At 43.5% G+C, this 71,272-nt stretch overlaps 3 protein-coding genes across 4 annotated transcripts; all 3 read left to right on the top strand.

The window, feature by feature from the left end:
• Window positions 1–10,987: 10,987 nt before the first annotated feature.
• On the top strand, window positions 10,988–16,096 carry GPRASP1 (G protein-coupled receptor associated sorting protein 1). The gene has a single exon (XM_040999844.1). The coding sequence runs from the start codon at window positions 11,404–11,406 to the stop codon at window positions 15,469–15,471; it is 4,068 nt and encodes a 1,355-aa protein (XP_040855778.1). The 5' UTR covers window positions 10,988–11,403; the 3' UTR covers window positions 15,472–16,096.
• Window positions 16,097–48,460: 32,364 nt separating this feature from the next.
• Window positions 48,461–52,679, top strand: LOC121169293 (G-protein coupled receptor-associated sorting protein 2-like). Of its 2 annotated transcripts, XM_040999845.1 has the most exons (4): window positions 48,461–48,694; window positions 48,829–48,912; window positions 49,186–49,621; window positions 50,018–52,679. In XM_040999845.1, exons 3-4 carry the CDS (start codon window positions 49,495–49,497, stop codon window positions 52,411–52,413), a joined length of 2,523 nt encoding a protein of 840 aa, XP_040855779.1. In that variant the 5' UTR covers window positions 48,461–48,694; window positions 48,829–48,912; window positions 49,186–49,494; the 3' UTR covers window positions 52,414–52,679. The 2 variants fall into 2 exon arrangements, with proteins under 2 accessions (XP_040855779.1, XP_040855780.1); XM_040999846.1 differs by lacking the exons at window positions 48,461–48,694; window positions 48,829–48,912 and having other exon boundaries at window positions 48,957–49,621.
• A 12,028-nt stretch (window positions 52,680–64,707) lies between these two features.
• Window positions 64,708–71,036, top strand: LOC121169295 (protein BHLHb9-like). Its single transcript, XM_040999849.1, has 4 exons — window positions 64,708–65,188; window positions 65,556–65,633; window positions 66,369–66,909; window positions 67,219–71,036. The coding sequence occupies exons 3-4, from the start codon at window positions 66,630–66,632 to the stop codon at window positions 68,601–68,603; spliced, it is 1,665 nt and encodes a 554-aa protein (XP_040855783.1). The 5' UTR covers window positions 64,708–65,188; window positions 65,556–65,633; window positions 66,369–66,629; the 3' UTR covers window positions 68,604–71,036.
• Window positions 71,037–71,272: the final 236 nt, after the last annotated feature.

Here is a 71,272-nt window from a genome sequence, read left to right as displayed (position 1 = left end):
GCAACCTACAATAATCCCCACCAGGCCCGCCCCTACCCTGGTTTGCCAGTATGTGTAGCAGACTAGTCCAGTCTGCCCCATATCCCATCTGGCTCTCATAAATGTCGAAGGGCTTAGTTCTATCTAACCAGCTCAGCTATCTAGCCCTCACAGATGTTGTTGGGTGCCTCTCTGTCAAGCCACCCCAGCCCCTGTCCTAGTTATTTTGTGCCCTCCCGTGGAAGTGGTAACCCAAGAGGGAGGAGCCCACTATTGCCCTCCCAGGTCTCTCTCACTCCCAGATTATGCACTCTCCAATTGGCTCTGTGGTTAGACTTGACAGTATTAGCCCCTAGTGCCAGCTTCTGCTATGGGTAAGCCCCAACAGCTCTTACCCACTCTAATTTTGTTTGCACCAGTAGGAATAGTCCACCCATCCTGGCTCATCCCTGACCCAGTCCACATGAGGCGCACAGGTGTTGCAGCCCTACCTATTCTGGTCTGTCCCCATCCCAGCTCATGCTCTCCAGTGGGAGCGGCTATCCAGCAAAGGAACCACCCCTTATTCCCCTGCCGGCTCTGCCCCTCCCTTCCTGATTCTCACCTGTGCTGGTTGGGTGCTGCCGTCTCATCTAGCACAGGCAGCCTTACCTTGGCATTCTGTGTTGTGTACTGCTTTTGTTGCAACCGAACCTGACCCAACCCACACTCTGCTCCAGCACTCGGACTTGCCAGTGGATAACGCGAACTGACTCAGCCTGGTCTGCCCCAACCCATGCCAAATGTATGCCAGTGGGACACTTTCAATAACCTCTTTTGGGCTGTTTCCTTCCATGCTTCCTGCGCTTATTTGTAGGGTCTGTATCCTTTCAGAGGAGTTGCTCAGGCTCCTCCATCAGAGCCCCTCCTGGTGTCAGGTTTCGTGCATACCAGTGGGTCCATGGGCCAGCACTACTCAGTTCACCTCCTGTCCCAGCAGGAGCAGCGGCCTTTCTTAACTGGCCTTCAACCGATTCTGATTCCTGCTGTTGGATGTTTCAGCCCAGCCACGGCTCGTCCATATCCACACATAGGTCACACATGGCTCATTTGGGGTTGAAACCCAGCCTAGTCTGTCCCACATCTACCCTGGGCTTCCAGAACACCAAAAGGTGTTGCAGTCTAACCTGGCCCGGTGCGTCAAGTCCCAGTCCACACTTGTGCCGAGGGAGACTACAACTGTATCCTGACCAGAACGCAGCCCCGTTCCAGCCCGTGCGCCCCTTAGTGGGCACCTCCACCCAGCCAGGGTCTACCCCCAGCCAGTGTTAAGCGTGCCAGTGGTTGCTCTGGCTCAGCTTGGCACAGTCCATCGCCTGTTGCAACATCTGCCTTAGACACTGTGGCTCATTGTCTTTGGCTCACGCAGACCCATTGGTGCAAGAATCTAGCTGGGCATGTCTTGTGGTCCATCCTGGTTTCTAATTTAATTTGTGGGCTAAGGTTTGTTCAGTACTGCCTGGTGCGCCCGATCCATCACCTTTCATACGCTGACTAGCAATTGGAGCTACTTTGCCCAGCATGTCTGACCCCAGGTCTGGACCTTCTGTTCACCAATGGGAGCTATTACTCACCAGGGGAGTTTCCCCAGTTTCTCCCCTTCATCCCCTCCCAGACCTTATTCTCATATATGCTGTTGAGTTTTCATGTACTTTTTAATTGAAGAATTTCTGTTTGATGAGTTTTAATTACTTCCATCTCTGCCAGATGTCCATGTTACATTATTTAATATTTCATTTGTAGAGATCAATTTATTTATTTGAAAGACAAAGTTACAGAGAGAAGGAGAGATACAGATCTTGCATCCACTGGTTCACTCACCAAGGAGTGGCAACAGCTGGGCCTGGACTGGCCTGAAGCCACGAGTTTGGATTTTCTTGAGGGTCTCCCACATGGGTTTAGGGGGGGTCCAAGGACTTGCACCATCCTTTACTGCTTTTCCTGGTGCATTAGCAAAGAGCTGGATCAGAAATGGAACAGCCAGGACACAAACTGGTGCCAGTATAGGATGCTGGTGCCACACATGTCGGCTTTCACCATTATGTGTCAATGCTAATCCCTATATGTTTCTTGAAGTTCACCGTATTTCCTTTATACAGCTATTTTGAAATCTTTATCCAAGCATCTGAAACTTAGTTCTTAGATGGTTGTAGTTGCTTCCTAGCACTTTCTTTTCTTCATTAGATGAGGTCACAGTTTCCTAGAAGTTTCTTTGGTGCAACATTGTCTGCACAATTAATGATTAATTATAGTAGTTTCGATTTGTTTGCGGCTGTTCGTGTTTATTGACCTTGTATGTACTTCTGCTATTTCAGCACTAGATGGCACCCAAGTCATGATTTGCCTTAGATGTGTTGTTTTGTGTTTTTGGTATTTCACTTCCAAAATATTATCAAAATTCAGGATTCACCCCAAGTCTAAGGTTGATATATTATTCAGAACATACTTTGAAAGTATATAAATAAGGGTTTTCTGTCCCTACAAGCATGTTTCTGGGTTGAGGTAAGCCCAGACACCTAGTCTTATTGTGCCAATGCCATAATATTAAATCACAACCAGCGTTCACAGTGCAACAAGATCAGAGCACCCTGGGATATGACTGAAGCCTGCTGTACTACTGTCTGCTGCTGAGGTGGCCTAACTCCCTGCACCACTCCTGCCATCTACTATTGATACTGACTGAGGTGTAAGACTAACTAGCTGATCATGAAACTCCACTTGGCACTATTGTAGGTCCAGAGGTTCCATCTTCATGTACCAGCCCAGGACAGACACTCTTAAGAATTACTCAAATTAGGTTCTGCCAGCCAAGAATTGAATCTCAGTACAGGCCTGGGTTTCCCTTATAGATGCCCAAGGTTGGAGGAGGGATGATAGAGGCAACCCCTCATTTGATTGGACAGATACTGTATAGGTCATTTCTGTGTCTTGGTTATCAGACCCTCTTTAATCTTGGGGATACACAGCAGGCCCAAATGAACACATGAGGCTTGCAATGATACACTCTGAAACAATGCTGTCCCATCAGAGTGTAAGTCTCCACCAAACACTGTGGCAAGACTAGAGATTTCATGTATAGACACTGGCCTAGGGATGGAGACCTTTAGGTTCTGTCAAATACTGAGCTTTTCCAATCTAGTACTGAGTGCCAAGATACAGTTCTGTGGGTTCTTGCCGTTTGCCCAAGGATAGAGGAAGAGTGATAAAGTTCCTTGGTCAACACAGATGAAACAAGGATAGGTCACACCACGATCCCAGAGTCACTAGGCTCTACAAAAACTAAGGTTGTATGCCACACCCACTTGACGCTGCCAGTGGTGTTTACATAAATTAATTCATCCCACTAGAATACAGTTCTCTGTCTTATGTTGATGCAAGTCTAGAGGAATCACCTGTTATCAGTGGCCTGGGGAGTGAAGCCTTTGGGCTTTATGATAGCCTGTTCTTATACCAGCAGGACACCTTTTAGTTCTAAGGCAAGATCCAAGCACTCTTTTTTACTACTACTAAGTAGGAGGAGCCTAGCTCAGCTTTCTGAAGTTGGGGAAGACATTGCAGAGGTTATCCCCAAGCTGCTTGTCTATGTAGTATTCAAATGCTTAGTTTGAAGATATGATCTTCAGTGTGCTGTGGCACCTGTAGTACTCTCAGTTTTATCATAGTAGGTATGGCACTGGCACCCCAGTTTAGGAGTAGACTTAATTCCTTCTCTCTCTGCCAGGTGGAAGATGTCTCCAAGTTGCAGACAGACAGGAGGGGTGGCACAGGCAATTCTCTATTTTTGCTTTCTTCAGGGCATATTTTCTTATTATACTAAACAACAACAACAAAAACTCACCGTGGTGTGGTCTCTTATCTGGCAATAATACCTCTTCGGAAAGTGTGTGAATATCTGTGTAAATTGCTGTCTCTGTGGCAATATAGTCACTGGAGTATCGCCACCTTTCCTCATTGTAATTGAATTACCTGCAGGATCATTAAATTTAGGAAGAGTGTACAAGTGTCTCTGAAGCAATTCAAACTTATTAAAAAAAAAAAAAACACTAGGTGAGACGGTGTAATTTTAACCACTAAAGACTTTTATCTCCCACAAAGTAGTTCATCTAACCATTTTTTGATGGATTTTTTTTGTTTTGTTTTGTTTTGTTTAAAAGACACACACAGAGAGAGGGAAAGACACAGAAATAGAAAAATCCTTTACCTGCTGGCTCACTCCACAAATGGATGCAGCAGCCAGGGCTGGGCCAAACTGGATGAATCCAGGAGCCACAAACTGGGTCTCATATGGGTTTTAGGGACCAAGTACTTGGGCTACCATCCATTGCCTTCTGAGGCGTATTGGCAGGAAGCTGGATCAAAAGCAAAGCAACTGGGATTAGAGGCAGCACTCCAGTATGGGATTCTAGCATTATAGTAATACTTTAATCCACTGTGCTACACAATTGGTGCTTCTTGGTCTGTTTGATAAAAGATAGATTCTTATAAGCTTCCCAGATTTTTTTTTAACTTTTTTTTTTTCAAATCCTTTTTGTTTAAGATGTAGGGAAATGGAACTCCCATATACTGCTTCAGCCTATCAGATGCCCACAAGGACCAGGGCCACATCTGACCAGGGAACCAATTACTTGAGCTGCTGATTCCCATAGTACACAGTAGGAAGAAGCCAGAGTCGGGAACCAATTATGAAGCACAGGTACTCAAATGTGGAACTTGGACAGCTTAACCATTAAGCATAATGCCTACAACCCTTCTTTCTAGATATAAAAATACAGTTTAAATTACTGTGGTTTGTATAACAAAAAGATATTCCCATATCCACAAGACTTTATATATTTAATAAATGGAACAGTCTGTCATGTATCAGGTACTGACCCTAAACTCTACAAATATAGAATTTAGTATAGAACAAAACAAAGGAGAATCCTTATGTCACTTACATTTAGGAATGAAAAGCACAATAAATTAAACATATAAATATGTAATATTGAGTAGTAACAAATTTTACAAAGTAAAATAAAGCAGGGAAGGAGGGTACGAAGTTTTGGAAGGACCAGTATTGTGGCAAAGCTGTTTAAGCACAGCCCACAATGCCAGCATCCCTTATGAACACTATTTCAAATACCAATGCCTACACTTACCATGTAGTTCAATGCTCATTTGTCTGAGAAAACAACACATGTCCATGTGAGGAGACACTGACAAGGTTCCTGATTTCTGACTTCTGCCATTGAGGAGTGAACCAGCAGGTAGAAGATCTTTCTCTGTCTCTTCTGTTCTCTCTCTAATTATTTTCCAATTTTTTTAAAAAAAAATAGGATTTGTGAAGGGGTAATAGTATTTGAAATGGCATAGAGAAGTTCGCCCTGGACAAACATATGAAAGAAATGAAGGAGAGAGAGAGCCATGAAGCTGTCTACCAGAGAAACAGTCTAGGTTTGGGGAACAAGTTTACAGATCCTTGGCTTGATACTCAATTATTGTTAGTGCTGAATAATAGTCCATTGTCTAGATGCACCACTGTTCTTAAATCATTTACTTATTTATTTTCATTTGAGAGTGAGAGGTATGAGAGGGGATATCTTTCATCTTCTTGCTCACTCCTCAAATGGCTGCAATGGCCAAGTCTGAGCCAGGATGAAGCCAGGAATCAGGGGCATCATCCTTGTCTCCCATGTGGATGACAGGGTCACAACTACTTGGACCTTCTGCTACCACTTTCCCAGGTGCATTAGCAGGGAGATGGATTAGAATTGGGGCAACTAGAATTAGAACTAGCACACATGGGATGCTCAAGTCACAAGCAGTGGCTTTTTACCCTTTATACCACAGTGTTGGCCCAACATATAGCACTTATCAAATATATTGTTTTGAAAATATTAAGTCCTTATTTATTAATTATTTCTCATTATCTTGATAATGTCCTTTGTAAATCAGAAATTTTTATTTTTAATGAATACCAGCGTATCAATACTTTGTTTCTTTAGTTCATGCCACTGAAATGTGAAGTAACTGCCATATCCATGGATCATCAAGAATTTGTTATTATCTGGTTAACATTTTACATTTTGTATTTAAGCCTGTGAATCATTTTGAGTTAATTTCTGACAAATGTGTAAGAACTGTGTCTAGGTTCATTTTTTGCTTTTGGATATCCAGGTTTTTTTTTTTTTTTTAAAAAGGTTTGTTTATTTTACTTGAGTTACGGAGAGAAAGAGAGACGGAGAGAAAGAAGAGAGAAAGAGAGAGGGAGAGAAATAGAGAGAGAGAAGAGCTCTTCCATCTCCTGGTTCTGTCCCCAAAAGGCTGCAGTGGCCAGAGCCGGGCCTGTCTGAAGCTGGAAGCCAGGAGCTTCTTCTGGGTCTCTTACATATGTGCAGGGACCCAAGGCCTTGGGTCAGCCTCAACTACTTTCCCAGGCTATTGGCAGGGAGCTGGAGTGGAAGTAGAGCAGCTATGACTAGAACTGGCATCCATATGGGATACTGGTGCCACAGGTAGAAGATTAGCTTGCTATGCCACCATGCCAGCTCCCAGATGATTTATGTATGCACATACACACATATACATGTATGTATGTATGTATGTGTGTGTGTATGTGTAACTGTTTTTTTCCACTGTAGTATTTTTTATCAAAGATCAGTTTACTATATTATGTGAATCTACTCTGGGCTTCCTATACTGTTTTAGAAGGAAGAAGATTACCTCTCTTCTACTTTATTCTCTGTCCTTTTGGTGAATGCAGGCAATGGTGAGGTCATTTCATGATGCTGAGACAGGAAGTTATGGCTAGATGATGAGAAATACCAACAAAGGTAACACCAACTTCTCATTATTTTCCTGTTCAGAAGAGTATTTTGACATTTCATTGATTTTCAATATTTCCTGGCATTGTGAAAATTCAGGATTTCTTATTCCTGCAAAGCTCATTACTTTGCCTCCCTAACTCCTATGTTTCTAAAAATTTTAAAAGAGTTCTTATGGGTTGGGTTCAAAATTTAAATTTCAGAGTCATGTGAAGGATATACAGGTGCTGATGCAGTTACTGAGGAGTAGAGCTTCTTGACTGTTCCTTTCGGTTGAGCTGGAAGTCAACATCAAATTTTAGTCTTATTTTTTTGTTTGTTTAAAAGGCAGGGATACAGACACAGAGATGGTCCAGCTGCGGATGCCTGCAACAGTGAGTGCTGAGACAAGCTGAAGCTAAGAGCCTGAAATTCAACTTGGGTCTCCCATATGGGTGATAGAGATGTAGTTACTTTAGCCATCACTTGCTCACACGAGATTATGAATTAGAAAGAGCTGCACTTGAACCTGAGTGGCTTGTACTCAAACCAGACTCTGAAAAGAGTCATACTACAATGAAAGAAAAGAATTGTCAGAATTTCCTGGGGTCTTAATGGAAGAACATGTGTTTTTGTCTTTTACAGATTCTAAGCAAGCCTGACATGTTTGGTTCTTGCTTTCCTTCCATTTTAAAATCGAACAATACATGCTCTTCTCTCTATGGTTTGCTCCCTTAGTATTGGAATAGCAAGGAACACCAGCAGAATCTTCTTTGAGTTCAGTGAACTGCCAACCTTAGCCTTATCTGGAACCTTAATTCTCCTTTGCCAGGTAACAAAGCATGCTTTATATGTTCCAGGGCACAGCACACACACACACACACACACATTTAGAGTTACCATTATTCTTCCAAGCACAACAACGGTGGCCTTCAAGTGAGTTTCCAACGGTGCAGCAGTGACAGCATCCAGTTTGTAGATAATGACACTGCTGTCTTTGCCCAATGCAGCAAGGACAGAGATGGGCTCCAGGCTGGAGGAAGGATGTGTGAGTGAAAGGAGAGGTTCCAGAGAACAGGCAGGTTGTTCTGTCTTGGAGAAGCGGATTTCGCTGGGTTCTTCCCTGAGAGGAACTGGTGAAATGAGGCAGGTGGTTACTGAAAATGGCAGAGGCCCAGGTGACTGAATCCCTGTCCACTTTCCACACTGCCAAATGCCTTGAGGGCTTAGATGCGATTGCAAAGAACAGACTTGATGGGCCTGCTGAGTGGTACAGTGGTAAAGCAGCTGAATTGCAAGCTTGGCATGCCATCTAGGTGTGCCAGTCAGAGTCCCAGCCTGTCCAGTACAATCAGCTCCCTGCTTATGCACCTGAAAGGGAGAAGAGGACCACGCAAGTACTTGGGGGCACTGCCTTCTACCTGGAGATTCTCATGCAGTTCTGAATCATGGCTGTGGCCTGAGCCAGACCTGGCTGTTGTTGCAGGCATTTGTAGAGTGAAGAACCAGATGAAAACTCCCTCTCCCTCTCTCTTGTTTTCAGATCAACTTTTACTTGATCTTAGCCAAAAGCCTGAGAGGCAACAGGTTAAAAAATCTGAAACTGAAAGAGAGAGAGAGAGAGATGAGTGAAGGAGACCCAGGGCGTGCTGTGCCCAGGGCATGCTGTGCCCAGGGCCTGCCACGTGGCCACTGGGCAACAACAGAGAGGGTGACTCTGTGGGCACCTGTGGGTCCTGACAGGGGAGCGTCCTCTTTCTTGGGCGAGTGTGGACACTACACAATGACCGAGTTGGCATCACAGAACGAGCAAAGGCAGTGTGGCCCAAAGGCCAACTCGGGGCACGGACCAGGGTTTGCTTGCTAGGGCTGGAGGGACAGGTGGGCCTTGTGTGAGACTCAGGCAAGGCTGAGGGCTCTGTGCGGGGGGGCCCCCCCAGCCGTGTTCTCTTGGGCGCCAAAGTGCCTTCCTCCCTGGCCTGGCTCCTGAAGGCATCCAAGAGAGGGCGGGACCCCCGCCAGGGCCTCGGCCCGCCCCGACCTCAGCGCTGACTGGCAGCCCCTCCGTCCACCAGCAGTGTCCAGGGAGGGGGCGGCGGGGCAGGCGCTCAGGCCTGAGGTGCAGAGGCGCCCCGCGGCGGGCTGTATCCCTCCGCTGCTGTGGGGGACGCGGCTCCGCCGACCCCCGCAGCCAGCGCGGCCCCGCTCCCGCACAGCCGCCCGCCCCGAGCCCCTGGCTGCTCGCGCGGGGTGGTGGTCGCCAGGTGGGCGCGCGGGGGTCTCGGGCCGTGGGCGCCCCCCGTGCCGTCCGGCCCCGAGGCTGGCGCTCGTGCTGGCCCCGCCCAGCGCAGGGTCGGAACTACGGTGGGCCTGGGAGGGGGCGTCGAGCTGCTGGCGACATATCCCTCCGCCCTCTTCCCGACAGGCTCGCGCGGCGCCGGGCTCCTGCCGCAGCCTGCGCAGCCCCTGGCTGGTTTGGTGCAGAGGCGCGGGGGGCGCTGGCGTCTCTACTCTGGTGGTGGCACGGGAAACTGGGAAGGCCAGGAGAGAGAGGAGCGGCAACAGGAGGAAGGGCAGGCTGCAGCCCGGGCCTGGAGCCCGTGCAGGCAAGTGGGGTTTGGTGGCGGCGGGGTGGCCCCCCGTGGTCGGTGGCTGACTGCTGGTTCCACACCCTGACAGCCTGGCAGGGAAGCTGTGTCCAGTCTGCGCTGATCAGGGACCCCTGTGGCCGAGAGGTACGTGCTGCCAGCGACCCCTGCATGCAGGCCTGGTTGGGCCGTGGCGGAGCGGGTGGTTGCAGAGGCAGCAGCACATCGTGTGGAGGCTCAGGCGTGGACAGTTTGCCAGCCACCTTCCCCGCACTGGTGCCCCGCCCTCCTCCACGGGGCAGGTGCCTGGAGATGGCAATGGGGAGGCGGAGGTGGGAGAAATGGTGCAATGGGGTCTGGGCTGGGGGACGCCCTGGAGGCTTGCAGGGAAGGATGGCGGTTGGGCATCTGAGGTCTGTGGGCAGCCCAGTGGAGAGCAGCTGAGAGCCCTGAGTATGGAACCTGGTCCATGGTCCCGTGTCCTGCATATTTTCCCTTCCTACAGGCTTCGGGTTGATGTCCAGGGCTCACGTCTGCATGGTATGTGTGGCTGGTATGTGTGGCTTCTCCTGACAGGCAGTGGTGCCTATCCGTAGAGGAGAAGCGTGAGCGAAAATAGAAGCAGAAAATGGCCCAGATGTATGGACCTGTGCGTGGTGTGGGTGGGGGAGGAGATGGGGGTGAGTGCCGCCACAACATGTCTGGCTCCCCAGATTCTTCTCTAACAGCATTGCAGGTCCTTCTTCACCTTGCTTCTCCACCCTCCCAGACTGGGGGCCTGGAGAGGGCCTCTGCAGCTCGGGAGGATGAGAGAGGCACAATCACAAGTGCCACTTTGCGATCTGCTTTCTAGAATGTGCGATGTCTTCTTCCCATTTTGTGCTGCGCAAGGCGTGGGGATGTGGTGCACCTAGTGGTGAATCCTCAGAGTCGGAGGCGGGGGGGGATTGGGCAGAGTATGACGTCAAGGGAAGGAGTTTGTCTGTCTGGAACCCTGCAACAGGACTGAGACCAGACTATTCCACCAGCGTGACCTCAAAGGTTGAAAGGCAGATCTTTCTTGGTATCCATCTGTGCACAGGCTTCAACTGCTACTGTTATTTCTTGCCTGTCTTACCTTTCCATCTGTTTGTCCATAGGCCTGCTTTAAGGCTGGTCAGTACTGCAAGAAAGGAAAGAAGGAAGAGACTGGCTCAAGTTTCTGGAGGCTGGTGAGGAGGGGTGCGATGCAGGGGACAGGTGTAGATGTTGATCCCAGTGGGAAGCGGTGTTTGTCTGGGGGCTAGGGTGTGTGCTATCTGCTGAGCACTCAGATGCCCTTCTTTCCTGTGTTTGCATGTCTTAGGACCCCTCCCCACCGCAGTCAGCTGTGGGGCTTGACACCAGTTGCTCAAAGAGAGGAGGGGGAGATTGCACCACATCAGTGAAGGTTGGTATGAGAATGGGCTCACTTTGGGTGGGGTAGTGGAGCCTAGCAGAGCTCCAGGAATGATGATGGTCCATTCAGGGGCTCTTTAGCCCCTCTTAGTTCCCCAACACTTCCCACCACCTACAAACCCATGTGTAGCAGGTAGGCAGCAGCTACAGAGACCTTCTCCTATTCCTGCTTTCCCACCCAGGATTCAGTAAGTCTCTCTGTGTAAGTCTGCACAGTGTGGTGCATTTTGAGGAGATTCAGATTCCCATTTCATTTTCTCTCTCTAGATTCTCCTGCAGAGGCAGCTCTGGTGGTATTGGAATTGCTGTGGACCACCACCCACAACTGGTCTGCACCCACCAGGAGCCACCCATCTTTCCTCCGCTTGGTTTTACCTCTTTGAACGTTTTTTCTCTGTTACTAAGACTGCTTGAAAAGGATAATTGTCTCTTTATCTCACTTACAGCCTTTTTGCCTGAATAATTGCAAGACAGTTAAAACTTGAAACAGATTTCTAGTTGAAACAGAAATGTTTGATTGTTACTGAGTGTGGTGTGTTACTCAGGGCTGCATTACTGAGCTTTCTTTAGCTTGTACAATGACTGGTCCAGAGAATGAACCTAGTGTTTCTGCTGGGCCTGAAAAAAAGACTGGGGAAGATGTTTTGGGTGTTACTGAGAAAGAGAATGTCGTTCCACTGGTTGTCAGACCCAAAATTAGGACTGAAGCCCAGATTATGAATGGGGCAAGACCCAAAACTAAGACCAAAGGCATGCCTAGGAGAAGGGCTAAGACTGTGGCCGGTACAGGAAGTGGGACATGTAAGAGTAAGTCCAAGGGAATCTCTGTGTCAGAATCTAAAAGTAATGCCCTTGTATGGGCCCAGACTGAATCTGAGTCTGTGGCAATGAAGATAAAGGGAGAGTCTCTAACTCGTAATGCTGTTTCTGAGTCGATTGCTAAAACTAAATGTCTTTCTGTAGATACAGAACTGCTTAATATGGACACTGATGGCTTTCCCAGAAGGAAGGCCAACTCCCAAACAGGACTGCAATCTTCATTTAGGCTAGGGGAAGAGGACAGTGCTGAGTCCTGGTACTGTTCCAAGCCTCCATCCACGCAAGAGAACTCTCTGAATTCCTGGTTGTGGAGTAGAGATGAAGTCAGTTCCAGGAATCATTCTAGGAATAAGATAAAGGCCAGTAACAGGTCTCGGCACATGGACAAAAAGGAGGTTAGTATTTTTGGTAAGCCCCAGATCAACAAAGATATCTGTCCTATGTCCAGCTCTGGTTCTGAGGATGAGTCTGTTAAGATGGTGGGGTTTGGGGTCAAAGAAAAGATTGATTCCTGGTCCAGGCCCAGAGAAGAGACCAATAGCTGGTCAAGGTCTAAAACAAAAGACTACATTGACTCCAGTTCTGATTCTGATCGCGAAGACCACATGACATCTTGGTTGTTGTCTAGAGATGGAGCCAAATCCAGATCCAAACTCAGAGCCAGAAAAGAGGCTAATACCAGGGCCAGACAAAGGGCCAAGCAAGAATCTTGCGTGGATTTCATGTCTGGCTCCAGGGATGTAAGAAAAAATGAGTCCTGGTTCTTGCCTGGAGAAAACGCTGGTAACCTTTTATGGCCTAAGACCAAGAAAGAGGCCAGAGGCAGAGCAAAGGCAAAGGAAGAGGCCAAAGCCAAGGCCAGAGCCAGGGCCAAACGGGAAGCCAAGTCAGAGGAGGACATCCTCTCTGGTAACTGGCTCTGGGCTGCAGAACAATCCAGCATAGTAGATGAAGCCAACACAAAGTCTGTTTCAAAAGTAGAAGATGAGTCTCTAGTTGGGAGTTGGTTCTGGGCAGAAGAGACCAGTATGGGTACTGGGACTAGTGATAAATCCATACCAAGGGTTAAGATGGAATTTAATTGTGATTTCTCTGTTGGAACTGTGAAAAACACTAGTATGGAACATGGGACTCAAAGTGTTTCTGAAGCTTTACTAGCATCTGATGAAGAAGTCATTATTGGTTCCTGGTTCTGGGTTGGTGAAGAAGTGAACCAAGAGTCTGAGGAAGAGACCATTTTTGGGTCTTGGTTCTGGGACATTGATGAAAATAATGTGGAATCTGGTAGTTCAGTCAGCTGTGAATCCAGGCCAAGGTCTGGGGAAGAAGAAGCTATTGATCGCTGGTTCTGGGCTAGGAAAGAAGTCAGCATAGCAGCTGGAGTTGGAGAAGAGACCAAGTCAGGAGCTGAAGAAGAGACATTATTTGGATCTTGGTTTTGGTCTGAAAACCTGATCCATGTGGATTCTAGGAATGAAGCTAACTGTGATGCTGTGCCAGTGGCTGAGGAGGACTTTATTATCGGGTCTTGGTTTTTGCCCAGAGCAGAAAGTTGTGTAGAGGCTGAAGTCAACAGCAAGTCTAATGTGGAGAATGAGCAAGAGGCCATTGTATCGCCTTGGTTCGGAAGCAAAGAAGAGGTCAGTGTGAAGCATTGGCCTAGTGCCAAATGCAAATTCATGGCAGGGGCTGAGGAGAAAGATAACAGATCTTCTTTGGGGGCAGAACAACAATTTCTGTATTTTGCTAATGGAGGAAGCTGGAATCCTAGGCGAAAGGAAGAAGAGGATGTTGTTGATTCATGTGTCTGGTCCAGAAAATACTCAGTGCCAGAGGCAATTATCGAGTCCCGGTTATGGACTGCAGAAGGTGGCATTATAGATAGTGAGACTGGAGAAGAGGCTAGGTTTCCAGCTGAAGGGGAGAACATGATCAAGTCCTTGTTCTGGAAAGAAGATAAAACAATTCACAAGACAACCAGCAGGGAAGATCCTAAGCCAGAAGCTGAGAAGGAATACCTTATTGATTCTTGGTTCTGGGCTGGGGAAGAGGACAGGCTCAAGGCACTGACTGCAGCTAGAGGACAAAACAGTGTAACAGCTGAAGAGGAAGCTATTGGGTCCTGGTTCTGGGAAGAGGCTATTAGGAAAGAGGCTGAAATTTGTCACAAATCCTGTCTCAAATGTGAAGAGGAAGACATCATTGTTGGGTCCTGGTTCTGGGAAGGAGATAGTACCGGCACATTGGTAGAGGTCAGCTCTGATTCCAAGTCTGGGCCTGAGGAAAAGGAACTGATCATTAGGTCCTGGTTCTCGGATGTAGAAGTCAGTACAGAAACCGGGTGTCATGCAATGCACAAAACAAAGTCAGAGAGTAAAGACAATATTTCTGGATCCTGGTTCTGGGCTGCAAAAGAAGTTGAGAAAGAATCAAATATGTTCTGTATATCTAAGCCAGAGAATGATGAAGAAGTGACTGTTGGGTCCTGGTTGTGGCCTGGAGATGAGGCCATTAAGGAGACTGGAATTATGGCTACTTGTGAGTCAGAAAATGAGGAAGGGGATGCTGTTGAGTCATGGCTGGGAGCTGAAAATGGAACAAACGGTGAATATAGAACATCTGCTGAGGAGGACGAGGCTACAGTGGGTTCCTGGTTTTGGGCAGGAGATGAGGCCCATTTTGAGTCAAACCCTACTCCTGTGTTCAGGGCTGTTTGCAACTCCAGGTGTTCAGTTGAACAGGAGCCTGATCCTTCACGCAGGCCCCAGAGTTGGGATGAGGTTACTGTTAAGTTCAAGCCTGGTCCATGGGGAAGGGTTGGCTTCCCATATATAAGCCCCTTTAACTTTCCCAAAGAAGCAGCATTTCTGTTTTCTGAAATGCTTGGGGGACAGCCCGTGCCTGTGGAACCTAGCCCAGACAGGGAAGAGCAGGAATCCTTGCCTCAGCCTGATGAGCCTGGACTTGAGTACCCATTTCAGTATGATCCTTCCTACCGCTCAGTCCCGGAAATTCGAGAACACCTTAAGGAAAAGGAAAATGCAGAGACTGAGAACTGGTCCTGCACCTGCATACAATGTGAGCTTAGAATCGACTCTGCAGAGTTTGAAGAACTCCTTTTACTGATGGACAGAGTGCGTGATCCTTTCATCCAGGAAATATCTAAAATTGCAATGGGGATGAGAAGTGCTTCTCAGTTTACCAAAGATTTTATTCGGGATTCAGGTGTAGTCTCACTTATTGAAACCTTGCTCAATTATCCATCCTCCCGAGTTAAGACACAATTTCTGGAAAATATGATTTGTGTGACTCCACGTAACCCAAATCTAAACATGATTGAGACGTATGTTTATCAAGTGTGTGAGGATACCCTTGCCCTTGGCTTAGATACCCCTGAGCAGCTGTGTGGAATAAAGATGATCACGCATCTCACCAGTACTACTGACTATCACACACTGATTGCCAATTCTATGCCAGGCTTTCTCTCCTTGTTAGTGACAGGCAATCCTCAAACAAGGTTTCATGTTTTGAAAGTACTTCTGAATTTTTCTGAAAATCTTTTCATGACAAAAGAGCTACTCAGTGCTGAAGCAATGTCAGTATTTGTGGAACTCTTCAGCAGGAAAGAGACACGTGACAATATTCAAATTATTCTTGCGATATTTGAAAATATTGGTAACAATATTAAAAAAGAAGCATTGTTCACTGATGATGATTTCGATCTAGAGCCACTTATTTCTACTTTCCATGAGGTTGAGAAATTTGCTAAGGAATTGCAAAACAAACCAGATAATCAAAATGAGTCTGAAGCAGAGCAAGAAAATTAGTATGATTAATCACTTGACGGATTGTTCTTTTGTTGCTGTGTTGTGCTCCTAGAGTAATGCTTTGGTTTTCAAAGTCAGTTTTATGTTGCACTGTACATCTTTAATTCTAATATTAACTGGCCAACTCTGTGTGTAAGATCACTTTCTGATGCCAAATGAGAATTGGAACTGAAAACACATTTGTTGATGTTTATCTTGTCCAAATTGTGGTACTAGCATTTGAGCTTATCGTGAACTGAGCCATCATAAAATAAGCTATTCTCCTACAGTTGTTGTTCCAGTGTTCAGCTACCTCTTTGACTCTTGTATGTGTTTCAGTAAAGTTCTGTGTTAAAACTGGCAGAAATCTGACCCGACGTGATAGCCTAGTGGCTCCTTGCCTTGTATGTGCCAGGATCCCATACGAGTGCTGATTCGTATCTCAGATGCTCCACTTCCCATCCAGCTTTAACTTGTGGACTGGGTAAGCAGTAGAGGACGGCCCAAAACCTTGAGACCCTGCACCTATGCTGGAGACCAAAGGGAGCTCCAGTCTCCTGGCTTCAGATTTACTCAGCTCTGGCTGCTGCGGCCACTTGGGGGGAGTGAACCAGTGGATGGAAGATCTTTCTTTTTGTCTCTCTTTCTGTCTGTAAATCTTACATTTCAATAAAAAATCTTAAAAGACTGGTAGAAATCATTCTTCCTGAATTCAAAACACTTGAACACAGAGAGACATAAATGCTTGAGTAATATGCTTCATGGAAAGCTGCTATTCAGGGCATGCTTCAGAGAAAAAGGACCTCTTTAGGTTGGACTTTAAAGTGTAGGGCCAATGCCTGTGGTGTAAAGAAAGGATGGAGTTGGAGCAAAATTTTCCTATGGGAGTGGGATCCAGTTTGCCAAGGGTAAGAGTAGTATATTGAAGGATACAGAGCATGAGGTGAGTTTTAGGGAACTTAGAAGATGCACTTAGCTGATCAAAGTACAACTATTACTTCAATGTTACCTAAAGGGCAAAGGAACAAGATACACGAGTTTAATTGCATCAGAAAGATGACAAATAGGATGGTACCTTTATCACTTCTCTGCCTTTTGGCTAAGGTCAAGTGTAGGATGTTGCCTTTGGCAATTGTTAACAATAGTTTCATGCATCAGTTAAATGTGATACATAGGTTTTGTAACTAGGAAAAGCCCAAATAATGGGGATGTGCCATACATGAAAATTATACTTAAATTTTAAAAATAAATTTGAGGAGACAGTTTATGCAAGGTAGTATAAAAATTCTGGAAGGATATAATAAAAGATTTCAGGAAATCTGGCTTGCGAAGTAAAAAAAAAATAGAAAAAATAAATTTTTAGTGTTATCAGAAATTTCTGATTTTACACTACACATTTTTGGTTTTGTTTTACATTCAGAAAGGTTCTGTTCATACGAGGAAAAGTGATAAAATCTTTGAGGAGGAAATCTACAATAATGGGGGGATATACAAAATGTTCTTATGGAAAGAACGAGAAAACTGGCTTTTATTTTGATTGGCCTTTGGGAAAAGTGCTTTTTCGCGTTTGATTTGCAGTACATAAAAGCTTATGAAAGTAGGGTGAAGTGGCAGTATTGCCTGCCTTGAAAAACTACAGTTGTAGAATGGGATCACACAGGTGGTGGAAATTGGGAATTGAATGTTTATTTTACTTTAACATTTTTTTCGAGACCAATCCCACTGTGTACTTTATGTGTGCACATGCATGTGCTTTTACATGTCACTTGAGGAGTATTGCAAGTATTGAAAATTTATGTTACATATTCTGGCTGAGTGTTCCTTAGCATCTATGCAAGCGGCCTGCAGAGCACAGCACAGGCATAAAGCCTGCAGCTTGGGCTCCTGGAGCAGGCCACCCACCTGTTGCTCTTGCCCCATGCGCTGGAACTTCTGGTCCCTGTAGCCAGCTGCTCATCCTCTGAAGCCGGTCCCTACCATCCATGCTGTCGGCCAGCAGCAGAAAGAGGACTGTGCAGTCACGTGGGCAGGCGCTGGGTCCTGTGGCCAGGCTCTCTGCTGCCAGAGGGGCGTGTTTGCTTGCAGGAAAAGAGGAGCTGGAGGACACACACGTGCGGGTTGACACAGCAGGGTGGGAGCGTGTTGTGGTGGGTGGGGTGTCTCTATGCTGCATGGGTATGAAATTTCTCAGGCGACCAGAACCACCTGCTCTTGTCGGTAAAGGAAACAGTCCTCTGGGCAGCTGCTAGCGTCGTAGCCACCTGTGCCCTTTTCTAGGTGCTGGAAAACTCAAGCAGGCTTGCAGGAGGCGTTGATGGAGAGAAGTAGCGGTTGCTGTTGGAAGAGATGGGTGCGAGGCCTGGCAATGCCAGCCCCGGGAGGTGGTGGCTGAGCCTAGATCACTTTCTGGGACTCTCTCCCTTATTGCCTTCTCAGTGCCCTCCCCATCTCCACCCCACTGCAGGCTTCCCACCCTGGCACTGTGCTGCTGCATTTTCCTGTTTGAGTTAGGGAGTTAGGCACAGAGCTGGCTTCAGTGGATCCCTCAGAGCAGAAGCAGCGATGGGACCATTCATGAGCACTTGTGGCACTGTCCGAGGAAAGGCAGGGTGTGCCTGGGCACCTTGGGCTACAGCACAGCTCTCTTGCTCTCGCTGAGTGGGCACTGGCTCTCTCCTGGCAGGAAGAGTGGCTGAAGGCCGCTCAAAGTCAAGGGACAGGCAGGGTGACCAGTGTGACTTTTACCTCAGGGTTCTAACTGACTGGGGATGCCAGAGAAGCTTAGCCTGGGAGTTCAGAAAAAAGGGGAGGAGACAAACACGGGGAGGAACCAAGAGGCCTTGGGCTCCTAACTTGGGATTTCCCAATGATTGTGATCCTCCAATCTTTACTTAACCTGATAGAGAACTTCTGGATATCAGCCTCAGCAGCATCCTGAGGGTCTGCTCAGAGTGTGAGCTTCTTCAAAGGCCCCATCCCACTGTGACCTGAGTGGCTCTGTCATCTAATGACATGGTGATTTTTCCTTCATCTGATGCTTCCACCCCTCTTAAATTCTTGTGTACAAGGAGTGTCTTCCCAGGGGCCACTAACACATACTGATTTATAATAGATGGCCTCAAATAGTACCTCCTATGCACCTTTTGCTCTTTTTTATGGCTAATGTCTTAGAGTTGGTTATTTGCATCTATAATTGATGACGCTCCCTCAGCTGTATTCATCCCTCTTTTTCAGTTGCTCAGCTCTCTCAGACAGCCAGACTAGTTTAGGATGGTACAAGTTAGGAAAAATTAAATATACTTGATAACATCAGCTTTACTTATTTGTGCCTTTTACAGGTTTTAAACTGTTTAAATCATAAAGATCTTTCTCCTTTATAGCTGCATAGCACTCCATAGTGTAATTACTATATATTTAATTTCTCCTATATGTGCAATTATTTCTAGTATATTATTACGTATTGTTTTCAGCAGTACCAAAAAATAGCCTCATACAAATGTATTTTTGTTTGGCTGGAGATGTATCTCCATGCCTTTCTATATTTAGTTGGTGAGTCAAATATAAGTTTTTTAGGTGCACTCTAATATTTCTCTCCAAAAGAATAATACAAATTTTCATTGTTATCAGCAAAATTTATGGTACATGTTTCTACATAACCTTGAAAATTAATTTCTTATCTCTTTGACATTTATGGTATGATTTCATCTATTTCATTTCTAATGTTAATTGTTGTCTTCCTTGTTTCTTTATATTTTATCTATTGTGATATCAGTGTTATTGACCTTAATGAGTTAGCTTTCAGTTTTATTTCTGTTCTTTCATTTCATTAAGTTATGATTTTATGAGTATATGTGAAATGGCTATATGCAGACTGTGCTGGCAGGGTTGAAGAACCCATTTGCGTGTGTATCGGCTGGATCTGGGGGTGAGCCAGACTGGGCTAGGCTTCACCACCTGTTGGCACTCACAAAAACAGAAATGGTTGTGGGACAGGCCATGGTTAGGTCACAGCACTGGCCGGGTCACATGAGAGCCCGGTCTAGGAGTGAGCCACTCTGGCCTAGGCTGTAGTATCCACTTGTGAGAGCCAGAATGGGTGTGAGCCAATTGGGCTAGGCCATAGTACCCACTGGTGAGTGTCAGGACGGGGGACTGGCCATGTCTGGCTGGGCTACAGCACTCAACCGGATCTGGGGTAGGTCAGGCAGGGTTAGTACCCAGCACATACTGGCACAAGTGAGGGCCAGGATATAGTGCAGGCCAGGCCAGTAAGACTGGGCCTGTGCCAGGCTGGGATCGGCTAGGCCACAGCACCTGTCAGTTAGCGTGAGAGATAGGGCTGAGGCCAGCACTGGCAAGGTAGCTGCATCAGCCAGTGTATGCATTGCCTGTTTCAGGAGACAGACCAAATGTGACCCTTCACTATGTGGCACATATAAGAGAAAATTCTGAGTCACCTCAGGAGAGATTTCTTGGGTGACACCCCAACTAGACCATACCATTAGACTCAAACCTTAACCACAGAGAAATTCGTAAGCTATGTGATCTGACCTTGGAGTGATGTATTGGGACCAGGCCTCCTTAGCTGCTGATACTTGTACAGTGGACAACATGCCCTGTTGCACATGGGGGAACGTGCTGGCAGCTCATCAGCTTATCTGGGAGAGCAGACGACAGGGAGTGTCTCATCAGAGGATGGAAACAGAGTAAGTTAGGCAACACTCCCTGCTAAGGGTTTTTTTTTTTTTTTCAGATTTATTTATTTTTATTGGAAAGTCAGATTCAGAGAGAGAGAAGGAAATACAGAGAGAAAGATCTTCCATCTGGAGCTGTTCTGATTTGAAGCCAGTAGCCAGGAGCTTCTTTCAGGTCTCCCATGTGGGAGAAGAGTCTCAAGGCTTTGGGCCATTCTCCACTGGTTTCCCAGACCACAAGCAGAAGCTGGATGGGAAATGGAGCAGCCAAGACGTGAACCCATGCCATATGGGATCCTAGTGCATGCAAGGTGACTATTTAGCACTGGGCCCCCACCTAGCTTTGTAGCAAGTGTCTGGGACTGTGAACACACTAAGGTGGACAGGGTCAGCCAATGGACCTTGGGAAAGTTTTCTCAACCTTGGTGCAATGAAGCCAACAACATGTCAGGACTGTAAAAACCACTGGAGTAATCCCTTAGAACTTTGGGGTCTCTAAAGCATAATCAAATGAGTATCTTCCATCCCCAGGTGCTAATCTAGTTTGATAGCAAGGAGCTATCAGCAGACCAGGGTAATTAAAAGAAAAGAACTGAAACATTTTTCTCACCCATTTTCCTCCATACCTCAACCATCCTCACCGTAATTGGAAGTCCACATGGGCATGCATGCCTCTCAACTATGAAAACAATATTAAAAACAAAATAAAGTCTTATCACCTAGCCTTGTATATTTTTAAAATGAGTACATATAATTTTATACACACATTAATGTTTTCCATATTCCCACTACTTAGCCCCAGAACTCTTTCTGCTTTTTAAATATCCCTTATGGAATTTTGGCTATCCCTCCTCTCCTCCCTTCCTTCGTTCTCTCTGGTCTCCTCCCCCTCTTCTGTTCTCTCTAGTCTCTACTGTCAACTTTTATCACGTCACTTTTTTTACGATTTCATATTTAGATAAGATTATATAACACTTGTCTTTCTTTGCCCACCTTATTTCACTTAGCATAATGAACTCCACGTTGTTTCAAATGAGAGAATTTAATCCTTTGTATGAGTAGCGGATCATTGCATATGTGTATTGCATTTAATGCTGTGCAGTGAACAGGGGAGAAGAGGGGTCTCTTTGGTAAACATACTTTTCCTTTGGATATATACCCAATAATGGGATTGATGGGTCATATATTGTTCCATTTTTTATGTTTTTGCAGAATCTTCATATTATTTTCCACTAAAACTTACTAGTTTACATTCCCACAGTGTGCAAGTGTTATGTTTTCTCCACATCTTTGCCAGCCATTTTTGATAATAGCCAGACTAACTCAAATGAAGTGCTATCTCATTGTGGTTTTGATTTATCTTTTCCTTTTTAGTGTTAAGGGTATTTTCATGCAACCTTTGGCAAGTCTTCCTTTGAAAAATACCATTTGGAACTATGATGCATTTTAAAATTCGATTATTTTGTTCCGGTGTTATTGAGCTTAGTTACTCATGTGTTCAGGTTAACTCCTTGTTAGATGTATAGTATGTATATATTTTTTCTCATTCTGTAGGAGTGTGTCGATCACCTCCCTTGGTGTTCAAAAACTTTTTAGTTTGATTAAATCCCTTATGTCTGTTTTTGCTTTTGTTTCCTATGCTTTCTGAGCCTTAAACCACAAAATTCTTGCCCACTCTAATGTCCTGAAGCGTTTTCTCTCATAGTCTTATAGTTAAATTGGGTTTTTTTTCCTTTTGAGATGATTTTTGTATTTAACAAAAGAAAGGAGTCTAGTTTTACTTGTTGCATGTAAGTATCCAATTTTCACAGCACTAGTTATTGAAGAGGCTGTCCTTTCTCTAGGGCATGTTCTTAGAACCTCTTCTAAAGATAAGGTGGCTATTGTTTAGTGAGGTTGATATCTTCTTATATTTCCTTTTTAGTAGTGTCTCTTTCTTTCCATTATAAGAACTCCCCTTTGCTGGAGGCCAGCTCCAGCCGAGTTCAGAACTTGAGAAGGGTGTGTGGAATAGGCATAGAGAAAAAAGAAATGGACCACTACAATTCCAGGATCATAATGGACATTGTAAGGAAGCTTGTCCCCTTTATCTATGCAGAAGCAGTCACAAACTCTGGCACAGACCTTTTCGTCATGATATTGCATCCACTCGACCACACAGTGCGCCCCTAGCAGTACAATTACAAAGTTTTCTTTAGGGGCAGTTTGACACAGCTTCAAGGGGGGCACAATTTACAACAGGTGAGTGAGGAAGGATTACGCATTCCTTGTTTATCTTGGCTTGCCAGCCCCTGCCTGCTCTCCTCAGGTCTGGGCTCTAACCTTGGCGCCACCTGTGACAACCAGACCCCAATCTTGAATTGTCTATGGGTTAATAAGGTTGCGGCCTTGATTTATGGGGATTGCGGCTATTAGCATTAAATCGTGTTGGCACTAAGTCGTGTTGGCCATTAGGCCTGCAAGCTCACAAAGTTTGTTAGCCAAGCAAGTAAAGCAGGAGTTACAAAGGCGACAAGAATTGCAGTTAGCAAAGAGCCATGTTCACTCCATTTTGATTTCAACTCTACAATGGACAAGAGGGTGTTTTCGAGGATAATTCTGCCAGTTGTTTCACCTTAAGGCAGGGCATTATCCATTCTGACGTTGCAGCCAGGAATTCCCCAGTAGACAACACATTTTAATCAGTGATACAATCCTACTACAATTCTCATTCTACAACTTACCAGTTAGAGGAGAAAATATATCACAGAAGGGAAAATATAAAGATCAGAAACAGAAAAACTACCAACATAAATTCCAACTACAACTACAGACTCAATAACCCTAAATTAGTTTGAAAGCATGTCATCCATACCTACTGCACAGACCCTAGCACCCCTTGTCCCATGTCATGTGGCACAGATAATGATGCTAAATCCTTTCAGTCTTTGGGAATGTCTGTGTCTCATATCTACTTGGCCTTATGATAATTTGGAAGTATCATCTCAAATACTGGCCTAAGGATAGAGACTGTTAGGATTTGCCTGATATTGTTTATTTTTTTAAAAAAATTACGTATTTGAGAGGTAGAGTTACAATGTGAGAGAGGAACAGAGATCTTTCATCCACTGGTTCACTCCCAAAGTAGTCACAATGGCCAGGGTTGGGCCACCCCACAGCCAGGAGACAGGAGCTTTCTTTTAAGTCTCCCAGGGACCCAGGCACTTGGTCCATCTTCTGCTGTTTTCCCAGGTGCATTAGCAGTGAACTGGATCAGAAGTGGAGCAGCCAGAACACAAACTGTGTCCCCTGTGCAATGCTAGCCAGGTAGTGGCTTTGCTCCCACCACAACACTGATCCCACAGTGTTCAGTTTTATTATCTTACCGCTGAGTCCTAGGACAGTTCTGTGGTTTCTTGCTGTTTTCTCCATTATAAGAACTCTCTATTTTAAATATTATAAATATGTTTCCAATTCTTTGCATTTCATGGGTGTGGATATTCATTTCTCTCCCTAAGTTTCCCAAAATTATTTCTTTGCTTGAGTTTTGTTTCCTTTTCTCTTTTTTTAAAGGGAAGCTTTAAAGAAAGATTTATTTTTTTATTGGAAAGTCAGATTTACAAAGAGAAGGAAAGACAGAAAGATCTTCCATCTGCTGGTTTACTCTCCAAGTGGCCTCAACGGCAGGGGCTGAGCTGATCCGAAGCCGGAAGTCAGGAGCTTCTTCCTGGTCTTCTGTGCAGGTGCAGGGTCTTAAGGCTTTGGACCATCCTCTACTGCTTTCCCAGGCCACAGGCAGGGAGCTGGATGGGAAGTGGAGCATCCAAAATGTGAACTGGCACCCATATGTGATTCCAGGGCATGAAAGATGAGGACTTGAGCAAATAGCTACCATACTGGGCCCTCTCTTACTTTTGTAAAAAAAAATAATAATAATTTTCAAAATTTATTTGAAAGTGACAATTACAGAAAAGTAGAGACAGATAATTCATCTGATGGTTCATTTTCCCAAATGGCCCCAATGGCTGAGGCTGGGCCAGATTGAAACCAGGAGCCTTCTGAGTCTCCAGTGTAGCTACAGGGACCCAAGCACCTGGACCATCATTTGCTGCTTTCCCAGGTGTACTAGCAGAATGCTGGACTGGAAGTGGAGCAGCCATGACTCGAACCAACATCCATATGGGGTGCTGACATCTTATTGGCTCTAGCTGATATTCCATAATGCCAGCCCTGTTTCTGTTTCTTCTGGGACTTATGGTGGTGTGCCTGTTAGTTCCCTGATGGTATTTGGTCACTGCTTTCCATTCCTTTTTCTTTTTGTTCTCTGATTGGATAATGTGAAACAGTATGACTTTGAGGTTGTTTTTTAAATCCTGCTTCTACCAGATTGAGTCTGCTACTGATGTCTTGTGAATTTTTCAAATTCTTCACCTCCAGAATTCCTTTTTAGATTTTTTTTATTTATCTCTAATGAATTTACCATTTTATTCATATATAGTTTTCTTAATTTCATTTAGTTGTTTGCCTGTATTTATTCTCTGGTAGTCATTGAGCTTAAGGTGCTTATATTGAGTCTTTATCAGGGACTTCATACATCTTCATTTTTTTTTATACCAGTCACTGTAACTTTATTTTGTTCCGTTGGGATGTCATATGCCCTTGATTCTTCATGTTCCTTGAAGCCTTATGTTTCTGTCTTTGCATTCAAAGAGCAATCACATACTCTTTAATGACTGGCTTTGGGGAAGCTCTTCACTGGTAAGCCTGGCTACAGATTTTCAGGACTTCCTAGATATTGGGTAAATAGATATACTCTGATCTAGTTTCCTGTGAGAGAAAAATCTTGAGATTGTCAGCCTTCTCAATACTCCACAAACCCAGGTCAGCTGCAGAGAGTCTCCTGAGTGTTATCAGTATTTTTAAGTGTCAAGGCTAACTATCTTCTCCAAACCCAGCAGAGTCAACATGGCTGCTGGCATGTATGCGATGTCTGTGGAAGTTTACCATCTATGGAAGGAGGAACATGCAGAGTGCTGAGGTTGTGTGTTGACTACTTCAAGATGAGATACACAAATGAGGCATCCTTTGAGGTTCACAGACAGAGCTCTTAGTAGAATCCATAAGCTAGTTCATATCGAACCGAGACAGTGAGAGCTAAGTAGCAGTTGCTAAGAACTCCTGCCACCTTTTCTTTGTCTCCGGAGTGTTTACTTGCACTATTCTCAAGGTTCTGAGTAGAGTGGAAGAGAAGTATACTTCATTGTCAGATCCCCAAAAGTCTTGGATAGCGAGTATTAATTTTGCTCTCATTTTCCTTTATGAGAGAAATCATAACCTGAGGAGGTCTCATGCAGTGCTTCTTTGGAGGAGGGATAATGTGAGTTGCTCTGTTATTTCTTAGTGACTTCAATGCATCTGTTTTCAGATGTGTTTACTCCACCAAGGAGCTAGAATGCCTCAGCAGACTCCTAGGTCTTCATAAAAGATTTTTCACCCATGAGTAGTTATTAAAATCATTGCATTTGCGGAAGGAGCTATGGGGACTAGAATCTTCTATTTTGCTATCTTGTAGACATTTTACACTTACATTTCTGGTTTTAGGAATGGGTGTTTTTTCCTGAAAAGTCTAGCTAAATATTTGTAAATTTTGTTATTATTCTAAAAGCACTGACTTCTTGTTTCATTTAAACTCTTTATTTTCTAGTTGATTTCATCTTTGCTGTTATCTTTATTATTTGCTTCCTTCTTCTACATGTGGTTTAATTTTCTTTTTCTACATCTTTTTTTAAATGTAAAGTTCAGTCTTGGAATATTTTTTAAAAGATGATTTATTTATTTATTTATTTATTTATTTATTTATTTAAAAAGAGTTATAGAGGGGGATAGAGACAGCTTTCATCTGCTATTGTACTCCCCAAGGGACTGCAATGGCCAGCTCTGGACTAGGCCAATGTCAGGAGCTTCATCCAGGTTTCCCACATGGGTATCAGAGGCCCAAACATCTGAGCTGTCTTCTGCTGCTTTTCCCAGGCCATTTAGCACCAAGCTGGATCAGAAGTAGAGCAGCTTTACCTGCTATGCCCCAACACTGGCCCCAAGTTCTTTTTCCATTTTTAGCTACATATGGAAAAAAAAATCTGTCAGAGTTCTGATATTTTAAAAGACTTACTTATTTTTAGGGCCCAGCACGGTGGCGCAAGTGGTTAAGTCCTCACCTTGCACGCCCGGGATCCCATATGGGCGCCAGTTCTAATCCCGGCAGCCCCGCTTCCCTTCCAGCTCCCTGCCTGTGGCCCGGGAAAGCAGTCAAGGATGGCCCAAAGCTTTGGGATTCTGCACCTGTGTGGGAGACCTGGAAGAGGCTCCTGGCTTCGGATGGGCATAGTATCGGCCGTCGCGGCTCACTTGGGGAGTGAATCATGGGACGGAAGATCTTCCTCTCTGTCTCTCCTCTCTGTATATCTGCCTTTCCAATAAAAAAATAACAAAAATAAATCTTAAAAAGACTTACTTATTTTTATAAGTCAAATATAGAGAGGAGAGACAGAGAGGAAGATCTTTCATCTGATGATTTACTCCCCAAGTAGCTGTAATGGCTGGAGCTGAGCCAATCCTAAGCCAGGAGCCAGGAGCTTCTTCTGGGTCTCCCACGTGGGTGCAGGGTCCCAAGGCTTTGGCCCATCCTCGACTGCTTTCCCAGGCCACAGGCAGGCCACAGGCAGGGAGCTGGATGGGAAGTGGGGCTGCTGGGAGTAGAATTTATGCCCATATGGGATCCCAGTGCATGTGAGGCAAGGACTTCAGGCGCTAGGCAACTGTGCTGGGCCCCTGATATTGTTTTATCTCCTAAACTTTGGTAGATCTCATTTTCATTTGTTTATATAAAAATTTTTCATTTTAAATTTAGTTGATTTTTAACCTATTTTAAAATGTTGTTTAATTCCCTGACTTCTAAATATTAAAGTTTTAAAGTGAATTTAAAATGTTTCCTATTCTTAATGATTTTACTGATTTCTAATTTCACACCATTATGATTGGAAAAGATTTGATATATCTGTTACAATCTCTTGATGCTTTTTTTTTTGAGAGTGTGGCCTAACGTGTAACTCTTGACAATGTTCAATATATACTCAAGACTGTATATTCTGTGTTTCTTGAATGGAGTGCTTAAAACATGTTAGGTCTGGTTATGTATACTGTTATTCAGTTTTTCTTCGTGTGTGTATACTCACAAATGTGCCCCTCAATTCCCTTGTTGCGCGTGGTGATCTTAACTCATAGCTGAAACTCCAGGGACATCCTAGCAGCTTCTAAGAGTACTGTCAGTAATTCTCCCTCTTCTGCTGCAACATCGGCTCTCTTGGTGTTAGGAAATGGCACTTTGAGGGAAGTTGAAAGGCTTTAACACTGGCTAAGTCTAACCAGGTGTACACTGGGAATTCTCTGTCTCTACCATTTGGACTTCACATTTGTTGCATTACCAGTTTGTGGAGGATAAGAGTCTAAGACTCGGGCCCGGCGCGGTGGCGCAAGTGGTTAAAGGTCCTCGCCTTGCACGCACGGGATCCCATATGGGCGCCGGTTCTAATCCCGGCAGCCCGCTTCCCTTCCAGCTCCCTGCCTGTGGCCTGGGAAAGCAGTCGAGGACGGCCCAAAGCTTTGGGACCCTGCACCCGCGTGGGAGACCCGGAAGAGGCTCCTGGCTTCGGATTGGCATAGTATCGGCCCGTTGCGCTCACTTGGGGAGTGAATCATGGGACGGAAGATCTTCCTCTCTGTCTCTCCTCTCTGTATATCCGCCTTTCCAATGAAAAAAATAATAAAAATAAATCTTTAAAAAAAAAAAGAGTCTAAGACTCTTTGGATTTGTTTTGGAAGAGTACTTGCTAGTGTGAAAGTTCTTTATGTTGTTATTGATTTTTTTGGCTAATTGTTTCATCTGTTCTTGAGAGCAAAGTATTGAACCTTTTTTATTATTTTTTTAAAGATTTATCTTTTATTATTTTTATTGGAAAGGTGGATATACAGAGAGGAGGAGAGACAGAGAGGAAGATCTTCCGTCCGATGATTCACTCCCCAAGTGACTGCAACCTCCGATGCTATGCCAATCCGAAGCCAGGAACCTCTTCCGGGTCTCCCACACAGGTGCAGGGTCCCAAAGCTTTGGGCCATCCTTGACTGCTTTCCCGGGCCACAGGCAAGGAGCTGGATGGGAAGAGGGGCTGCCGGGATTAGAACTGGCGCCCATATGGGATCCCGGGCGTGCAAGGCGAGGACCTTAACTACTGCACCATAGCGTCGGGCCCTTTTAACTTTTTATTGTAGAAGTTGATATTTCTCCCTTCAATTTTTCAGTTTTGTTTCATGTATTCTTGGACCTTGTTGTTAGTCATCTATATATTTATAATGGTTACATTTTTTGATTGATTCATTCTTGTCAATATATATCTCCTTTGTCCCTTGAGGTAATATTTTACTTACAGTCTGATTTGCATTACATTAATTTAGACATTTCATGTCTCTTTTGATTATTGCTTATGTGGACTATTTTTTCCTGCATTTTACTTTACTTTTCTTTTTTTTAAAATGGTTTTTATTTGAAAGGCAGATTTACAGAGAAAAGGAGAGAGAGAGAGACAGAGGTCTTCCATCCACTTGTTCACTACCCAAATGGCCTCAACATCCAGAGCTGAGCTGAGCTGAGGTAATCCAAAGCTAGAAGGCACAAGCTTCTTCCAGGTCACCCCCACAGGTACAGGGGCCCAAGAACTTGGACCATCCTCAACTGATTCCCCAGGCCATAAACAGGGAACTGAATTGGAAGCAGAACAGCTAGGACACGAACTGGCACCCAAATGGGATGCCAGTACCACAGGTGAAAGATTAGTCCATTAAACCACCATGCCACCCCTCTATAATTTACTTTCGATTTGTTTATGTCTTTACATCAAATGCAAGTTATTTATAGATAGCATATCATAGGATCATGATTTTTTATACTCATTCTATCAATCTCTGCCTTTTGATTGGAGAGCTTAACTCATTTGCATTGAAAGCAATTATTGAGGAAGGAAGGACTCCTGCTGTTTTATATATTTTAGTTATTTTCAATTAATTCATAAACTCCCAACAATCTAATTAGTTATTGCGTTCTAGTTTCAGTAGTATTCAAAGTTTTATTAAACAGCGCCTCTCCCTTACATTTTTATAGTTGCATGCTCATTAACATGGATTTATAATCATTATTTTATCCATTTGTATTTTAAATTACACAGGGGAAAATAGGAGTTATAAATCAAGTGGCTTCTATACTTATTTATGTAGTTATAATTACCCATGTTCTTTATTTTTTAAAGATCTATTTATTTTTATTTGAAAGGCAGATATTTACAGAGATGGAGAGGCAGAGAGACAAATCTTCCATCAGCTGGTTCACTCCCCAAATGGTTGCAATGGCCACAGCTGAGCTGATCTGAAGCTTGAGAGCCAGGAGTTTTTTCTTGACCTCTCACGTGAGTGCAGGGTTCCAATGACTTAAGCCATTTTCCACTGCTTTCCCAGACCATAAACAGGGAGCTAGACTGGAAGTGGAGCCGCTGACACCTGTATGGGATGCAGGTGCTTGCAAACAGATTGGTTTGCTACACCACTGCACTGGTCCCACATACTCCTTATTTACAGGGATTCAAGATAGGTAGCAGAATCCTTTCATTTCAACCTGAAATACTCACTTTAGCATTTTTTGTATTGCAACTCTCTTAGGAAAAAAATTATTTTTGTGTTTGCTTACCTAGAAACATATTGCATTCTCCATTTTTAAAAAAAATATTTATTTGAAAATCAGAGTTACGAGAGAGGGAGAGAAACAAAGAACAATCTTTCATCTGCTAATTCACTCCCCAGCTGACTGCAATGGTCAGGGCAGGACCAGGCCAAACCCAGGAGTCAGGAACTTCTGCAGGTCTCCCACCTGGGCAGTAGGGATTCAGGCACTTGAAACATTGTCCGCTGCTTTTCACAGGCCATTAGCATGGAGGTGGTTTGGGAATGGAGCAGCCAGGACATGAATCAGTTCCTATAAGGGATGCTGGCATTGCAGGTGGTGGCTTTACCTGCTAAACTACTGTGCAGACCACTCTCTTTCATTTGTTTTTATTTGCAAAGCAGATTTTACAAAGAGAGAAATAGAGACACACAGAGAAAGGTCTTTCATTTGCTGGTTCACTCCTCAAATGGCCAAAACCAGGAGGTAGAAGCTTCTTTAAGGTTCCCACACAGGTCTATTGGCCAAGAACTTGAGCCATCCTCCACTGCTTTCCCAGGCCTTAAGCAGGGGACTGGATGGGAAGTGGAGCTGCCAGGACTAGAACTGGCACCTGTATAGGATACCAGCTCTGCAGGAAGAGGATAAGTGTGCTATGCCACTGTACCAGCACTTCTCCTTCATCTTTGATGTATAATTTTTTATCAGTTTTAAAATTCTTGGATGACAATTTCGTTGTTTTTTTTTTTTTCTTTTCTTTTCGTTGTCACTCTGGCCTTTGGGCCTCCATTATTCTCATGAGAGAATGGCTGTTTAGCTCATTGTGGATTCCTTGAATGTGATGAGTTGCTTTTTCCCTGCTACTTCAAGATTTTCTTTGTGATTTTTTGGCTGCTTTAACTATAATGTAACCAAGTGTGAATGTCTTTGAATTTTTCTTAGAGTTCACTGAACTTCTTGAATGTATATGTATATAACATTCATTATTGTTGGGTGGCTTTCAATCATTACTTCTTTAAATACTATGTTTTCTATATTTTCTCTACCAGTACTTCCCATTCTGTCCCAAGGTGTCCCATAAATATCTTGGATTTTTATTCATTCCTTTTTTCTTTATAATCAGGCTGGGTAATCTCAATAGTCCTGTATTGTGTTTGCTGATTTTTTAAAAATCTGCTCAGATCTGTTCTTGTATTTCTCTAATTTTTCCAAACACTTTTATTTTTATTTCCAGACATTACTATGCGTTTTGGCTGTATAATTTCTGTTTCTTCACTGATGTTATATATTTATTGTCATTGTTCTCTGGATTTCCTTTTGTTCTTTTGCCATGATTTCCAGTGTTTAATTTAAGTCATTTTTTACTAATCTAATGTATATGTTTATTCAGGGACTATTGTTACTAATTTGTTCTCTACAAAATAAAACAGACTTTTGTATTTCTTTGCATGCCTGATTTTTTTTTGTTAAAAATAGATATTTTTATTATGATGATGCGGTAATTCTATAAATCAGGTTGTCTGTCCTTCCCAAGGATTTTGTTTGCTCTGTTGTGAGTCATAATTTTTTGTTTAGTGACTTATGAACTAATGTAAGACTGTATGGTTCATCATTTTGTTTATCTCACAAGAAAAAAATACTAAGAATTATTTCAGTACAGAAATATGAGCTGAGTAATTAGAATTAAAAGTTTTTGAATTTAGGATGAGAACTTAGAGAATGATTTACTTCTTCCTTTTGGAAGTAAAAACATATAGGGTAAACAAATACTGAAATAGTGAAAATTAGAGTGTATAACTTCTGAAGTAGTTTTTTAAATCATGGAATAAGGAAAACTGCCCAAGTCAATTTTAAAAAAGGAAAGATGAGAAAAGATCAGTATGAGGAATGTAGAGGGCATAAAATAAAATGGAAACTTTTTATGTACATCGTTGGCTTAAGATGTGTTCAGATTAACACTCCGAATACAAAGGATTTCAGATAGTATGTAAAAACAATTGAAATATGTCATGTTTACTTAAGACATTATCTAAAGCAAGGAAACAGGATTACTAAAAGAGGATTTAAAAGTATATCACACTAATCAGATATAACTAGTGTAACTTGTATTCAACTCTGAAAAATAGAATTTCATGAAGGTACTAACTTAATATTGATAAAATGCTTAACTCAACTGGAATATGTGAAATTAAATTTTGTATTCAACTAATAATATTGCCTGAAAATATATAAGCAAAAATTCTAAGAATTACTTGAAGAAATTGTTGTGACCATTACTGCTGTCCACAGGGGCATGACCAGGGTTGGAGAAAGAGGTGACATGCAATTGAGAAAATAAGAAATGATCACTTCTCTGCCTTTTGGCTAAAATTAAGTGTATAAAATAAGAAATGAGACAGACACAGATAAAGATTATGAAAGCCAAAGGGAAGCCCCTTCTCTGACCTGAAAGGCTCACTGCTTCAGTCTTATTGAACTGCTTGGGGAGTCAAGTTACAGGAATTATTGTGGCGCAAACTTTGATAGCCTCATCCTACATCCCACATTGATGTTAACCATCCAATGCTTGATGATCAGGAAGCAGTAGTGTGACCTAATTACATAAGGCAGTATGTGACTCTTAAGGACATCTTAAAGCACACAGGCATGTGGCCTTGGATTGTTCCCAGTGCCAACCCTTGTTCACAGGCTTCAACCTTGGTCTTGGAATTTTTCCCACTTGCAGGCCATTGCCTACAGTTTGACCTTGGTCTGCAGCATCAGCAGTCTAAGCTCAAGATTCCAGGCACAGTCTGTCCTGCTCTTCCTTATCAAGTCACATATTATTTTTTAAACTGCCTGTAGACACTATCATCATGGAGACAAAGTTAATGACTGTGATTTTTTACATGAAGGCACCACAGCAGTAAGAAAGGTTTTATTGACCTAATAAGCTTCACTTAATTGATACATTGAAATTGCCTTGAGAATGTGGGATATCCATTGTTTAAAACAAGAATTTGTTTTCTTTAAAGTAATTACTGAAAAGGCTATGGGGAAAAACTGCACCAAATTTCAAAGTTTTGTTACATAAATCACATTCTGTGACCATTAAATAAGCTAGAAATTAATAACGAAGGGTCAATTGGAAACAAAATATTTTTAAATCTAAGTAGACTTCAAAATAACCTAGAGTTAAAGAAGTCAGACAGAATTTATAAAATATTTACAGGTGAGCAGCAATAAAAATATTTTACCACAACTTCATTAATATCTTGGGGTTAGATATATACTGGCCTTTTTTTTTTTCACACATTATGTCTTTACACCTTCAGGACAATGATGTGAGGTTTTCATTTTGATAGGCAAAATGAATCTACCAGGAAACCTAGAACCAAACTTTGCAATGTGCTTTATTATATTTCCATGTTTCTGATGCAGTTTTTTTTTCCCTGGCTATAGAAGTATTCAGTGCTACTTTTAAATTAAATCCAGCATTACAGAAATATTATCCCCTGTAACTTCCCTCTTTCTCTTCCCCTATATGACATATTGTAGGCATTGATTTTTAGGTTAACAATGGTATATGTCTTTTCATGACATTTTATTTCATAATATATCTTCTCTTTCTATTTCATGAACAAATCCACCATTTCATTTTTTAAATTTTTTTTATTATTGGTTTTAGAAGGAGTGAGAGAGAAAGAGAGAGCGAGCGATTTCTCCTGCCTACTGATTCACTTCTCAAATGCCCACAGTGTAATGGCTGTGCCAGAACTGGAGCCAGGAGTCAAGTATCACACAGGGTAGTAGTGACATTAATGGGGGACTAGAATTAGGTGGCAGAGCCAGGGATCAGACCCAGATACTTTAATCATTATTTTCACTGCTAGACCAAATGCTAGCCCCTACTCCTCCACATATTGCCTCATTTTCCATTTTTTGTGGGAAGTGTATTGAACCATTCATGTACATGAGGTACATTGCACTGCGTTTTCACTTTCATTACCTACAAAGAAATTACAGGAATAAACTTTCTAAATATAATTTACACCAGAGAAACGAGTATATGTATGTGAAAATCCTAAAACGTTTCCTAAAAGGCCTGAAAGTTACACATTTTAATATTTATGTCAAATTTATCTTCCACATGTTTAGTAGTAATTTATAATTCTTCTAATAAATCATAACGCAAAAATGCATAATACACTATAGCTCTTTAAATATTGACATTTCTAGAGAAATTAGAATAGAAACAAACTTTTTTAAAGAAACGACATTTAAAACAAAAGTATCAGATCCCACGAGATGTAGCAAAAACAGTATTAAAAGGGACATTTATAACGTCTCCCCTTCATTGTCCCCTGTGTTTTATAATAAACTAGTCTATCAAGTGTAGTCTTGGCTACAACTTTCTGTTCTTTACGTAGGTCATGACACTGTTGCCATAGGCAATGGTAAAAAGTTTAATATTCTGTTGTCTAGGTATATTTAGAAGTTTCATTGGAGTCTAATTTATTCAGTTTTAGAGATGCTTTCTGCTGAGTCTCTTTGGTTTCTGGTATTCTGGGCACTAATAAATTCTTCGTTTGTGAGATTACAAGTGTATGTTTGTTTACCTCAGTTTTTGCTTTGCAATTGCTTTTATCTGGAAGGTTTTTTTATTTTCTTCTTCAGTTCTTCAATGACATATGGGCCATTTGGTAGAATGTTATTTAATTTCATGCTATTGTAATTTTTTATTATTCTTCCTGTTGTTGATTTTGCTTTATGGCTTTGCATTAAGGGGAAGTACAGTAACTATGTGATAGAAACTAACGTATCCAATTGTGAAGATACAATTCAGTATGCATCTCTACTTCCAAATCAAAGATGAACTCCCAAGGAAACTGTTAAATATGTCTTGACAATAGGATGCTGAAACCTCTGCCATTGTCGATTTCCAGAATGTAAGGTTACACTTAAATAGCAGAATGACAGACATGTGACTACTTATGAAGGACTATACTACTACAGTAATATGGGGGAAATCAGTAGGAAGGAGGGAGTTTGGGCATGGGAAAGATGAAACCCCAGAGCCTATGGAACCGCATTGTAAAAAAGTTATAATAACATTAATAAAATAAAAAAATTAAAGAGAATAAAAACTACTAACTATCTTGGTAAATATAAGAAATTTGACATTTCTTCATATTTTAGTTGTTGTACAGTTTGTTTTTAAGAATTTATTTTTTACATTATAGCTCAATTTTAATCATCACATAGGAATACAACATGATTTTGACATGATTGAACTAATTAGGATTGTTCACTGTTTGGAATTATAATTTTATGCATAAATAATATCATTATGAATATTGTTGTAGATGAAATGATCTCCCCCAAATTATGTATACATCCTAATGCTTGCACTGTATGTCTATTATGTGGAAAAAGGAATCTTTACAATATGAATAAATTAAGTATTTTGGAGAGGTCGTTCTGGATTGTCATATATGTCTTGAAATACAATCACAATTGTTCCTATAAGTGACAAGCACAGGAAACAGTCACACATAGAAGAACATGGAGCAATGTGACTACAGAGGTAGAAACTGATGTAATACAGCCATAAGCTGAACAAGGCAAGAAAAGATACTTTCAGAGAGCCTCTGAAATTAATAGCCCTGTCAAAACTTTTATTTTCGCCTAATGATAATTATTTTCAAAACCTTCCCTCCAGAACAGTGAAAAAATATATATTTTAAAATCTCCCAATTTGTGGCAATATAAAATATAAATCAATATAAAATCAGCAATATAAAATAATGTAAATATATTTAAGCCATTTTCATTTTCTCAACGATTTGTTTTATTGGGAAGTCAGATATACAGAGAAGAGAGACAGAGAGGAAGATCTTCTGTCCGATGATTCACTCCCCAAGCAGCCACAATAACCAGAGCTGAGCCGATCTGAACCCAGGAACCAGGAGCCTCTTCCAGGTCTCCCACATGGGTGCAGGGTCCCAAGGCTTTTGGCCGTCCTCGACTGCTTTCCCAGGCCACAAGCATGGAGCTGGATGGAAAGTGGGGCTGCTAGGATTAGAACTAGGGCCCATATGGGATCCTGGAGCATGCAAGTCAAGGACTTTACCCACTAAACTACCGTGCTGGGCCTGGTATTTTCATTTTTTAAAGTATATGTTCCATGTCTCATTTGACTCATTTTGACAAAGAGTGAGTTTGCCTTCCTCCAACACTCACAAAAAAATTACGATTATAGCAATGTGATCTACAGGACTCTGTGTGTATGTATGGGGTGGTGGTGAGGGGGAGACACTGATCTTATTTATTTATTTAATTAATTTTAAAGGCAGAGTTACAGAGGAGGAGACAGAGATCTTCAATCTGTTTATTCGCTCTCCAAATGGCTGCAATAGCAGGAGCTGAGCCAGTCTGAAGCAAGGAGCCTTTTCTGGATCTCTGACACAGCACAGGGTCCCAAGGATTTGGCCCACCCTCCATTGCTTTCCCAGGCCATTAGCAGAGAGCTGGACCAGAAGTTGAAGAGTCAGGACACGACCCGGTGTCCATACGGAATGACTGTGCTGCAGGCAGAGGATTAGCATTCTGTGCCACTGTGCTAGCCCCAAATATGTTATTCCTTTGTAGTGAAAGAATCATACAGGTTTTCAACTGATATTGGTGAACTTACTCTATTTGACTAATTTACACATGAAATAAGAAAGCTTACATAATAGGCATGCCAGTGACTTGAATGCTTTGAATGTAGGAATAATATTTTTAGGAATGATTTTCAAATAAGTATCAATAAATGCAGAAAATTCATAACATCGGATCCAGTATTTGCACTTTTAGAAATATATCACTATCAGAGTACTGCTGTGATGTTGCCCTTCCATATGGCTTCCTGCAACCCCTCTGGGGAGCATTTTATGTCCCTGCTTCTCTACTTATAATCTAGCTCTCTGTTTTTGGTCTGAGAAAACAGCGGGGGATGGCACAAAGCCATGGACCCCTGCACTCACATGGGAGATCCAGGAGAAGCTCCTGGTTGCCAGCTTAGAATCATCTCAGCTCTGGCCATTGCAACTATGAGGGGAGTGGACCAGTAGTTGGAAGACCTCTCTCTATGTCTCTCATTTTCTCTCTGTAAAATCTGCCTTTCAAAATAAAATAATTTTTAAAGATTTATTTATTTATTGGAAAGTCAGATATACAGAGAGGAGGAGAGACAGAGAGAAGATCTTCCATCCGCTGATTCACTCCCCAAGTGAGCGCAATGGCCAATGCTATGCTGATCCAAAGCCAGGAGCCAGGAGCTTCTTCCGGGTCTCCCACACGGGTGCAGGGTCCCAAGGCTTTGGGCCGTCCTCGACTGCTTTCCCAGGCCACAAGCAGGGAGCTGGATGGGAAGTGGAGCTGCTGGGATTAGAACCGGAGCCCATATGGGATCCCGGAGTGTTCAAGGCGAGGACTTTAGCCGCTAGGCCACGCCACCGGGCCCAATAATTTTTTAAAGTGAGTAAAATTAAGACATTCTCATATAGAAAGAAACATGCAAGGTTCATTTACAGTAAATATTCAATATAAAATGCTAAAGGGAGTTATAGAAAATGAAGTACAAAGAAAGTAGGCAGTAACTTGAAGCTGTATTAAAATGTCTAATAAATATAAATATGAGTAATGAAAAAATAACACTGGAATTTGGGATTGCAATTATACTTTTTTACATGATAAAAGACAAATTCATTTGAAAAGTTAATTGCTGGTTTCAAACAAAAAAAAATCTGTGATAACATCAATGGAAGGAGATGGCAATGATTAAAGAATAAACAAACATGTCAACAGTGGAGTGACCAGATGGCAGATTAGGAAGTTCCAGGCCCTCTTCCTGTCACAAAACAGTAATATGCCATTCTGTTATGCTATAGAGAAGAGTTAAGAAGATAGAGCACCCAGTCTAAGAGAAAAGCTAAGAAAGGGATTCCAGCAAAAGGAATGGAGAAATTGATGAAGTTTTTCATGCCCATCCATGGACCTGTGCCTACAAAGCAAAGCACAGCACAATTGGGAAGAAACTTACATTAACAGTCTTCACCCTCAAAATGAATTTTTCCCCCAGATTTCACTGAGAGTTCTGTAAATGCTTTCTAAAATTTTAAAAAAGATTTATTTATTTATTTATTTTACTTTTTATTGGAAAGATATACAGAGAGGAATATCTTCCATCTGATGATTCACTCCCCAAGCAGTCACAACGGCTGGATCTGAGCAGATCCAAAGCTAGGAGCTAGGAGCTCTTCCCGGCCTCCCATGTGGGTGCAGGGTCCCAAGGCTTTGGGCTGTCCTCGACTGCTTTTCCAGGCCACAGACAGGGAGCTTAGATGGGAAGCGGAGCCGTCGGGAAAAGAACCGGTGCTCATATGGGATCCCTGCGCATTCAAGGTAGCCACTAGGCTACTGCACCAGGCCGCACAATGAAATTTTAAAATCAGAATGTGTCAAATATTCTGCTGTGTCTGAGATCTTCATTTCTCTCTGAACTTGGACTGATTCAATAGGAGACATAATTTAGAAGCTACTAGAGGTGAAATAGAGGTGAATGCCATAGCATGTTAAAGCTGCAGATCTTTGGGAAAATATCACAGGGAACCAAAGTTCAGAAAAGGTTTAGGAGGGCCTACAATATCTAACTAGGCTGATTGGTGGAGGTGTTCGGTGCACAAAGCCAGTACACAAATACTGGGAGAGGTGGTGCCTTTTCAAAAACCCAAATCAAACCATAAGATGTAAGACACATGGGGCAGTAGGTAAAGCTACTATCTGGGAGTCCTGTACATGAAAAAATACTCAAGATATCCCTGGATATCAGGTAAATGCAAATGAAAGCTGTAATTATATACCTCTTCACACCCACGGGGAGGCTTTTAATAAAATCACAGATAATAAAAGATGTTGACAAACATATGGAGCTATTGGAATCCTTATACATTGACAGTGTGGATATAATATGGCACAATTCTTTTAAGGAACAGTCTTGTAGTTCTTCAAAAAGGGAATATATTTTGCAGCAATTCTTTTTTTTAAAGATGTATTTATTTTTATTGGAAAGTCAGATATACATACAAGAAGAGAGACAGAGACTTCTCTGATTTTCCATCTGATGATTCACTCCCCAAGTGACCGCAATGGCCGGTGCTGTGCCGATCTGAAGCCAGGAGCCAGGAACTTCTTCCAGGTCTCCCACGTGGGTGCAGGGTCCCAAGGCTTTGGGCCATCCTCAACTGCTTTCCCAGGCCACAAGCAGGGAGCTGGATGGGAAGTGAGACTGCCGGGATTAGAACAGGTGCCCATATGGGATCCTGGCGCATTCAAGGCAAGGACTTTAGCTGCTAGGCCACTGTGCCAGGCCCTATTTTGCAGCAATTCTACCCCAAGACATATGTCCAAGAAAAATGAAATCATTATCTCCATAAAATATTGTACATGTTAGAATAGAAAATGTTTAAAAGGAACCTTTGTCCATAAACTGGTAACTTGAAAAATGTGATATATTCACACAACTGAATACTTTTCAGATATGAAAAACACTGATAAATAGTACAAGTGATTTTTATAACATTATGTTAAGTGACAAAGCAAGTCACAAAGGACCACTGTTGCAAAATTCCTGCAATTGCATGTTTCTGTCTAATCTATTTCAGCTAGAGTTAACTTTCTTGGTAGAATTAGTATCTACTGTGCCTAGGACAATGGCTCAGAAGCTAAATTCTCACCTTTCATGCACTGGGATCCCATATGGGTGCTGATTTGTGTCCCGGCTACTCCACTTCCCATCCAGCTCCCTGCTTATGGTCTGGGAAAGCAGTGGAGGATGGCCCAAAGCCTTGGTACCCTATACCCACGTGGGAGACCCGGCAGAGGCTCCTGGCTTCTGGCTTTGAATCACCTCAGCTCTGGCCAGTGTAGGTTCTTGGGGAGTGAACCAGCTGACAAGATCTTTCTCTCTGCATCTTCTTCTCTCTGTAAATCTGCATTTCCAATAAAAATAAAAATTAATGAAAGAATTAGTATCTAGTGACCCAGTTTTCTACTTCTTTATTCTGTAAATACAGTCAACCCACCTATCTGTGTTACACTTCACTCCATATTAGCCACCATAATCCTATGGTGTAGATTATATGTTCTATATGTTATGGTTTTTACACATATGTTTTGTGTGTGCATACATACATACATGCATATGTGTATACATGCATATGTGTGTATATATATATATGACATGATCCTCACACCACATAGACTATGAAGAGATCACCTCTCAGTCACAGTGACCTCCCTGAACTCATGCCTGCTTATTTTAAGCTTACCTATTTGAGTAATTCCCTTTACCACAATAAAGACACAATAAATACCTTAGTCCACAGTCTCACCCCTCTCTTTGTCTCTCCATTTTTTTGTCTTTCTTTTCCCTCCTCCATTTCTTTTGCTTGCCATTCCCTGGGCTGAGCATCCTCATGTCCCCAGACTTGCCCATGACCCTCATGAGCACTCCTTTTAAGCATCTGAGTAACCAAATGTTTCTGTTCTTTTCTGCACTTGATCTTAGCCAAAAGGCCAAGAAGCAATTCTCTTGTCTTCTCTGTACTACTGCCTTCTCTGCTTCTCAACTAACTCAAATGCAAGCCTGACGAAACTACTGGTCATAGCTCTCCTTGAGAGGGACCGTCTTGGTAGGAAAAAAATGAAAAGAAGTCAGATGAACCACAGAGGTATCTACTAGTGTAAACAAGTTTTCTATGAGAGGGACACCTGGTCACAGGTCAGAAAGTTTAACCTTGGACTGTCTGTCAGGATAAAGTATTTCATGAAAGGCACATCGTAAGCATCCATGGGCACCTCCACCAGTGCTCTTTTGGGCAGGGTTAAACTTTACTGAGATGTGCTATAGAAATACATGAAGGCCAAATCACAGCTACACAGTGTGTGATTTCATTTGTATCAAATAAACAGAATAAGACAGTTTATAGAGACAGAAAGTAGATTGGCAGTTGTGTCTGGTTTGGAGTTGGGAATATGTATTCTGATATCTAAGGGATGGAGAGTATCATCATGAGCTAGTGGAAATGTTCCAAAATTGAATTTTGTAATGAATAAACAACTCTATAAATACAGTACAGACCACTGAATTATAACTTTAAATAGGTGAAGTGTATGGCATATAAATTATATTTCAAGAAACTTTTTTTAAAAAATTGCATTCTGGAAACACCAGTTACAAACATATATATGACGATATGCTGCTAATTTTCTGAATAAATAAATAAATGGTGCAACTCAATTGGTTATTAACCCAATGAAAAGCTGAGTCAATAAACAGTTGCCTGACATAAAGTATGTATTTTGTACTAAACAGTCTGGGATTTTTGTTAGTTATTAGTGTTGTTCACCAAGATTTTGTTCTCTTCAATTTTTAAACATTTAAGCTTGTACTTCTGCACACTTTTTGAACAGAACCATGGCAATACAAATGCAACAGAAAGATTTTTATCAGTTCTTGGAGAAAACTCTTAAGAGCCACTGTTAAGATTTGTCATGATCTGTTTTCCTATTACATGGTAACCAGCAATGTTGCAGATGGTGATTGTCTTAATCCCAGTAAGCAGAGCTTACTGTGATGGAGTAGAAGTATGAACAAGAAATGTATTTTTGTCATTTTCAATTACTAACATTTGGGGATTGTTTGTTACCACTAATATAATGTAGGATATCTTAACTGATAAATTCACAATGATGAGCGAAGTAAAAAGATTTTGTTTTTAATATATCATATTGACAAAATCTGGTAATTTGCAACACTAACAAAATGTTTTTGTAAAGATTTATTTTTATTATTTTTTCATTGGAAAGGCAGATATACAGAGAGGAGAGACAGAGAGGAAGATCTTCCATCCAATGATTCACTCCCCAAGTGGGCGCAATGGGCCGATACTATGCCGATCCAAAGCCAGGAGCCTCTTCCGGGTCTCCCACGCGGGTGCAGGTTCCCAAAGCTTTGGGCTGTCCTCGACTGCTTTCCCAGGCCACAGGCAGGGAGCTGGAAGGGAAGCGGGGCTGCCGGGATTAGAACCGGCGCCCATATGGGATCCCGGTGCGTGCAAGGCGAGGACCTTTAACCACTTGCGCCACCGCGCCGGGCCCAAAAAAATGTTTTTGAAACAGACTCATTCATTTTTAATGTTCACTTTTTAAAACTTACAAATTAAAATAATAGGGTCTGGTGCGGCAGCCTAGCAGATAAAGTCCTTGTCTTGTACATGCTGGGACCCCTTTTGGGCGCCGTTCTAATCCCAGCAGCTCTGCTTCCCATCAAGTTCCCTGCTTGTGGCCTGGGAAAGCAATTGAAGATGGCCCAAAGCTTTGGGACCCTGCACCTGTCTGGGAGCCCTGGAGGAGGCTCTGGGATCCTGGCTTCAGACCAGCTGAGCTCTGTCCATTGTGGCTGCTTGGGGAGTGACTCAGCGGATGGAAGATCTTCCACTCTGTCGCTCCTCTCTGTATATTTGAGTTTCCAATACGAATTTTTAAAAATCTTTTAAAAAGTTAAAATTATATATATTTATGGTATACAATGTGTTCATATATATTGGTACATTATGGAGTCTACATGAAGTGAAGTAACACATCCATTCTATCTCATTAATATCACAAATTTTGTATACTAAAAAATAAACCCGAAAAATTTATTAATCCTATATACTTAAGTTGTATCTTTTTTTTTTCCTAGTGTAAAATTTTCTGTGATTCAGATCCCTATGAGAAAACTCGAGACCTGGATGAACATTTCATTTATGTATTCTGATATGTATAGGCTCGGTTATAGTTCTTGCCCTTTTTCCAAAACAGGAATGCTTTAATGAATTCCAGGATTTTGAAAGCAAATCTTGAAATGTGCAGATTGTGTAGGTGTTTGTGTTTGTTGCTGCCTGGGTCACTGCTGTCTATTTTTCTCTGTTGTAGTCAAACTTTCAGTTATAGTCTGTTCATGGGGTCAGATCCTAAATGAAAGAACAGCACAATAATAATTTTCTTATTGCTAATTTCATCTGCACATTTCTAGCTATTTCCTTGGGAAACATTTCTAGCTATTTCCTTAGAGAGGAATTTCTGGGTCAAACAATCTGTTGTATATAATTTTTACTTGTAAAACAAAGTCGCTTTATGTCACTTTATTGTTGCACATTAACACTTGTGCATTTTCAAATACTTGAGAATGAAACAGAAGTATTAATCCTAAAGAGGCCTTGAGAGCCTTGAGAAAAATTGTCAAGACATCTTGGATAAGCACAGATGAAAAGTCACATATTTTGTTTTTAGCTAAAATATATAAGCAAGTCATTAATTTCAAATTTACAATAAGAAAAAGCTTTCCAAACTGCGAATAGGCGACTCTCTTGAATCTATCACAAGGGGATGAAAATTATGGAAAATCTTACCTGGTACAGATTCCACTGGAGCTAAAACTATTGAGAGCTCTTAAATGTCACATTTAATGAATCTGATAAAGCTGAGTGTGGACAGCAGGAAACTGGAAAATTCTGCATATCAGAATCGAAAAGGGGCTTCCATGAATTAGACATTCAGGAAACCCATTCAGTTCTCATGAAGAATTATCCTTGGGATAGTCATTTGGTACAGTGATTGGCATTGATTGGAATGGCCATTCAGGGGGTTCACCTGACACCACTCCCGATGTATGCTTCCTGCTATGTGCATCCTGGGAAGTACCATGTGATGGCTCAAGTTCTTGGTTCTTGCCACTCCATGTGGAAGATCTGGATTGATCTTCCAGCTTCAACTTAATCCATTTCTTCCTGGTGCGGGCATTTGAAGAATGAACCACTGAACACATATTCATATCTCCGTCTCTCTCTCTCTCAAGTAAAATGATAAATAAATAAAATAATAAGTATTTTGTTGTATATCTGGCAGAGGGAGAGAAATTCAATCATTTTTAAATGCACTCAAAAGGTTCTCCATAATTTTTCTGGTGGTGGTGATTGTTTTCAAATATCTGAAATTGAGAGAGGAGTTATGTGCTGAATGCATTTCATATAAATAAAGTTTAAAAATAGAATTAGTACAACACAGACAGACCATAGACCTAGCTATAAAAATCAAATATAAATCTTTTTTAAAAAATACAGAAGAAATAGTTCAATACTGGTAGTGTCAAAATTTTCCAAGAAATTTTTCTTAGAATACTGGTACCAGGGGGTAATCAACCGAGAAGAGCCCAGAAACTATCTTTAATCAAAGCGAATTTTAGAGGGCCAGCATTGTGGCAAGGCAGCTTAAACATGCTGCATGTGATGCCAGTATCCCATATTACAGCAACAGTTCAAGTTCTGGCTACTCTGCTTCTATTCTAGCTCTGTGCTACAGCATCTGCAGAAGTATCAGAAGATGGCCCATGTACTTGGACCCCTGACACCCATGTGGGAGATCCAGATGGAGCTCCTGGCTTCAGCTTGGCCCAGCTCTGGCTGTTGTTGCCAACTGGGGAATGAACCAGATGGTGGAAGTTCTGTTTCTTACTCCTTAAAGTTGATAAATATTTTAAAAAATGAAATAGTATTTGATCTGACCACTACACATTTTCCCATCTAGTTTACATCATCTCAAAATCATGTATATGTGCAATGACGTGCTGTGTAAATCATTACATTGTATACTTTAGAAAATAACGGCAAGAAAAAAGTCTATGTGATCAATGAAGACTCTTGGGTTTCTAGCACCCAAAATAAAAATAATATAAAAATACAGATAGCATTTACAAATATTTATTTTTACTGGAAAGGTAGAGTTACAGAAAGAAGGAGATACAGATAGATCTCCATTTGCTGGTTCACTCTACAAGTGGCTTCAATGGCCAGAGCTGAGTCAATCCAAAGCCAGAAGCCAGGATCCACTTCTGGGTCTCCCACGCGGGTGCAGGGTTCCAAGGCTTTGGGCCATCCTCTACTACTTTCCCAGGCCACAGGCATGGAGCTGGATGGAAAATGGAGCACCTAGGATACAAACTGGTTCCCATATGGGATCTTGGGTGAATGTGAGGTGGAATTTAGCCACTGAAACACTGGGCTGGGCCTTTAGCTAAATATTTTTTTAAGATTTATTTTATTTTCATTCAAAAGGTAGATTTGGCAGAGAAAAAGAGAGAGAGAGGTCTTCCATCTGCTAGTTCATTAACCAAATGAGTACAATGGCCAGATCTGAGCTGAAGCAAAGACAGGAGCTTCCTCCAGGTGGTCCCATGGGTACTGCGTCCAAAGGCATTGGGCCATCTTTTGCTGCTCTACCAGGCCACCGGCAGGGATCTTGACAGGCTATGCAGCAGCTGAAACACAAACTGGCATCACAGATGGAGTATTAGTTGACTATGACTCTACGCCAGCTGTGGAGACCAGTATTTCTTTTTTAATATGTTTGAAGCAACTCAGGGTGAATCCACACATGCAACCTAGAAAAAAAATGGAGGACAGTACTACAAACATAATGGTTTGAAATAGCATGAATTTATTATCTGACTCTGCTGAGTGCTGGAAAACAAGGAGGCATTGACCACACTAAAGGAAAAGTATTGGTAGAATTGTTTCCATACCACAGGAGCATATTTATCTTTTACAGTTTCTGGATACAGCCTGTCTCACTTGGCTCCAGACTTTCTTCATGTTCAAAGCCAACAAAAGCCTGTCTGCATTTTCACATAATGTGTTACTCTGAAAGTGACACTTCCAAAAGTGAAACATTGTAAGAATAACCTGGCATAATCTTTGTTCAGAGTAGTGGACTGCGAACCTTAGCCTTATGTGGAACCTTAATTCTCCTTTGCCAGGTAACAAAGCATGCTTTATATGTTCCACACACATTTAGAGTTACCATTATTCTTCCAAGCACAACAACGGTGGCCTTCAAGTGAGTTTCCAACGGTGCAGCAGTGACAGCATCCAGTTTGTAGATAATGACACTGCTGTCTTTGCCCAATGCAGCAAGGACAGAGATGGGCTCCAGGCTGGAGGAAGGATGTGTGAGTGAAAGCAGAGGATCCAGAGAACAGGCAGGTTGTTCTGCCTTGGAGAAGCGGATTTCGCTGGGTTCTTCCCTGAGAGGAACTGGTGAAATGAGGCAGGTGGTTACTGAAAATGGCAGAGGCCCAGGTGACTGAATCCTTGTCCACTTTCCACACTGCCAAATGCCTTGAGGGCTTAGATGCGATTGCAAAGAACAGACTTGATGGGCCTGCTGAGTGGTACAGTGGTAAAGCAGCTGAATTGCAAGCCTGGCATGCCATCTAGGTGTGCCAGTCAGAGTCCCAGCCTGTCCAGTACAATCAGCTCCCTGCTTATGCACCTGAAAGGGAGAAGAGGACCACGCAAGTACTTGGGGGCACTGCCTTCTACCTGGAGATTCTCATGCAGTTCTGAATCATGGCTGTGGCCTGAGCCAGACCTGGCTGTTGTTGCAGGCATTTGTAGAGTGAAGAACCAGATGAAAAATCCCTCTCCCTCTCTCTTGTTTTCAGATCAACTTTTACTTGATCTTAGCCAAAAGCCTGAGAGGCAACAGGTTAAAAAATCTGAAACTGAAAGAGAGAGAGATGAGTGAAGGAGACCCAGGGCGTGCTGTGCCCAGGGCATGCTGTGCCCAGGGCCTGCCACGTGGCCACTGGGCAACAACAGAGAGGGTGACTCTGTGGGCACCTGTGGGTCCTGACAGGGGAGCGTCCTCTTTCTTGGGCGAGTGTGGACATTACACAATGACCGAGTTGGCATCACAGAACGAGCAAAGGCAGTCTGGCCCAAAGGCCAACTCGGGGCACGGACCAGGGTTTGCTTGCTAGGGCTGGAGGGACAGGTGGGCCTTGTGTGAGACTCAGGCAAGGCTGAGGGCTCTGTGCGGGCCCCCCAGCCGTGTTCTCTTGGGCGCCAAAGTGCCTTCCTCCCTGGCCTGGCTCCTGAAGGCATCCAAGAGAGGGCGGGACCCCCGCCAGGGCCTCGGCCCGCCCCGACCTCAGCGCTGACTGGCAGCCCCTCCGTCCACCAGCAGTGTCCAGGGAGGGGGCGGCGGGGCAGGCGCTCAGGCCTGAGGTGCAGAGGCGCCCCGCGGCGGGCTGTATCCCTCCGCTGCTGTGGGGGACGCGGCTCCGCCGACCCCCGCAGCCAGCGCGGCCCCGCTCCCGTACAGCCGCCCGCCCCGAGCCCCTGGCTGCTCGCGCGGGGTGGTGGTCGCCAGGTGGGCGCGCGGGGGTCTCGGGCCGTGGGCGCCCCCCGTGCCGTCCGGCCCCGAGGCTGGCGCTCGTGCTGGCCCCGCCCAGCGCAGGGTCGGAACTACGGTGGGCCTGGGAGGGGGCGTCGAGCTGCTGGCGACATATCCCTCCGCCCTCTTCCCGACAGGCTCGCGCGGCGCCGGGCTCCTGCCGCAGCTGCGCAGCCCCTGGCTGGTTTGGTGCAGAGGCGCGGGGGGCGCTGGCGTCTCTACTCTGGTGGTGGCACGGGAAACTGGGAAGGCCAGGAGAGAGAGGAGCGGCAACAGGAGGAAGGGCAGGCTGCAGCCCGGGCCTGGAGCCCGTGCAGGCAAGTGGGGTTTGGTGGCGGCGGGGTGGCCCCCGTGGTCGGTGGCTGACTGCTGGCTCCACACCCTGACAGCCTGGCAGGGAAGCTGTGTCCAGTCTGCGCTGATCAGGGACCCCTGTGGCCGAGAGGTACGTGCTGCCAGCGACCCCTGCATGCAGGCCTGGTTGGGCCGTGGCGGAGCGGGTGGTTGCAGAGGCAGCAGCACATCGTGTGGAGGCTCTGGCGTGGACAGTTTGCCAGCCACCTTCCCCGCACTGGTGCCCCGCCCTCCTCCACGGGGCAGGTGCCTGGAGATGGCAATGGGGAGGCGGAGGTGGGAGAAATGGTGCAGTGGGGTCTGGGCTGGGGGACGCCCTGGAGGCTTGCAGGGAAGGATGGCGGTTGGGCATCTGAGGTCTGTGGGCAGCCCAGTGGAAAGCTGCTGAGAGCCCTGAGTATGGAAACTGGTCCATGGTCCCGTGTCCTGCATATTTTCCCTTCCTACAGGCTTCGGGTTGATGTCCAGGGCTCACGTCTGCATGGTATGTGTGGCTGGTATGTGTGGCTTCTCCTGACAGGCAGTGGTGCCTATCCGTAGAGGAGAAGCGTGAGCGAAAATAGAAGCAGAAAATGGCCCAGATGTATGGACCTGTGCGTGGTGTGGGTGGGGGAGGAGATGGGGGTGAGTGCCGCCACAACATGTCTGGCTCCCCAGATTCTTCTCTAACAGCATTGCAGGTCCTTCTTCACCTTGCTTCTCCACCCTCCCAGACTGGGGGCCTGGAGAGGGCCTCTGCAGCTCGGGAGGATGAGAGAGGCATAATCACAAGTGCCACTTTGCGATCTGCTTTCTAGAATGTGCGATGTCTTCTTCCCATTTTGTGCTGCGCAAGGCGTGGGGATGTGGTGCACCTAGTGGTGAATCCTCAGAGTCGGAGGCGGGGGGATTGGGCAGAGTATGACGTCAAGGGAAGGAGTTTGTCTGTCTGGAACCCTGCAACAGGACTGAGACCAGACTATTCCACCAGCGTGACCTCAAAGGTTGAAAGGCAGATCTTTCTTGGTATCCATCTGTGCACAGGCTTCAACTGCTACTGTTATTTCTTGCCTGTCTTACCTTTCCATCTGTTTGTCCATAGGCCTGCTTTAAGGCTGGTCAGTACTGCAAGAAAGGAAAGAAGGAAGAGACTGGCTCAAGTTTCTGGAGGCTGGTGAGGAGGGGTGCGATGCAGGGGACAGGTGTAGATGTTGATCCCAGTGGGAAGCAGTGTTTGTCTGGGGGCTAGGGTGTGTGCTATCTGCTGAGCACTCAGATGCCCTTCTTTCCTGTGTTTGCATGTCTTAGGACCCCTCCCCACCGCAGTCAGCTGTGGGGCTTGACACCAGTTGCTCAAAGAGAGGAGGGGGAGATTGCACCACATCAGTGAAGGTTGGTATGAGAATGGGCTCACTTTGGGTGGGGTAGTGGAGCCTAGCAGAGCTTCAGGAATGATGATGGTCCATTCAGGGGCTCTTTAGCCCCTCTTAGTTCCCCAACACTTCCCACCACCTACAAACCCATGTGTAGCAGGTAGGCAGCAGCTACAGAGACCCTCTCCTATTCCTGTTTTCCCACCGAGCATTTTACACCAGTCTACTTTTGTAAGCTTGTACATGGGGTAACAGAGGAGACTTAGATCCCAATTTCGTTTTCTCTCTCCAGATCCTTTTCTAGTGGCTAACCGGTAGTGTTGGAATTGCTGTGGACCACCACCCGCAACTGGTCTGCACCCACCAGGAGCCATCCATCCTCCCCCAGCTTGGTTTTGCCTCCTCTGAATTTTGTAAATTTGACTGAGACTGTGCTTGCAAAGCAGGGTGATTGGCTGCTGGACTGGCAAGTGACTCTTAACTTTTTGAAATTTTCATTTGAAACAACAGAGTGTAAAGGTGTAAAACATTGACAGATCTGCAATCAACGCCAAGACCTGAGTAGAGGTTGTTAATTTGGTCGTGTCTGTAACTTTGTATCATGACTGGGGCAGAGGCTGAGACTAATGCTCATGCTAAGCCTAGAAAGAAGGGTGGGGAGGAGGCTGTAGGTGGGGCTGAGAGAGAGAATGAAGTTCCTCTGGTGGTCAGACCCAAGATTAGAAACCAGAACCAAGGAATGAATGGGGCAAAATCCAAGAATAAGAATAAGTCTATGTCTGGTTCAAGGCGCAAAAAGGATACTGTGGCCCTGTCTGGGGAAATTTCTAAAACTGAGTCTCAGGCCATGACTGGGCAAAGACCTAAAACCGAAGTGCAGAGAGTGGTTGGGGAAATTTCTAAAACTGAGTCCCAGGCCATGACTGAGCTAAGGCCTAAAACTGAAGCACCTACGGTGGCTGGAGAAAGTTCTAAAACTGAGTCCCAGGTCATGACTGAGCTAAGTCCCCAAACTGAAGATCAGGCAGTAGCTGGGGCAAGGCCAAAAACCGAAGCACAGACGGTGGCTGGGGAAAGTTCTAAAACTGAGTCCCAGGTCATGGCTGAACCAAGGCCCCAAACTGAAGCTCAGGAAGTGCCTGGGGCAAGGCCCAAAACTGAAGCACAAGCAGTGGCTGGGGCAAGGCCCAAAACTGATGCGCAGGCATTGGCTGGGGCAAGGCCCAAAATTGAAACGCAGACAGCGGCTGGGGCAAGGCCTAAAACTGAAGCTCAGACAATGGCTGGGGCAAGGCCCAAAACTGATGCCAGGGCAGTGGGTGGGGCACGTCCTAAGACTGAAGCCAAGGCACTTCCTGGGTCAAGACCCAAAGGTAAAGCTCAGGCATGGGTGCACACTGAATTTGGGGCTGAGGCACTGTCTCAAGCAGAGGGTATGTCCCAGCCTAATGCTGTCACTTGGCCACTGGTCAGTTCTGAGTCTCGGTCAGCTACTAAATCTAATGTGGATGGAGAACTGGACAATATGGATGCTGAACCATTTTCTACCACCCAGAATCAGACAGGAATCCAGTCCTGGTTTAGACCAGGGGAGGAGACTGATATGGGGTCTTGGTGTTATCCTAGGCCCCGAGCCAGAGAGGAGACCTCTAATGAGTCTGGATTCTGGTCAGCAGATGAGACCTCTACATCAGTGTCTTCTTTGTGGGCTGGTGAAGAGCCCAGTATCAGATCATGGCCCAAGGAAGAAGCCAGTACTAGGTCTAGGCACAGGGCTAAACATCAGACTAATAATTCTGGGTCCAAGCCCAGATCAAAGCAAGAGCCCTATGTTGATTCCTGGTCTGGATCTGAGGATGAAACTGGCAGCCCCTTCTTCTGGGGTGGAGAAAATGCCAATAACATATTCAGGCCCAGAGTCAAGGACGAGGCAAATACTAGGTCCAAGCTCAGGACAAAGATGGGGGACTGTTTTGAATCAGAGTCTGAAGATGAGTTCTATAAGGAGTCCTGGCTTTTACCTGGGGAAAAGGAAAATACTAGATTCAAGCACAGAGACAAGGGAGAGCCCAATACTATTTTGAAATCACGGGCCGTCAAAGATGTTAATAACCATAACAGTGCCAACCAAGAGCACAGGTTGGAGGAGGAAGTCATTATTGGGTCCTGGTTCTGGACAGAAAAAGAGGCCAGTTTGGAGGCTGGGGCTTCAGCAGTCTGTGAGTCTGAGCCAGGAACTGAGGAAGGGGCTATTGGTGGATCCCTGTTTTGGACCGAGGAAAAGTGTAATTTGGGGGCTGTGGCCAGAGAAGAGGCCAAGCCAAAGTCCGAAGAAGAGGCCATATTTGGATCCTGGTTCTGGGATAGAGATGAAGCCTGTTTTGATGTGAATCCTAATCCTGTATATAAGGCCAGTAACAGGTTCAGAGATTCAGTTGAACAGGAAATTGATACATCATCTAGGCCCCAAACTTGGGAAGAGGTCACTGTTGAATTCAGACCTGCCCCTTGCCATGAAATTGGCTTCCCATCCACAAGCCAGTTTACACTTGCTGAAGGGGCTTCTGAAACATTTGAGACAAAGCCCGTGCCTGTGGAGCCTAGCCCAGACAGGGAAGAGCAGGAATCCTTGCCTCAGCCTGATGAGCCTGGACCTGAGTACCCATTTCAGTATGATCCTTCCTACCGCTCAGTCCAGGAAATTCGAGAGCACCTTAAGGAAAAGGAAAATGCAGAGACTGAGAACTGGTCCTGCACCTGCATACAATGTGAGCTTAGAATCGACTCTGCAGAGTTTGAAGAACTCCTTTTACTGATGGACAGAGTGCGTGATCCTTTCATCCAGGAAATATCTAAAATTGCAATGGGGATGAGAAGTGCTTCTCAGTTTACCAAAGATTTTATTCGGGATTCAGGTGTAGTCTCACTTATTGAAACCTTGCTCAATTATCCATCCTCCCGAGTTAGGACACAATTTCTGGAAACCATGCTTCAAATGGCTCCACCTTATCCAAATCTAAACATGATTGAGACATTTGTCTGTCAAGTGTGTGAAGAGACACTTTCTCTTGGGGTAGATTCCCTTGAGCAGATGCTTGGACTAAGGATGCTTAGACACCTCACTATGACGACTGACTATCATGCACTGATTGACAATTATGTGTCTGGATTTCTTTCCTTATTAATCACAGGCAATGCAAGAACAAAATTTCTTGTTCTGAAAATGCTACTCAATTTGTCCATAAATCCTATGGTGATAAAAAACCTATTCAGTGCCAAAGCCCTATCAATATTTATAGGTCTCTTTAACATAGAAGAGTCACATGATAATATTCAAATTGTTGTTAAGATGTTTCAGAACATCAGTAATATTATAAGAAATGGCACATTATCCTTAATTGATGATGATATCAGTCTTGAGCCACTTACATCTGCATTCCATGAATTTGAGGCTTTAGCTAAGCAACTACAAATCCAAATAGACAATCAAAATGATCCTGAGACAGGACAACAAAGTTAATATGATTAATCACCTGCCCCTGCTCAGCCTTATGCTCCCAAAGAGCCCTGAACAGTGCTTTTGGTGTTCACAGTCTGGTTTTGTGTTGTAACTTATATTTGTAACGTTGATGTTAATCTTTGTTGAACTCTTGTTTTGAGCTGAATTGTTTTGTGGATGCCAAATTAATATTGCAACTGAAAATGCAATTGTTGAAATTTGTCTTGTTGTTCAGATGTGATATTTTTGTTGTTTGGCTTCTAATGAACTGTGCCTGAATAAGCTGCTATTTATTGTTTAACTCTATGGTTCTCTACTGAAGTCTGTGTTTTCAATAAAGTTGTGTGTTGAAGTCAGCATAAATGATTCAAGTTTACAAAGCGGATGTGAATACATTGGGCACACTTAACAAATATTAATGATTAGTATGCCAAACAAATTCTGTTAGAAAATCCTGTTATTGGAGCATAGGGAGGGAATTACTGGAGTTTGTACTGTGGCTTAGCAGGCTAATCCACCCTTGTTGTAAGCATCCCATATGGGCATTGGTTTATGCCCCAACCACTCCACTTCTGATCCAGATACCTACTAATGGCTAGGAAAGTGGAGCAGGCTGGCCCATGTTCTGGGACCCTGTACCCACGGGGGGGATCCAGAACAAACTCTTGGCTCCCAGTTTCAGACTGGCCAAGCTCTGGCCATAGCAGCCATTTGGCCAGTGGATAATTCTCTTTCTCCCTGTAGCTCTGGGTATTTCTTACTTTCAAATAAAATAAGAAAATCTTAAGGAAAAAAAGGGGCAGGAGTGGAGAAGATTGATGTGGCCAAGTACCAGAGGGATCTGCAGAAAAAAAGGGACTCAAATTGGTGACTAGCAGATAGGATGAAACAAATCATTATGTCATTTTTGGAAGTGGGCAGTGATGGTGTGAGGAAAAATGTGTAATTAGAAAATTGTTTCCATCTGCATACATGTACTGCATGCCTGAAATAGGTGAAAAGACGTTATTGCAGGATACAGTTGGACAATTAGAAGGCCAGTTTGGGGGAACTAAGTAGGCCAAGTATGCTCATTTTATAATTTAAAGTCACCTAATGGATGAAACAAAACAAAAACTCCAATTAACTGAGGTCAGGAATGGGATTTCCTTTATGGTCCTTGTCCAAGGAAAAAGTGCTAAGGAAATACCATTCATCCATTGTTGGAATTGTGCATAGATTGCTTTATTGACATGAAATTATATTAATGATATTCTATGTAGTGAAACTTGTCATTGGTCATACAGCTATACAAAATTAGATACCATTTTTTAAAAGTGCATATACTTATATACAATTTCCATGCAGCTTCAATTTGACTTCCTATGTCACTTATATGTCACAGTCTGAAATAAAATGCACCATATTGAAAAAAGTTTCTCAGGGCTAACTTGATGGCATATCAGGCTAAGTCACTCCCTGTAGTGCTAGCATCCCATGTGAGCACCTGCTTGAGTCCAGGCATTTCCACCTCCCATCCAGCTCCCTGCCTATGGCTGGGAAAGCAGTGGAGGATGGCTCAAGGCCTTGGACCTCTGTACCCACACAGCAGACCAGAAAGAAGCTCCTGGCTCCCAACTTTAGATCAGTACAGTTCCAGTCATTCCAGCCATTTGGGAAATAAGCCAGCAAATGGAATATCTTCGTCTATCTAAATCTGCCTTTCCAATTGAAATATATATTAAAAAATAGCCAAATGGCAAAATTGTATTTATATTTTACCACAATAATAGATTACATCACAATTTCAGACAGGACAGTTTAAAAAGTCAGATATTGAACTGGATTGGAGAAAGAATCAAGGCATAGGGGAAGTAGTAAATATTTTATTTGATATGATGAAAACTTTATTTCTGTGTTGAGTGCTGTAAATTTTGTAAACAATTGCGGCTCATAAATAAAAACCACAATGAAATATTTTCAACACAATTGCTGAGATTAAGAAAACTGTTGCCGTAGATAAGTAAATGCAGTATACTCAATATTAAAAGACATACAAAACACGTACAGCAGATTTCTTAGACAAAAATCAATAAATGTCAGTGTAACACTACTGGATTAAATACAAAATTGGTATTTTGTATTTAATATCTCACAGAACAAATACAATATTTAAGGTTTTTTTGTTCTACTAAGCAGAAATTATCTGCATTGATTTATTGAACAAAATATCTACAAGTTAACACCAGAGTTGAGAAAGTGAAGCCTGGACCAATGTGGTGGCACAGTGAGCTAAGCTGCCAAATGCAGCACTGACATTCCAAGTCAGAGTACCAGTATCAAGTGCCAGCTCCACTTATAATCCAGCTCCCTCGGTATTGTACCTAGGGAAGCAGTTGTGGATGGTTCAAGCACTTGAGCACCTAAAAGCCATTTGGGAGACCTGGATGGAGCTCCTGGCTTCCACTTGGTCCAGCCCTGGCCACTACATATATTTAGAGAGCGAACCAGCAGAGAGAGAAGATCCCTATTCTCCTTGTCTCCCCTTCCATCTGTAACTCCGGCTTTTAAATTAAATTAAATTAAATTATTCTTTCAAGTGAAGCCCTATGGTGCCAAAACTAATATTCAGTAACATGGTGCTTTTTACCAAAGTATTAATTGATTTATGAGCATGCAGTATGCTTTTTATCCTTGTGATTGCAGTACATGAAGGCTTATGAAAGGATAAACTGGCACTTTTATCTGTCTTGGAAAAGCACAAATGTTAAAAAAGATCATTGTAGTGGTAGAATCTTGGACTTGAATGTTTGCTTTACTTATAATTCTTATTGCAGACCAATCCTCACACACATGAATTTTTACATATCACATGAGGGGTAATAAAAATACTGAAAGTTTTTGATGAAAATCCACAATGCCTAAAATATGGACACAACCAAAAGAAAATCTTAGCTGCGTGTTCCTTAGCAGCTATGCAAGCGGCCTGCAGAGCACAGCACAGGCATAAAGCCTGCAGCTTGGGCTCCTGGAGCAGGCGACCCACCTGTTGCTCTTGCCCCATGCGCTGGAACTTCTGGTCCCTGTAGCCAGCTGCTCATCCTCTGAAGCCGGTCCCTACCATCCATGCTGTCGGCCAGCAGCAGAAAGAGGACTGCGCAGTCACGTGGGCAGGCGCTGGGTCCTGTGGCCAGGCTCTCTGCTGGCAGAGGGGCGTGTTTGCTTGCAGGAAAAGAGGAGCTGGAGGACACACACGTGCGGGTTGACACAGCAGGGTGGGAGCGTGTTGTGGTGGGTGGGGTGTCTCTATGCTGCATGGGTATGAAATTTCTCAGGCGACCAGAACCACCTGCTCTTGTCGGTAAAGGAAACAGTCCTCTGGGCAGCCGCTAGCGTCGTAGCCACCTGTGTCCTTTTCCAGGCGCTGGAAAACTCAAGCAGGCTTGCAGGAGGCGATGGAGAGAAGTAGCGGTTGCTGTTGGAGGAGATGGGTGCGAGGCCTGGCAATGCCAGCCCCGGGAGGTGGTGGCTGAGCCTAAATCACTTTCTGGGACTCTCTCCCTTATTGCCTTCTCAGTGCCCTCCCCATCTCCAACCCACTGCAGGCTTCCCACCCTGGCACTGTGCTGCTGCATTTTCCTGTTTGAGTTAGGGAGTTAGGCACAGAGCTGGCTTCAGTGGATCCCTCAGAGCAGAAGCAGCGATGGGACCATTCATGAGCACTTGTGGCACTGTCTGAGGAAAGGCAGGGTGGGCCTGGGCACCTTGGGCTACAGCACAGCTCTCTTGCTCTCGCTGAGTGGGCACTGGCTCTCTCCTGGCAGGAAGAGTGGCTGAAGGCCGCTCAAAGTCAAGGGACAGGCAGGGTGACCAGTGTGACTTTTACTCCAGGGTTCTGACTGACTGGGGATGCCAGAGAAGCTTAGCCTGGGAGTTCAGAAAAAAGGGGAGGAGACAAACACGGGGAGGAACCAAGAAGCCTTGGGCTCCTAACTTGGGATTTCCCAGTGATTGGGATCCTCCAAATTTTGATGATTCTTGGGTCTAGCCCCAAGCAACAGCTCCTTTCCATTTAAAAACACAGGTTGTTGTGCCAGGTGGCGTTTCCTCATCCTGGATTTAGTGCAGGGTCTTTTGGGGCTGCCCAAAAAACCGTGTCATCGACAGTGTCTCATTTTCCACCTCACATATTCCTGACCTTTTTCTTTGTGTTTGCTTTTTCCTGCAGCTTTACAACTTATTACATTGATTGCATCCTAAACTGCAGCTCCTTTATATTTCCTTGTGTTCTTTCTGAATATTTCCTACTGATGCATCAATTGAGTACCAATCATCCTGTTTTCACAGCACTTCTGGCTCAAAATGTGTGAAATATCCACACTCAACAATTATCCAGTTCTCTGAGGCAACCACAACTTAATACAACCTAGTTCAGTACTCCCACTAACTATCCAGAGTTATTGCAGACTCCACAAGTTAAGGGCTCAATTCTGTAATATTCTCCTCACTTCAGACAGTTGTGCATAGTGGGTTATCCATGCTTCTATTCAACTTGGCTACTAATCTTGAGTTTTTTCAGTGTCCTCTCAGCTTTTATTATTTGCTATGGTGTCTCGAAAGAACACAGGTTAACAATTCATTTCCTATTACTGGATATTTATAATTGTATTTTTAGATTTGACTATTATTTTCCATGATATAGTTTTGTAGGTGTAGGGATTCCCCCTCCATCTCCCCTTCCTCCCTCCCTACCCTCTATTTCCTCCATATTATAACAATAGTATATTCCTTCAACAACAGTCACAAGTCCAACATTTCTGTTATTTAGTTCACCATGGCATTGTAGGTATAGACAATCTTAGAAAGTTTTGTATCCTATTTTTAAGGTTTATTTAATAATTTCATGAAGAGTCCATCTTTTATTCAGGAGTAGAGATGTATGCTGCAACATACCTTCACTTCCTGGAATGCTAGTCTCCATTTTACAGTTCATTTATGAGAATTTATATATATATATATTGCATGATTGTTGCGTTATGTCATAGAGAACATATGATAATTGTCCTTTTGAGATTGACTTATTTCACTGAGCAAAATGGTCTCCAGTTGGTATTATTTTGTGGCAAATTGTAGAATATCATTCTTTTTACTGGCTGAGGTAGTATTCCATGGCATAGATTAACCACAATTTCTTTATCCATTCATTGTTCAATGGCCATCTGGGTTGTCTTCACTTGTTTTTGATATTGTGGATCGTGCTGCTAGAAATATAGGGTTGCAGGTCATATTTTCATATGTAGAATATTCCCAGGAGTGGTTAGCTGGGTCATACAGAAGATCAATTTTTCAGTTCTTTTCTCACTCTCCATACTGACTTCCATAGCGGCTGCACTAGCCTATACTTCCATCAGTATTGTATGTGGGTATCTTTATCCCCACACCCGTGTCACCAGGTGTTGTTAGTATATTTCTCAATGAAGGCTAATCTCATCAGAGTTAAGTAGAACCTCAATGTGATTTTTATTTATGTTTCCTTAATAGCTAAGGAACCTGAGCATTTTTAATATTTCTATTAGCCATTTAAAATCCAAGTGAAGAGTGAGAGCAAACTACTTCTAACAACAATTCAGAGAAACACTTGCTAGGAATTGTCTGAAGATTATCTGGATTTCATCCAGCAGGTCAGTTTGATTTGAGTGATGTGTACAGAGGGTCTCTTTCTTCTTAGCCATCTGGAGCAGCCATGCACAGATATATTGCTATTTATCTATGTATTCTTCATCTATTCTCAGAATGCCCTTAATCAGCAGCCTTCTTTTCAGTAGACTGTTTTCATAAATGATGTTTGTAACCAATCATATTCTAAGGAAAGAAATGTCTACCTATGAAAATTCACCCCCACGTACCCAAAAACTAGCTTTTTAGGTCACTATGTATAGATAAAAAGAAAATGTGCTGTCATTGAGTACGTAAAATCTGACTGGAACTTAACTACAATGGAATACTTCCCAGGACTTATTAGAAGCCACTGAGCTTTGTTTGAAGTATCATTGTTTTTTTAAAAAAATTACTTTCCCACTGATTCATGGTAACTAATGTATGTGGAAGCCATATCATGAATTCAAAATTCATTAGGGAGAAAAAAAAAAGCCATTGGGCTTGTGTCTCCTGGTCCTAGGTCCTTCATTTTCTGCCCAGAGTAAATGTTATAAAAACATTTTTATTTCCAGCTACTGGAAGTACAGAGGGTGGTCCAAGAGTCACTTAGGGTTTTTATAGAAGCTAGGGGTTTGTGCCATGACACAGTCCAATAGGCTGAGCTTCTGCGTGTTGTACCAGCATCCCTTATTGGCACTGGTTCATGTCCTGGCTGCTTCACTTATGATCCAACTCCCTATTTGTGGCCTAGGAGGGCAGTGGACATATGGCTTATAGCCTTGGGCCCCTGAGTCTGTGGGAGACCTAGAAGAAGATTCTGACTCCTGGTTTGGGATTGGCTCAGATCCATCCATTGTGGCCATTTGGGGAGTGTACCAGCAGATGGGAGAACTCTCTCTTCTCTCCGTATCAAACAGTGGAAAGTTACACTATGCAGGTGTGATTGATTAAATCATTGAACAGTAACTGCATCTCTATCTTGGGCCAACATTTCGGTGTTGTAGGTAAAGACATTGCTTGCAACACATATGACTACTATTTTGAGTCCTGGCTCCTCTACTTCTTTTTTTTTTTTAAGTTTTATTTATTTATTTTTTGGAAAGGAAGAATACAGAGAGAAAGATCTTGCATCCACTGGTTCACTCCCCATGTGGCCCCAACGGCTGAAACTGAGCCGATCTGATGCGAGGAGCCTGGAGCCAAGAGTTTCTCCCTGGTCTCACACATGGGTGCTTTCCTAGGCCACAAGTAGGGAGCTGGATGGGAAGCAGGGGATTAGAATTGGCACCCACATGAGACCCCGGCACGTGCAAGGCAGGGACACACTGGGCCCCTTCTCTACTTCTACTACCACCCTTTGCTAATGCACCTGGTAAAGCAGTGGAACATGGCCTAAGTACTGGGTCACCCTGTCACACCTGAGAGACCAAGATGGAGTTTCAGGCACCTATCTTCTGCTTGTCCTACACCTGACCATCGTGGTCATTTGGGTGGTGAATCGGTGAATGGACAACCTATTTCTGTCTGCCCTTCCCTCTCTCTCTCTCTCTCTCTTTCTTCAGGGGCTTTACTTCGAAGGACTCCACCAGATTCTTGCAGTGGAGATCCCAGAGATTCTCTCATGGCTTTGATAGGGAAAAGTGAACTGTATCCTTGAACTGTATCCTTAAAAATACCCCTAGGTCTTCTTTGTAACAGGTGTTTTCCTCCCAGTGGAAAAGACTTGACCTGAACCTTATCCCAGCTAAAAACAAACAAACAAAAAAAAACAACATCTAAACAATAGAGATAACAACAGCCAAAAAGGATTTGAAGATCACAGTCCTGGGACACAAGCCCACAAAAGACTGGAATTTAATAAGTTTTCCACCTTTACCACTTTAATAACAAGACTCTACTATAGTAACAATGGGTACATAAAGAAGCTAGCAAGTGCAGTTTCTGGGAGAAATATTTAGTGAAGCCAAAAATAAGAGAAAAAGAACAAAAAGAAGGACAATAGAGGCATTTTATGTCTCTGGCACATACAGTACAGTAAACATTAAAAGATCCACTTCCTAACCAGGTTAATATGAATCTTCTCATTAAAGGTCTATGTTTCTATTATCAAATACATTATGTCCAACACCAATTATAAGACACGGCAAAAGATAAGAAAAAGAACATTCTGAAGATGCAAAGCAAGCAACAGAATTAAATTCAAATGTAATGCAGGTGTTGATTACCAGTCAAGGGATTTAAAATACCTAAATAGCATGTTAATGGTTCTGATACCTAAACTGGACACCATGTATGAGTGGATGGGCAATGCAAGCAGAAATGCAGGGGAACATCAAAAACTAATGGAAAAGTGGAATTTACATTAGTTCATTCCAGGGTAGGCATTTGTCACAGTGGTTAAGACACCATGTGGGGGCAAGGCGTGATGGTGTAGTGGTTAAAGTCCTCGCCTTGAATGCACTGGGATCCCATATGGGTGTCAGTTCTAATCCCGGCGGCTCCACTTCCCATCCAGCTCCTTGCCTGTGGCCAGGGAAAGTAGTGGAGGACGGCCTGGGAAAGCCTTGGGACCCTGCACCTATGTGGGAGACCCAGAAGAAGCTCCTGGCTTTGGATTGGCTCAGCACCAGCCATTGCGGCCGCTTGGGGAGTGAATCATCAGACGGAAGATCATCAGACGGAAGATCTTCCTCTCTGTATCTCCTCCTCTATGTGTTTCTGCCCTTTCAATAAAAGTAAATATAAAGCTTAAAAAAAAAAGACACCATGTGGGACATTCACATCCCATGGTGGAGTACCTGGGTTTAACTCAGATATGGCTCTACTTGTGATTACAGCATCCTGCTACTCCAGACTCTAAGTGGTGTCAGGTGATGGCTCACATGCTTGGGTATATGCCAATTACATGGGAGATGACCTAGTCCCTGGCTCTGGCCTGGTCCAGCTCTGGCAGTTGCAGGAATTCGGTGAGTGATTTAGTGGATGGAAGATCTTTGTGTTGTTGTTGGTTTTTTTTAAAGATTTATTTTTTTTATTGGAAAGTCAGACATGCAGAGAGGAGAACAGAGAGGAAGATCTTCTGTCTGCTGATTTACTCCTCAAGTGGCTGCATAGGCCAGAACTGAGCTGATCCAAAGCCAGGAGTCAGCAGCTTCTTCTGGGTTTCCCATGTGGGCACAGGTTCCCAAAGCTTTGGGCTGTCCTCAGCTGCTTTTGTAGGCCGCAAGCAGGGAGTTGGATGGGAAGTAGGACCTCTGGGACACAAACCGGTGCCCATATGGGATCCAGGCGCTTTCGAGGCAAGGACTTTAATCCTTAGGCTACAGCGCCAGGCCCAGATCTTTGTTTCTGCCATTTGGATAAAAATAATTTAAATGTAAGTTTGAATGCAAAACTATTTTGACATTCATGCATAGTTTTATTTCCCATTTTATGCATTTTCTGTGAACTCTTTGAAGGCCACTGTGTGTGTAATTGTGTGTGTATCTAGCACACTTGCGTGAAAGGGCTATATATATGTTTCTACAATTTCCATTTAGATTGAGCTACACGTTTGGAGTTATTTTGTTTATATTTTGGTATGTAGATAGCTGCTTTGCTCTTTTTAGTAGTATAGAATAGCATTTTATAAAATAGATGTACCAGGTTTGTTTTAATCCACAAAACTTAGAAATCAGAAGCACATCTGGTTGCAAGCATTTCAAAAAAGGGATCCCTAACCCATGTGAATAGTATCTTCTGAGTCACGTGAATATACTGGTGTGTCAGACTGAAGAATGGCCCCAAAGTGACTACAAACGACTAGATGAAGGTATCATGAATTTTTTTCTGCTTCTATGTATCCTATATTATAAAATTGGAAATATCACCACTGAGTGTTTCTGATATTTTTAGCTTTTAAAATTTGTGTAAAGTGAATCGATTTGATGTGTTTCACGATACAGACTTAGCAGCCTTGTGCTGATTCCCAACCAACCCTAACTAATATGTTTGTGCTCTACGAGTTGTTTCATTACCTCTGTATTGATCTTTGCCTTTTTAAATTGAGAAACCAAATGAGGGGTGTAAGGATTGACAGAAGTGTTGGCCCTGAATGATACCTGCCATTATAGACTCGGTGCCATCTTAAATACCTGCTTTCTGTAGGTCCTGGTCTCATTACAGCCCAATTTTGTAAGCTTTACATGCTATGCCAGTCAGCTGGACTTAAATACACTGTACCTAATGGGCCCTTCCACCAACCCTGCCTTTATCTCTGATATGGACTTACACATCTGCCAATCCCGTGGGCCCCACTCCCAAAACCCACCTTGATGCTATAAAGGTGCTGTGCCTTTGTTCTGCATTCTCGCTGCTATCTCCCTCTGCTCTTTACTTTCCCACCTCCTTTGTTCTCTCTCTTTTCTCCTGTCTCAGCTCCCTGCTCTGTCTCTTCCCGCGGCCACCACTCCCCCGGACTAAAGATCTCCTGTTTGAATCCCTGCCTCTGGTGTCTTCCGTTTGTGGCAAAAACAAGCAAGCAAGCAAACAAAACAAACAAACAAAAAACCTAACAAGGTGACTTCAAAAAGTTCATAGAAATGGAATTGAAAGGGTTTTTTGTGTGTGCAAAATAAATTGGAAACCCATGCATTTTTTTCTCATCATACTCGGTTTCGATGAACTTTTTAAGTACTCAGGATGGAGAGCAACTCCTGCATGGCACTCTGGGCTAAACCCTGGGGTTAGACAATCAGAAACACATTCATACATGAGCAATCATCTAAAACCGATACAGGACACTGTAGGGTTCTCTGGCTCAGTGGCCCCCACAATACTTCTGTTGACTATGTCGTCTACTATGATCTAAGGATACAAATGGGAACAAACCTCAAAGAATACCTTGTCTCATGAATTTACACTTTAATGTAAACAAACACACCACTTAGAAGCATCACACATGTGACATACCCAGGGAGAAAAGAGTATAATATATTAGACAGGATGCAGCACTGGGAGAAAAGTGGGAGCTAGTAGATCAGGTAAGACCTGTCCTTTGCATGTGCATGGGTAGTGGTCACGATTGTTAATATTAAAAGTGGAAGGAGACCCAGGGCGTGCTGTGCCCAGGGCATGCTGTGCCCGGGGCCTGCCACGTGGCCACTGGGCAACAACAGAGAGGGTGACTCTGTGGGCACCTGTGGGTCCTGACAGGGGAGCGTCCTCTTTCTTGGGCGAGTGTGGACATTACACAATGACCGAGTTGGCATCACAGAACGAGCAAAGGCAGTCTGGCCCAAAGGCCAACTCGGGGCACGGACCAGGGTTTGCTTGCTAGGGCTGGAGGGACAGGTGGGCCTTGTGTGAGACTCAGGCAAGGCTGAGGGCTCTGTGCGGGCCCCCCAGCCGTGTTCTCTTGGGCGCCAAAGTGCCTTCCTCCCTGGCCTGGCTCCTGAAGGCATCCAAGAGAGGGCGGGACCCCCGCCAGGGCCTCGGCCCGCCCCGACCTCAGCGCTGACTGGCAGCCCCTCCGTCCACCAGCAGTGTCCAGGGAGGGGGCGGCGGGGCAGGCGCTCAGGCCTGAGGTGCAGAGGCGCCCCGCGGCGGGCTGTATCCCTCCGCTGCTGTGGGGGACGCGGCTCCGCCGACCCCCGCAGCCAGCGCGGCCCCGCTCCCGTACAGCCGCCCGCCCCGAGCCCCTGGCTGCTCGCGCGGGGTGGTGGTCGCCAGGTGGGCGCGCGGGGGTCTCGGGCCGTGGGCGCCCCCCGTGCCGTCCGGCCCCGAGGCTGGCGCTCGTGCTGGCCCCGCCCAGCGCAGGGTCGGAACTACGGTGGGCCTGGGAGGGGGCGTCGAGCTGCTGGCGACATATCCCTCCGCCCTCTTCCCGACAGGCTCGCGCGGCGCCGGGCTCCTGCCGCAGCCTGCGCAGCCCCCGGCTGGTTTGGTGCAGAGGCGCGGGGGGCGCTGGCGTCTCTACTCTGGTGGTGGCACGGGAAACTGGGAAGACCAGGAGAGAGAGGAGCGGCAACAGGAGGAAGGGCAGGCTGCAGCCCGGGCCTGGAGCCCGTGCAGGCAAGTGGGGTTCGGTGGCGGCGGGGTGGCCCCCGTGGTCGGTGGCTGACTGCAGGGTGGAAGGTGGGCACCTGCGTGAGTTGGACCGTGCAAAGGCAGAGGTTGTTTGCTGACAGGCACCCATAGGTAGTGTGGAGTTGAACCGCAGGGACAGCGTGCCTGCCAGATTTCCAGTGGTTTCTGCCCAGCCCTCGAAGGTTCCTTTTCCGGGAGAGGGCTATGGATTAGTCAGCTGCTGGGAAAATGGCGGAGCAGAGCCTGGGGAGAGGGGCACAAACAGGTGTCTAAGTTCAGTGGCATGCTCAGCAGGTTGGAGCTTGTTTCGTCTTTGCCACCGCCCGCCGTAATTATGGAAAGGGTTCCGTTAACTCCCGTGTTATGGATGCTGTCCGTTTCTATAGACATTGGGTTGATGTAAAAATATTCTGTGTGTGTGGCAGGTCTGGCGTATCCTCTTGGAACTGTATGGGGCTGGAGTAAAACACTAAAATGAAATGTTAAATGGCTTAAATAAAACACTGTTCTCTCCCATATTAATGTCTTTTCACCCAATTTAATGCGAACAAATGGGAAGATGAATAATTGGTCGAATTTCACATGATTGGTCCCACCATTATTTTTTTAGGATCTGTTTTCTAAATACCCCCAGTCTGTTTTAAGTAGTATGCATTGATGTGTGGGAACGGAGGTTCAGAGCAAAGGGTAAAATCTTCCTACAGAATCATTTCCAGATATTTGAACTCAATTTGCTTCTTCAATTTCTGGTTCTATACACTGAAATTCTGTCTCTACTCACCCCTCACAGCCCCTGTCACTTTACTATAGTCAATCCCACAGAAGATTTGGGCATATTTTTGTCCACATATATCTGAGTAGCTATAAGACTTGTTAGAATTTATTTATATAGTCCTTGATTAATAGGAAGGTGTTAGAACCTCTAATCTGGGTATCTGTCCATGAATCTGATGTTTTCTAGTTTTGCCAACATATTTCCTCTCTTTTTGCTGAATGCTCTTTCCCTCATGGGACATGATTCTTCTCTAGATAGAAGATATTTCTTTGCTGCAAAGGAGATCTTTCTGGATTGGAGGCTGACACACGTGATGAGGTATGATTCATGTATGTAAGGGGAAGAAACAGAAGATGACATCGAAATGATAGCTCTTTTCTACCATGTCTGGCTTTTAAAATACAGTGGCTATATTCTAGCATTTGTTCTTGCATCTTAGTTTTTTTATAGACAGCGATTTGCCTTATGCTAGGATAATAGTAAACTTTAGACATGAAAGGATTTGTAGTCAGACTTCAGGATGTTGGGAAATGACTGGGGAGTTATTGGTGATGAAAAGAGAAGGGAGAAGCATTTAACATGGCATTGAATATACCAAACATATATTACAACCCTTGTGGATTTTAGGCCATTTCTTACTCCTGTCTTCTGTCTTTGTGTCTACATGCTTCTTTGTTCTTTCTAGGTTCTCATAGGAATCTGTAGTTAGCTGTTCTCTTGGAAGTGGATCAAGAAAGAACAAAGCTGTTCATTTGGATCTAAGGTGAGTATAAATGTGAGCCCTCCATGTTGATAGGAATAAGGACACAGCTGTTGGCAACTGGTAGAGATCAGATCATATCTTGGAGCCATTGTGTTCCATCTTATAGACACCTCTGCTTTCATTTGTGTATAGGTCATGGGGCTAGGGAGGTCTAGGGTTGTGCCTATATGGTGACTGATAAATATTGATGTAGGAATTGTAGAAGACCAAGGGAGCAAAAGTGTTAGGTAACCACAGCCCTAGAGTTAGAAAAGCAAATATTTGGACAATATAGATCAGACAATCAAATACTCAAGAGATTCATCTTTCCTATATTGTTGCGCATAGGACTGCCTATATGTCGATTATAGGGTTTTTCAACACTAAAAGTATGGAAGGAGGAGAAAATTACACCAGGTTAGTGTAGATTAGTATGAGGCCTATCTGTGTAGGATTTAGCAATGTGTACCATCATGAATCTGAAGGGTCTGGGCATTATTTTTTTTAGCCTCCCCAACTCAATAAGCTTATATTCGTTTTTCCTTTTTGATGGAGAGAAAGAAATAGTACTTGGAGAGAGCATTGTTGAGCATTACTTGGAATATGGAAGGGATAAAAACGAAGTAGCTAAGTTTTCTGTTAGCCTATTTTTCCTTTCAAACAGTTTGCTTCTTTCTTACCTCTGTTTAGTTGTCAGCATAGAGATGTACAGTTCGAGGAGACTAAAAGCTCATTTTTTTTTTCCTTCTACCTCAGGTTCATCTCCACTGGTGGCTGTACTGGCTTTGGATAAGCTGAAGATCATCAACTTCAGCAGCTCTGCGCTCACAAACCATCATCCTCTTCTTGCCTGAGTGTGCCCCTTACCTCTGTATCATTGACAGAGTTTATGTTTAGAAAAGGGACTGTGTGACTGCTGAATTGTCAAGTAACTATAACCCTTGCTACTACATTTATCCTTGACTTAAAGAGTGTTAAGACACATAGCTGAGGCCAACACTGCACAGGGCTTCAACCATGCCTGGGAGTAAGAAAAAGATGAAAGCCCAAGCCAAAAATGAAAGAAAGGCTGGTGCACAGGCTAAAACTCGAGCAGAGAAGGAAGCTGCTTGTGTGGGAATACCAGTAGCTAAAAGTCGGGCCAAAGGAAAAGCCAAGGCAGGCTCTAAAACATTGGCTGAGTTGAAGGCAATATCTAAGAGCAGGGCTGCTGCTGAGATGAAGGAAGGAGCTCTGTCAGAGCCCAAGGCTGCAGCCAAAGCAGTGGTAGATTGTCCAACCAAAGGAGGGGCCAGTGGTTCAGCAAAAGCAGGGGCTAGTGCTTCAGGAAAAGGAGGGGCCAGTGGCCCAGGAAAAGGAGGGGCCAGTGGTCGAGGTAAAGCAGGGGCCAGTGGTCCAGCCAAAGGAGGGGCCAGTGGTTCAGCCAAAGCAGGGGCCGGTGGTCCAGCCAAAGGAGGGGCCGGTGGTCCAGCCAAAGGAGGGGCCAGTGGTCCAACCAAAGGAGGGGTCAGTGGTCCAACCAAAGGAGGGGCCAGTGGTCCAGCCAAAGGAGGGGCCAGTGGTCCAGCCAAAGGAGGGGCCAGTGGTCCAGCCAAAGCAGGGACAGATTATAGTCCCAAGGCTAAATATGATAATATCCGCTCTACAGATAAAAATGAGACTGGTACTGATACCTGGCTTTGGGCTGGGGAGGAGGATGGAATCAGCACTTTGTTCTGGAATGGAGAAGAGGCAGGCAATCGTTCCAAAGCTAAGAGTGAAAAGAAAGCTAATATTGGTGCTCGGGTCTATGCTAAAGAGTCAGAGTCAATGCCTGGGCCCAGCTGCAAGCTTGGATCAAGGACTGAGGATGAAGAAGAAGAAACTGTTATTGGGAACTGGTTTTGGGAAGGAGATGATAACAGTTTTGAACTTGATCCTAAACCTGTGTGCCGGATAATTAAACCCCAGCCTGTGGATGAAATTAATGAAAAAAACAGGCCCAAGGACTGGTCTGAGGTCACTATCTGGCCTAAAGCCCCTGCTGTAACTCCAGCAGTGTTAGGATTTAGATCCAAGGCTCCATCTGAAACAAAGGGTTCTTCATATGTTGTTCTGGCCTCAGCTGAGGAAAATACCCATTCTTTGCCTGCTGCAACAGCCAGCTCTTCTAGAAGTGCTCGATTCAACTCACAAAGTGTCCCTGAGTACCCATTTGGTTCTGAACCTTGCATTCAGACCATAGATGAGATAAGACGTCAAATCAAGATCAGAGAGGTAAATGGCATTAAGCCATTTGCTTGCCATTGCAAAATGGAATGCTATATGAATTCTGAAGAATTTGAAAAGCTTGTTAGCATACTGAAGTCAACTACTGATCCTCTCATTCATAAAATAGCGCAGATTGCAATGGGAATCCATAAGGTTCATCCTTTTGCCCAAGAATTCATTAATGAGGTGGGTGTAGTGACTCTTATTGAAAGTTTGCTCAGTTTTCCTTCCTCTGACATGAGAAAAAACACTGTAATTACTCTGAATCCTCCTTCTGGGGATGAAAGACAGCACAAGGTTGAAGTACATGTTAAGCATATGTGTAAGGAAACTGTAGCTTTTCCCTTGAATTCACCTGGGCAGCAGTCTGGCTTAAAGATACTGGGGCAACTGACTACTGAGCCTGTGCATCACTATATTGTTGCCAATTACTTTTCAGAGCTTTTCAATTTACTTTCCCAGGGAAATCGTAAAACCAGAAATCTTGTTCTGAAACTACTTTTGAATATGTCTGAAAATCCATCTGCAGCCAGAGACATGATCAATGTGCAGGCATTGACAGCATTAAAACTCATCTTTAACCAGAATGAGGCAAAAGCCAATCTTGTTACTGCTGTGGCCATATTTATTAACATAAAGGAGCATATCAGGAAGGGCTCAATTGTAGTTGTTGATCACTTAAGTTATAATACACTTACAGATATTTTCCGTGAAGTTAAAGGAATTATTGAAGCAATGTAAACTCAGAAAGAAATACAGAGAGCACTTTGAACCCCAGTTTCCCAAGTGTCACACTGTACGTTCCTAAAGGACCTTGTATAGTGTTTTGGTCATTACGGTGTGAACATTATACATTACATCTTTAACATGATGCTCCCCGTGGCTGGTTCTAGGTTTGAACTATCAAATGAATATTATATCTTGAGCTGAAGATGTTTGTTGAGCTTTGTCTTGTCCTAATTGGCAAATTGTTAACATTTTACCTAAGATAGTGAATCAGTTCACATGTGTAAGCTACCTTGTTCATTTGTGTCTACATAGGTCCATTTGTGATTTCAACTATCAAAAAAGAAATTATCTTTGACTTTGTTCTCTACTTAGAGGAGCAAGGCATATACACATAGACAAGTAACTAACAGTACCTAGAGTGTGCATCCATTTTCTAGTTGGTGCATGTGTCCTCTTGATACATAAAGGAGGCAGAGGTTGTTATAGACCACTTAAAAGAGGAACAGTTTTCCCCCATTTTAGCTGCATCAGATATTTATTTTACAACACAGGAATTACCCTGAAACTCAAAAAAGAATGTTTATTTTTTTTTTCACTGCCAAAACTTTACTTAAATAGTTATTCATAGTAAAGTCTTGCTGTAGAAGATGACTTTTCAGAACTTTTCAGGAGATGGATTTAGGGAGAAAATATTTCTCTAGTATGCACTTTGCCAGACACTGTGTTGTACTATACTAATTTATCCCCTATTGCAGTGATTCTGTGAGCTAAGGTGTCATATTTTTATCAAAACTCATTTTGAAGAATACCTTCCAGTGAGGAATGGAGAGGATAGTTTTTCCTTGAGTCCCACAGCACACAGTTGCTTTCTTAGCCATCAGAACCCATCTCACTTCAGTAGCTTTTAGTATTCTCTTAGGTATTCACCTTCAAAAGATCAGACTTGGTTTTGGTTTTAGTGGTTTAATTTTGTGTTGAATAATGTCCCTGCTAAGTTTTGCCATTAACTGCCTCCAAGGATTATCTCTTAGGCGTTTATATCTGGCTGGAGGTCAGGAGATAAGTCTTGACATGAATGTGTGGATTTTACCTGGCAGAGTCTGGGAAATGGTAGGTGTAGGAAACTTGGCAGAACTAATGAGATGTCATTTTGCAGGCATCAGCAAGTGAAACTTACAATATATCCCCCCTACCTTTTTCTGCCCGTATTTACTTTATCTTTCAAAGAGTTGGAATCATTCTATACATTATTTTTTATCCTACATTTTAAAAGGTAATTGGCTTCTTCCTCCATAAAAATTACACCTTCATTTCCTTTTACCATGTGTAATTTACTCTCTTGTGTGTCATAAGGCCAAAAGCCTCTGTATTTTACAATTAGGCAACTCAATTTCTGCACTTGTAACATCTAAAATTATGTAGAATGACCTTAAGACATCTGAACCCAGAATGGTAGCTTCAAGAACTGAATATAAACCTAGGAGAGAGGGTGCTGTCTTACCCTATAATACTATGATTCCTGAAAGCATCAAAGTCCGGAAAGTATTCCCGGGACCTTTGGGTTATGGCTGAGTTTTCTAAGATTCCTGTCTAAGCTGAAAATAGTCTGTGAAAATGTCAAGTTACATGCTTTGAGATTTTTGGACAGCTAAGAAACTAAAGCAAAATCATTTGTAAATACTGTTTGAATTTTATATCACCCCTCAACTGTATTTTGTGAACATCCTTCCATGGCAGTAAATACACTTCTGCAACATATATTTTAATCAATACTTTTTGTAATGTTAACAATTGGTGTATAGTGTTGTAATTTTTCATTCATATTTTCTTGATATTTAATATGTACAAATTTATTCTTTTACAAAAATGAGTATAGGATTCTGCAACTTGCCTTTTCCTTGTAACAGTTATCTTTCTGATTTAGTATTATGTAAATCTACAGTGTGCTTTTTTATTAGCTTTATTGGTATTTATTGTCATACATCTATTAATATTTATTGACATGTTAGGCTGCATAAAGTGTACAATTTGATAAGTTTTGACATATATGTATTCATTAAATTATGAACAGTCTAAATAGTGAACATATCAATCGAGAGGCATCTGAATGCCTCTTTGTAGTCTTTCTCTTCTACCCTTCTTTGGTCCCTTACTCCCAGACAACGAGTGAAATTCTTTCTAACAACATATGGAAAATATGCAGTCATTGTTATTTTTGTAAGTTATCTAAGTAAAGTTATATTGCATGTGCTCTTTGGGACAAGGATCTCACATAGTTTATTCATAATTATGTGATATTCAGATTTTGTGTCTCAAAATTCCATTGCAACTTGTTGACAAGTTATATTCTGTGTAGTTTTTCTGTAGTTTATATATCCCTTCATTTGTTGATGAACATTTGAGTTGTTCAGTTTTGTGCTGTTACAAATAAAGATACTGTGAGCATTTGTGTACAAGTGTTTCTTTTATAGGATTTATTTTTATTGGAAAGGCAGAGGGAAGGAGAGACAGAGATGAAGATCTTTGATCTGCTGATTCACTCCCCAAATGGCCACAATACCATAGCTAAGCTGATCTGAACCCAGGAACCAGGAGCTTCTTTTGGGTCTCCCACACAGGCCGTCCTCTACTGCTTTCCATGGCCACAAGCAGGGAGCTGGGTAGGAAGTGGAACAGCCAGG

The sequence above is a fragment of the Ochotona curzoniae genome, unplaced genomic scaffold (assembly GCF_017591425.1).
Source record: "Ochotona curzoniae isolate NIBS_2020 unplaced genomic scaffold, NIBS_Ocur_1.0 scaffold_1852, whole genome shotgun sequence".
Taxonomy (NCBI): Eukaryota; Metazoa; Chordata; class Mammalia; order Lagomorpha; family Ochotonidae; genus Ochotona; species Ochotona curzoniae.
Note: the sequence above shows the minus strand (reverse complement) of the source record. Positions and strands in the feature narration are given on the sequence as shown.

What these genes read in the sequence shown, in the direction of transcription:
- GPRASP1 (XM_040999844.1), top strand. Translation starts at nt 11,404, where the DNA reads ATGACTGGTCCAGAGAATGAACCTAGTGTTTCTGCTGGGCCTGAAAAA.
- LOC121169293 (XM_040999845.1), top strand. Translation starts at nt 49,495, where the DNA reads ATGACTGGGGCAGAGGCTGAGACTAATGCTCATGCTAAGCCTAGAAAG. An exon ending in CAGACCCAAGATTAGAAACC is followed by an intron (nt 49,622 to 50,017) that starts AGAACCAAGGAA and finishes GGCCCCAAACTG; the next exon opens with AAGCTCAGGAAGTGCCTGGG.
- LOC121169295 (XM_040999849.1), top strand. Translation starts at nt 66,630, where the DNA reads ATGCCTGGGAGTAAGAAAAAGATGAAAGCCCAAGCCAAAAATGAAAGA. An exon ending in AACCAAAGGAGGGGCCAGTG is followed by an intron (nt 66,910 to 67,218) that starts GTTCAGCAAAAG and finishes AAGCAGGGACAG; the next exon opens with ATTATAGTCCCAAGGCTAAA.